This window comes from Oncorhynchus mykiss, chromosome Y (genome assembly GCF_013265735.2).
Source record: "Oncorhynchus mykiss isolate Arlee chromosome Y, USDA_OmykA_1.1, whole genome shotgun sequence".
NCBI lineage: Eukaryota > Metazoa > Chordata > Actinopteri > Salmoniformes > Salmonidae > Oncorhynchus > Oncorhynchus mykiss.
The window spans coordinates 47647462-47719550 of NC_048593.1; the positions used below are offsets into that span (position 1 = coordinate 47647462).

The following is a 72089-nucleotide window of genomic DNA, read 5'->3' on the forward strand; positions in this document are numbered from 1 at the left end:
AGATAGAGATAGTTTTCTTTTAGAATTATAGTTGTTACTCACTGTGACAACTAGACAAACACTAGTAGAGACTGGCTTTATGGTGTTATCTAAATAATTGGGTAAATACACGTGGCTATATTCATCCTAATGTCATACTGATTAAGTAAATATAACACGGCAAAAAAAAAAACTGAGTACACATGAAATGACGTCGGAGAGTTTCATCTGCAATTCAACCTGGCAACCTAGTTTAGGACGGGCGTAGGACGAGGGAAGGAGAGCCGTAAAGCGTTGTGTTGTGATGAGAGAGGTCATTGGAAAGTGAGCACAGAGCTACCTGGGCTGGTTCGGGGGACAGAAAGATACTTTATTGCTACCAGCTATTCCGGTACCGGAGTAGATCCAGCGGAATTTAAAAGGTCTTTAGCGACTAAACTAACCAAGACGAAATGCTTCGTCTCGTCCTGCGGCTGAGGAATTCTTCAGCGATTCCCCGGTGCCGTGGTGCCCTACCTGGGCCTGCCCTGAGCTCTCGCCCCTCTCCGGGACCTTGTCATCTGAGGCTTTACCACGGTTTTGTCCGGTCAAGGGCTGTTTGCAATGGAGGTAGTTTGAACACCGTGGTGTTCGCCAGCAGAACAGCCCCGCTGCCCGCCAGCGGCACCCAGCGCTTCTACAGCCTACCACCGCACCAGAAGGTAACTTTAGTGATGTAGCTTGCCAGCTAGCTAGTTAACTTTGTGCTTGTGTGGGCTATGACTAGAAGTCTTCTCGGATCCTAAAATTCAGTTCCTAACAGCATTGGATGCGTTAGATTCCTACCTGACCCCGACAGGATCCTGTAATTAAAAAAAAAAATCAATATCCGATCCGAGGTGGACCAGATCCCAAAACATGTCTGAGGTGAGAGAGAATCGCATCCAAGTTGGTTCGGGTCTGTATCCGACCCAAATAGATCCGAAAGATAAAAATGCAGCTTTATTGCCATGCAAGCCATCGACATTGTTTTGAATTGTGTATCAGTTAACGTTAACTTGGTCCTGGTTTATTAAAAGTTTTAATTGCACGAAAATTAAGTAGTGGACTGCCCAAGGAGACCCCAAATAACATGTTTTTTTGATTCAACACTCCTGGCAATATTTATGCAATGTTACATATATGTATTTCAACCAGTGACGGTCAGTGCCATTGAGGGAGGACAATTATTATTATTGTCATGAGTATGGCCTTATTTCTATTACAGCATATTGGATGACTGTCATTCATATTCCATTCACCCAGTTCAATGTAACATCGATAGGTTTAGGCAACTACATGATACTCAAATTGTCCCTATGCCCATCATGAGATTGCTACAACCTAGCCTATGAATGAAAGTTTACAACGTAGGTGCGCACAGGTCGAGATAAACATTTGAGGTGACAAACACATGACAGTGACACATTCAACACCGCCTTTCACACTCTTGCCTGCATCTAGCTGATCTAGGGTGTAATCATTAGTCCAACAGTTGCAAACAAGAATTTCTATTGGACAAATTCAGGTATGTTTATCCCCGTTTCGTTCTGTTTGCAAGCTACAGTGGCTATAAATTAGTCAAAGCATAAGGTTATTTTGCCTTGGAAGAGTTCCACTATGGTGTTGGATAGTCATAGCCAGTTAGCTAACATAGCATCCCTCTGTCATAGCCAGTTAGCTAACATAGCATCCCTCTGTCATAGCCAGTTAGCTAACATAGCATCCCTCTGTCATAGCCAGTTAGCTAACATAGCATCCCTCTGTCATAGCCAGTTAGCTAACATAGCATCCCACTGTCATAGCCAGTTAGCTAACATAGCATCCCTCTGTTTGAGTAGACTAAACTAGCTAGCTGCATTTGCTAGCTAAGAAAGTGAAACTTCACATTTTAAACTCTCTCTCTAGCTCTCTCTTGCTTCTCCTTCATTTTGGAAGAAATTAATTTGTTCAACTATTGTCTTTCTCTCTCTGAGTCAACTACTAACCAACTTTTATGCACTGCAGTGCTAGCTAGCTGTAGCTTATGCTTTCAGTACTAGGTGCATTCTCTGATCCTATGATTGGGTGGACAACATGTTAGTTCATGCTGCAAGAGCTCTGATAGGTTGGAGGATGTCCTCCAGAAGTTGTCATAATTAGTAAGTCTATGGAAGGGGGTGAGAACCATGAGCCTCCTAGGTTTTGTATGGTAGTCGATGTACCCAGAGGAGGACGGAAGCTAGCTGTCCTCCGGCTACACCATGGTGCTAACCTACATAATGCTGTTGAGGCTACTGAAGACCTTCATTGCAAAACAGCTTGTTTTAATCAATTATTTGGTGACGTGATTATATTTAGTATAGTGTTATCAAAAAATGTGCCACCCCCTTTAACCCCAGAACAGCCTAAATTTGTCGGGGCATGGACTCTACAAGTTGTCGAAAGGGTTCCACAGGGATGCTGGCCCATGTTGACTCCACAAGGTGTTGAAAGGGTTCCACAGGGATGCTGGCCCATGTTGACTCCACAAGGTGTTGAAAGGGTTCCACAGGGATGCTGGTCCCATGTTGACTCCACAAGGTGTTGAAAGGGTTCCACAGGGATGCTGGCCCATGTTGACTCCACAAGGTGTTGAAAGGGTTCCACAGGGATGCTGGCCCATGTTGACTCTACAAGGTGTTGAAAGGGTTCCACAGGGATGCTGGCCCATGTTGACTCCACAAGGTGTTGAAAGGGTTCCACATGGATGCTGGTCCCATGTTGACTCCACAAGGTGTTGAAAGGGTTCCACAGGGATGCTGGCCCATGTTGACTCCACAAGGTGTTGAAAGGGTTCCACAGGGATGCTGGCCCATGTTGACTCTACAAGGTGTTGAAAGGGTTCCACAGGGATGCTGGCCCATGTTGACTCTACAAGGTGTTGAAAGGGTTCCACAGGGATGCTGGCCCATGTTGACTCTACAAGTTGTCGAAAGGGTTCCACAGGGATGCTGGCCCATGTTGACTCTACAAGGTGTTGAAAGGGTTCCACAGGGATGCTGGCCCATGTTGACTCTACAAGGTGTTGAAAGGGTTCCACAGGGATGCTGGCCCATGTTGACTCTACAAGGTGTTGAAAGGGTTCCACAGGGATGCTGGCCCATGTTGACTCTACAAGTTGTCGAAAGGGTTCCACAGGGATGCTGGCCCATGTTGGCTCTACAAGGTGTTGAAAGGGTTCCACAGGGATGCTGGCCCATGTTGACTCTACAAGTTGTCGAAAGGGTTCCACAGGGATGCTGGCCCATGTTGACTCTACAAGTTGTCGAAAGGGTTCCACAGGGATGCTGTCCCATGTTGACTCTACAAGGTGTTGAAAGGGTTCTACAGGGATGCTGGCCCATGTTGACTCCGATGCTTCCCACATTTGTGTCAAGTTGGCTGGATGTCCTTTGGGTGGTGGACCATTCATGATACACAAAGGAAATTGTTGAGCGTGAAAAGCCCAGCAGCGTTGCACTTCTTGAGTCAAACCAATGCGCCTGGCACCTACTAACTTTATTTGTCTTGCCCATTCTCCATCTGAATGGCACACACACACACACACACACAATGCATGTCTCAAGGCTTAAAAATCATTCTTTAACCTGTCTCCTCCCCTTCATCTGCACTGATTGAAGTGGATTTAACAGGTGATATCAATAAGGCATCATAACGTTCACCTGGATTCACCAGTCAGTCTGTACTGTTCCTAATGTTTTGTACACACAGTGTATATTCAATCAATAACAAGGGAATGACAACAATGGCGGCACTGATTTTAAAGGTGCTACATGTATATTGCACAATTTGTTAATCTTCAGTGTGTCATTATTTCTGCATTGCCCAAATTCCATGCTTTCCATGTATGAAATACAGCCATGAAATATTAACACACATATAATAACAAACAAACAATACTTTGGAGAAAATGGTAATTGTTCAACCAGTCTGAAAATGCATTGCATATCATGCAAACACTAGTTGCGGTATTCAAGACTCCTGACTGTCATTGATGTTTACTAGATATATTACTGTTCAGATGGGAGGTTTACTAGATATATTACTGTACAGATGGGAGGTTTACTAGATATATTACTGTTCAGATGGGAGGTTTACTAGATATATTACTGTACAGATGGGAGGTTTACTAGATATATTACTGTACAGATGGGAGGTTTACTAGATATATTACTGTTCAGATGGGAGGTTTACTAGATATATTACTGTTCAGATGGGAGGTTTACTAGATATATTACTGTACAGATGGGAGGTTTACTAGATATATTACTGTTCAGATGGGAGGTTTACTAGATATATTACTGTTCAGATGGGAGGTTTACTAGATATATTACTGTTCAGATGGGAGGTTTACTAGATATATTACTGTACAGATGGGAGGTTTACTAGATATATTACTGTTCAGATGGGAGGTTTACTAGATATATTACTGTACAGATGGGAGGTTTACTAGATATATTACTGTACAGATGGGAGGTTTACTAGATATATTACTGTTCAGATGGGAGGTTTACTAGATATATTACTGTACAGATGGGAGGTTTACTAGATATATTACTGTTCAGATGGGAGGTTTTCTCACTTTTTTTGCACATACAAATTGCCATAGGCAGATAACAATGTATGTATTTAATAAAGAGATTCAGACTCTGAATGTACGTTTGTATTATTTGTGTGTGACTGTGTGGTAGGTGGAGCTGCCTGCTCTGTCCCCCACCATGCAGACTGGAACCATCGCTCGCTGGGAGAAGAAGGAGGGAGACAAGATCAATGAGGGAGACCTTATCGCTGAGGTGAGTACACACACACACACACACACAAGCCAGATTTTCTGTTAGGAAAATGTGGCGCCAGACAACGTGACCAGGAAGATATTAATTTACGGGCTATTTGAAATGTTTACCGGACCCATATGCATTGCGTGTGTAACCCATTAGGTGTCCACCCACGGTGGTCAGAATGACAGAAATCACGTTTAATACAGTTAGCAGGAAAACACCATTCTCAACAATCTAAAATATGTGTGAAGATAATGTGTCTTGAGTATATTTTTAATATACAGTACCAGTCAAAAGTTTGGACACCTGCTCAATTAAGGGTTTTTATTTTTACTATTTTCTACGTTGAAGAATAATAGTGAAGACATCAAAACTATGAAATAACACATATGGAATCATGTAGTAACCAACAAAGTGTTAACCTCTAGCGTCGAGCAATCCCGTATCCGGGAGCGTAATCATAGCCTCAAGCTCATTACCATAACGCAACGTTTCCTTTTCATGAAAATCGCAAATGAAATGAAATAAATGTATTGGCTCACAAGCTTAGCCTTTTGTTAACAACACTGTCATCTCAGATTTTCAAAATATGCTTTAACCAAAGCTACACAAGCATTTGTGTAAGAGTATAGATAGCCTAGCATAGCATTAAGCCTAGCATTCAGCAGGCAACATTTTCACAAAAACAAGAAAAGCATTCAAATAAAAATTATTTACCTTTGAAGAACTTTGGATGTTTTCAATGGCGAAACTCTGTTAGATAGCAAATGTTAATTTTTTCCAAAAATATTATTTGTGTAAGAGAAAAAGCTCAGTTTTGTTCATCACGTTTGGCTAAGAAAAAAATACGAAAATGCAGTCACTTACAACGCCAAACTTTTTTCCAAATTAGCTCCATAATATCGACAGAAACATGGCAAACTTTGTTTAGAATCTATCAGTGGTGGCAGCTGGCTTCTCATCAGAAGAAAACGGAAAAATACTGCAGCTGGAGATTACGCAATAATTGCGACGGAGGACACCAAGCGACCACCTGGTAAATGTAGTCTCTTATGGTCAATCTTCCAATGATATGCCTACAAATACGTCACAATGCTGCAGACACCTTGGGGAAAACGTGGAAAAGGTAAGATGACTCCTAGCTCCTCCACAGCCATATAAGGAGTCATTGCCATGAGGCGGTTTCAAAAAATGCGGCACTTCCTGATTGTATTTTTATCTGTTTTTTTTTATGTAACATCAGTTCTGTGGCACTCACAGACAATATCTTTGCAGTTTTGGAAACATCAGTGTTTTCTTTCCAAAGCTGTCAATTATATGCATAGTCGAGCATCTTTTCGTGACAAAATATCTTGTTTAAAACGGGAACGTTTTTCATCCAAAAATTAAAAGAGCGCCCCCTATATCGAAGAAGTTAAACAAATCAAAATATATTTTAGATTTTAGGTTCTTCAAAGTAGCCACCTTTTGCCTTGATAGCTTTACACACTCTTGGCATTCTCTCAACCAACTTCACCTGGAATGATTTTCCAACAGTCTTGAAGGAGTTCCCACATATGCTGAGCACTTGTTGGCTGCATTTCCTTTACTCTGTGGTTCAACTCCCAGATATCCAAGATGGCGTAGTGGTGGGATGTTTTGATGGTCTTGTCCCGTCCCTTGTATATATCGTTTCTTTCTTCGTATATATTTACTATATATTTGTATCAAATTTTTCCATCTACAGATTGGAATAATCTCCTGCCACCCGCCTCACCCAATGCGGTATGGATCTGCTATTCTTTATACTTTAGATCCGTAACCCCCTTCAAGCTAGCCAGCTACTAGCTAGTAGTCAGTTAGCCATCACCGTTAACTGGGACATCTGTCAGCTTCAGCCCGGTCAACTCCTGCGAGCCTGCACAGCACGATATAAACCCAGAGCATATCGGACTGCTTTTATCCACCATATATCTGGATTCCTACTACAAGCTCTGAACCTTTACTCCGAATCATCGCAGTTAGCTAGCTGCTATCCGAGTGGCTACTCCTGGCTAACGTCTCTGTCCCGAAGCAAGCATCAGTTAGCCTGGAGCTAGCCTCGAATCTAGGCCCATCTCCCGGCTAGCAAAATATATCTATCAAGAATCCATGGGCTTCAATTACCTCTGTTGCCAATGGGTCTGGACCCTTTGCTGCTGACAGGGAGCCCCGCCAATCCATCACGACTGGTCTGCCGACGAAACCGTCGGAGGGGGATTCAACAGGCTCTCCCATTGCGACGTCCCCCTGAGGCCCATCTGCTAACCTGCTGCTAGCCCCGGCCTGCTAGCTGTCTGAATCTCCGTGCCTCCAGCTCGCCTAGCTACTCACTGGACCCTATGATTACTCGGCTACACACGCCTCTCCCTAATGTCAATATGCCTTGTCTATTGCTGTTTTTGGTTAGTAATTGATGTCTTATTTCACTGTAGAGCCTCCAGCCCAGCTAGCCCTTGTGTTCCACCCCCCACACATGCGGTGACCGCACCTGGCTTAAATGGTGCTTCTAGAGACAAAACCTCTCTCTTGGTCACTCGATGCCTAGACTTACCTCCACTGTACTCACATCCTACCACTACCTTTGTCTGTACATTATGCCTTGAATCTATCCTTGCCGTGCCCAGAAACCTGCCTCCTTTACTCTCTGTTCCGAACGCACTAGACGGCCAGTTCTTTTAGCCTTTAGCGGTAGTCTTATCCCACTCCTCCTCGGTTCCTCTGGTGATGTAGAAGTGAATCCAGGCCCTGCAGCCCCCAGCATCACTACCATTCCCCAGGCGCTCTCATTTGTTGACTTCTGTAACCGTAAAAGCACTGGTTTTATGCATGTTAACATTAGAAGCCTCCTCCCTAAGTTTATTTTATTCACTGCTTTAGCACACTCCGCCAACCCGGATGTCCTAGCCGTGTCTGAATCATGGCTTAGGAAGGCCACCAAAAATCCTGAAATGCCCATCTCTAACTATAACAATTTAGTGGTCGCCTGATTGCTCTTCAAAAGTGCTTTCCTCTCCATCTTAAGTAAACATGCCCCATTCAAAACATGTAAAACTAAGAACATATATAGCCCTTGGTTCACCCCAGACTTGACTGCCCTTGACCAGCACAAAAACATCCTGTGGCATTCTGTATTAGCATCAAATAGTCCCCGCGATATGCAACTTTTCAGGGAGGTCAGGAACCAATATACTCAGTCATTTAGGAAAGCTAAGGCTAACTTTTTCGAACAGAAATTTGCTTTCTGTAGCACTAATTCCAAAACTTTTTGGGACACACATGGAGAATTAGAACCCCTCCTCCCAGCTGCCCACTGCACTGAGGATAGGAAACACTGTCACCACCGATAAATCTACGATAATCGATCATTTCAATAAGCATTTTTCCATGGCTGGCCATGCTTTCCACCTGGCTACCACTACCCCGGCCAACATCTCAGCACCCCCTGAAGCAACTTGCTCACCCAAATCCAGATAGCTGATGTTCTGAAAGAGCTGTAATATCTGGTTCCTTCCAAATCAGCTGGGCTAGACAATCTGGACCCTCTCTCTCTAAAATGATCTGCCGAAATTGTTGCAACCCCTATTACTAGCCTGTTCAACCTCTCTTTCGTATCGTCTGAGATCCCCAAAGATTGGAAAGCTGCCGCGGTCATCCCCCTCTTCAAAGGGGGAGACACTCCAGACCCAAACTGATAGGCAGGGCAGGATGGATATAGGTCTTTCTAAAATCTTCGAAAGCCAAGTTAATAAACAGATCACAGACCATTTCGAATTCCACCGTACCTTCTCCTCTATGCAATCTGGTTTCCGAGCTGATCATGGGTGCACCTCAGCCACGCTCAAGGTCCTATGCGATATCATAACAGCCATCGATAAAAGACAGTACTGTGCAGCCGTCTTCATCGACCTGGCCAAGGCATTCGACTCTTGTCAATCACCGCATTCTTATCGGCAGACTCAATAGCCTTGGCTTCTCAAATGACTGCCTCGCCTGGTTCACCAACTACTTCTCTGACAGAGTTCAGTGTGTCAAATCGGATAGCCTGTTTTCCGGACCTCTGGCAGTCTCTATGGGGGTGCCACAGTGTTCAATTCTCGGGCTGACTCTTTTCTTTGTATATATCAATGATGTCGCTCTTGCTGCTGATGATTCTCTGATCCACCTCTACGCTGACGATACCATGCTGTATACATAACAAACCTCCAAATGAGCTTCAATGCCATACAACATTCCTTCCGTGGCGTCCAACTGGTTTTAAATGCTAGTGAAACTGAATACATGCTCTTCAACCGATTGTTGCCGGCACCTGCCCGCCTGTCCAGCATCACTACTCTGGACAGTTCTGACATAACATGTGGACAACTACAAACACCTAGGTGTCTGGTTAGACTGTACACTCTCCTTCTAGACTCACATTAAGCATCTCCAATCCAAAATTACATCTCGATTCAGCTTCCTATTTCGCAACAAATTCTCCTTCACTCATGCCTCCAAACATACCCTCGTAAAACTGACTAGCCTGGAGGTGTGTTGGGTCATTGTCCTGTTGAAAAACAAATGATAGTCCCACTAAGCGCAAACCAGATGGGACGGCGTATTGCTGCAGAATGCTGTTGTAGCCATGCTGGTTAAGTGTGCCTTAAATTCTAAATAAATCACTGACAGTGTCACCAGGATGCACCATCACTCCTCCATGCTTCACGGTGGGAACTACACATGCAGAGATCGTCCGTTCACCTACTCTGCGTCTCACAAAGACACGGTGGTTGGAACCAAAAATCTCAAATTTGGAGTCCACTGAAGTCCACTGGATAAATTGCCACTGTTCTAATGTCCATTGCTTGTGTTTCTTGCCAGAAGCAAGTCTCTTCTTCTTATTGATGTCCTTTAGTAGTGGTTTCTTTGCAGCAATTCAATCACTCTCCACAAGCTTCATGAGGAATGCTTCCCACATATGCTGGGCACTTGTTGGCTACTTTTCCTTCACTCTGCAGTCCAACTCATCACAAACCATCTCAATTGGGTTGAGGTCGTGTGATTGTGGAGGTTAGGTCATCTGTTTCAGCACTCCATCATCAGCAATTAGACCACGAAGGCCTGATTCATGTCGTCTCCTCTGAACAGTTGATGTTGAGATGTCTGTTACTTGAACTCTGTGAATCATTTATTTGTGCTGCAATTTCTGAGGCTAGTATGCCAAGTGTCGGCTGGAGTGGTGTAAAGCTCGCAGCTATTGCACTCTGGAGCAGTTGAAACGCGTTCTCTGGAGTGATGAATCACACTTTACACCAACTAGTAATTAAACACACTCACAGGGAGGTGACAACTAGTTATTAAACACACTCACAGGGAGGTGACAACTAGTAATTAAACACACTCACAGGGAGGTGACAACTAGTAATTAAACACACTCACAGGGAGGTGACAACTAGTAATTAAACACACTCACAGGGAGGTGACAACTAGTAATTAAACACACTCACAGGGAGGTGACAACTAGTAATTAAACACACTCACAGGGAGGTGACAACTAGTAATTAAACACACTCACAGGGAGGTGACAACTAGTAATTAAACACACTCACAAGGAGGTGACAACTAATAATTAAACACACTCACAGGGAGGTGACAACTAGTAATTAAACACACTCACAAGGAGGTGACAACTAGTAATTAAACACACTCACAGGGAGGTGACAACTAGTAATTAAACACACTCACAGGGAGGTGACAACTAGTAATTAAACACACTCACAGGGAGGTGACAACTAGTAATTAAACACACTCACAGGGAGGTGACAACTAGTAATTAAACACACTCACAGGGAGGTGACAACTAGTAATTAAACACACTCACAGGGAGGTGACAACTAGTAATTAAACACACTCACAGGGAGGTGACAACTAGTAATTAAACACACTCACAGGGAGGTGACAACTAGTAATTAAACACACTCACAGGGAGGTGACAACTAGTAATTAAACACACTCACAGGGAGGTGACAACTAGTAATTAAACACACTCACAGGGAGGTGACAACTAGTAATTAAACACACTCACAGGGAGGTGACAACTAGTAATTAAACACACTCACAGGGAGGTGACAACTAGTAATTAAACACACTCACAGGGAGGTGACAACTAGTAATTAAACACATATCCACCACCACCACGGCGCATGTCCCCCCCCACCACCACGGCGCATGTCCCCCACCACCACCACCACGGCGCATGTCCCCCCCCACCACGGCGCATGTCCCCCACCACCACCACCACGGCGCATGTCCCCCCCCACCACGGCGCATGTCCCCCCCCACCACCACGGCGCATGTCCCCCCCACCACCACGGCGCATGTCCCCCCCCACCACCACCACGGCGCATGTCCCCCCCCACCCCCACCACGGCGCATGTCCCCCCCCACCACGGCGCATGTCCCCCCCCACCACGGCGCATGTCCCCCCCCACCACGGCGCATGTCCCCCCCCCCCGCATGTCCCCCCCACCACGGCGCATGTCCCCCCCCACCACGGCGCATGTCCCCCACCACCACCACGGCGCATGTCCCCCCCACCACGGCGCATGTCCCCCCCCACCACCACGGCGCATGCCCCCCCCCACCACCACGGCGCATGCCCCCCCCCACCACCACGGCGCATGTCCCCCCCACCACGGCGCATGTCCCCCCCCACCACCACCACGGCGCATGTCCCCCCCCACCACCACGGCGCATGTGTCCCCCACCACCACCGGCGCAGGTCCCCCACCACCACCACCACTGCGCATGTGTCCCCCACCACCACCACCACGGCGCATGTCCCCCCCCACCACGGCGCATGTCCCCCCCCACCACCACGGCGCATGTCCCCCCCCCACCACCACGGCGCATGTCCCCCCCCCACCACCACGGCGCATGTCCCCCCCCACCACCACGGCGCATGTCCCCCCCCACCACCACGGCGCATGTCCCCCCCCACCACCACCACGGCGCATGCCCCCCCCCCACTACGGCGCATGTGTCCCCCACCACCACCACCACGGCGCATGTCCCCCACCACCACCACCACTGCGCATGTGTCCCCCCCCACCACGGCGCATGTCCCCCCCCCCACCACGGCGCATGTCCCCCACCACCACCACGGCGCATGTCCCCCCCCCCACCACCACGGCGCATGTCCCCCCCCACCACGGCGCATGTCCCCCCCCACCACCACGGCGCATGCCCCCCACCACCACCACCACGGCGCATGTCCCCCCCACCACGGCGCATGTCCCCCCCCACCACGGCGCATGTCCCCCACCACCACCACCACGGCGCATGTCCCCCCCCACCACGGCGCATGTCCCCCCCACCACGGCGCATGTCCCCTCCCACCACCACCACGGCGCATGTCCCCCCCCACCACCACGGCGCATGTGTCCCCCACCACCACGGCGCATGTCCCCCACCACCACCACCACGGCGCATGTGTCCCCCACCACCACCACCACGGCGCATGTGTCCCCCCACCACGGCGCATGTCCCCCCCACCACGGCGCATGTCCCCCCCCACCACGGCGCATGTCCCCCACCACCACCACCACGGCGCATGTCCCCCCCCCACCACGGCGCATGTCCCCCCCCACCACCACGGCGCATGTCCCCCCCCACCACCACGGCGCATGTCCCCCCCCACCACCACCACGGCGCATGTCCCCCCCCACCCCCACCACGGCGCATGTCCCCCACCCACCACGGCGCATGTCCCCCCCACCACGGCGCATGTCCCCCCCCACCACGGCGCATGTCCCCCACCACCACCACCATGGCGCATGTCCCCCCCACCACGGCGCATGTCCCCCCCCACCACCACGGCGCATGCCCCCCCCCCCACCACCACGGCGCATGTCCCCCCCACCACCACCACGGCGCATGTCCCCCCCCACCACCACCACGGCGCATGTCCCCCCCCACCACCACGGCGCATGTGTCCCCCACCACCACCGGCGCAGGTCCCCCACCACCACCACCACTGCGCATGTGTCCCCCCCCACCACGGCGCATGTCCCCCCCACCACGGCGCATGTCCCCCCCCACCACGGCGCATGTCCCCCACCACCACCACCACCACGGCGCATGTCCCCCCCACCACGGCGCATGTCCCCCCACCACCACGGCGCATGCCCCCCCCAACCACCACGGCGCATGTCCCCCCCACCACGGCGCATGTCCCCCCCCACCACCACCACGGCGCATGTCCCCCCCCACCACCACGGCGCATGTGTCCCCCACCACCACCGGCGCAGGTCCCCCACCACCACCACCACTGCGCATGTGTCCCCCCCCACCACGGCGCATGTCCCCCCCCCCACCACGGCGCATGTCCCCCACCACCACCACGGCGCATGCCCCCCACCACCACGGCGCATGTCCCCCCCCCACCACGGCGCATGTCCCCCCCACCACCACGGCGCATGCCCCCCACCACCACCACCACGGCGCATGTCCCCCCCACCACGGCGCATGTCCCCCCCCACCACGGCGCATGTCCCCCACCACCACCACCACGGCGCATGTCCCCCCCCACCACGGCGCATGTCCCCCCCCACCACGGCGCATGTCCCCCCCCACCACGGCGCATGTCCCCCCCCACCACCACCACGGCGCATGTCCCCCCCCACCACCACGGCGCATGTGTCCCCCACCACCACCACCACGGCGCATGTCCCCCACCACCACCACCACGGCGCATGTGTCCCCCACCACCACCACCACTGCGCATGTGTCCCCCACCACCACCACCACGGCGCATGTCCCCCACCACCACCACCACTGCGCATGTGTCCCCCCCCACCACGGCGCATGTCCCCCCCCCACCACGGCGCATGTCCCCCCACCACCACCACGGCGCATGTCCCCCCCCACCACCACGGCGCATGTCCCCCCCCCATCACCACGGCGCATATCCCCCCCCCACCACCACGGCGCATGTGTCCCACCACCACCACGGCGCATTTGTGTCCCACCACCACCACTGCGCATTTGTCCCCCACCACCACCACCACGGCGCATGTCCCCCCCCCCACCACGGCGCATGTCCCCCCCCCACCACGGCGCATGTCCCCCCCCACCACCACGGCGCATGTCCCCCCCCACCACCACGGCGCATGTCCCCCCCCACCACCACGGCGCATGTCCCCCCCACCACCACGGCGCATGTCCCCCCCACCACCACGGCGCATGTCCCCCCCCACCACCACGGCGCATGTCCCCCCCCCACCACCACGGCGCATGTCACCCCCCCCCACCACGGCGCATGTCCCCCACCACCACCACGGCGCATGTCCCCCCCACCACCACGGTGCATGTCCCCCCTCACCACAGCGCATGTCATTTGTCATTTGAATGTTACTTTGTTCATGGTTTGAATGGTTCTCTTCTCTATATCTTCACCGTGTGTTCCTCTGTTTCATACGTAGTGAACACAAACCTGGCTAACTGTGTGTGTGTTAGGTGGAGACTGACAAGGCCACGGTGGGGTTTGAGCTGTTGGAGGACTGTTACCTGGCTAAGATCCTGGTAGCTGAAGGAACTGGAGTTTCCGTGGGCTCTGTCATCTGCATCACTGTCGACAGGTACGTTGTGTGTGTTGTCCACAGGGGTGTGTGTTTGAGTCTATTTTACTGTGTGTGTCTGTGTGTGTGTTCTAACCTCTCTGTGTGTGTGTTCTAACCTCTCTGTGTTTTATCAGTGCTGATCTGATCCCAGCCTTTAAGGACCTGACGTTGGACAAGCTGGCTGCTAGCTCCGCCCCTTCTGCAGCTGCCCCTCCCCCCCCCACTGCTGTCGCCCCTGGAAGCTCCCTACCACCCCACATGAAGGTGGGACACACCTTACATTTTCCTGTACTAAACACTTTCAATTAAGATTGTTTCAAGTCCCCGACCAGTCTGCGTCTCCGGTCCATTTAGTCTTATCAGGAACCCTGTGTGTTAGGTGTGTCTGCCAGCCCTGTCTCCTACTATGACCATGGGGACAGTGCAGCGCTGGGAGAAGAAGGTTGGAGAGAAACTCAGTGAAGGAGATCTACTGGCGGAGATAGAGACCGACAAGGCTACCATCGGTCAGTACACACACCCACGGGGTATACACACCACACACACACCCATGGGGTATACACACCACCCACGGGGTATACACACCACACACACCACCCACGGGGTATACACACCACACACACACCCATGGGGTATACACACCACACCATAGACACACAAGGCTACCATCGGTCAGTACACACACCCATGGGGTATACACACCACACACACCACCCATGGGGTATACACACCACACCATAGACACACAAGGCTACCATCGGTCAGTACACACACCCATGGGGTATACACACCACCCACGGGGTAATCACACCACACACACCACCCATGGGGTATACACACCACCCACGGGGTATACACACCACACACACCACCCATGGGGTATACACACCACACCATAGAAACACAAGGCTACCATCGGTCAGTACACACACCCACGGGGTATACACACCACACACACCCACAGGGTATACACACCACACCATAGACACACAAGGCTACCATCGGTCAGTACACACACCCACGGGGTATACACACCACACACACACACGGGGTATACACACCACACACACCACCCATGGGGTATACACACCACACCATAGACACACAAGGCTACCATCGGTCAGTACACACACCCACGGGGTATACACACCACACACACCCACAGGGTATACACACCGTAGACACAAGGCTACCATCGGTCAGTACACACCACAGACTGTACACACACAATGTATAAACACACAGACAGACTGTACACTCAGTGTGATTTCAATTGTGTGTGTGTGTGTGATTTAAATTGTGTGTGTGTGTGTGTGTGTGCAGGGTTTGAGGTGCAGGAGGAGGGTTACCTGGCGAAGATCATGGTGTCTGAGGGAACGCGTGACGTTCCCCTGGGCGCTCCTCTCTGCATCATCGTGGAGAAGGAGAGTGACATCGCTGCCTTCAGCGACTATGTAGAGGCAGCGGGGACTGATGTCTCCACCCCACCCCCTGCTCCTGCACCAGCACCGGTAACACACACCCTAGCCCCCTCCCCCAGCACCGGTAACACACACCCTAACCCCCTTCCCAGCACCGGTAACACACACCCTAACCCCCTCCCCCAGCACTGGTAACACACACCCTAACCCCCTTCACCGGCACCGGTAACACACACCCTAACCCCCTCCCCCAGCACCGGTAACACACACCCTAACCCCCTCCCCAGCACCGGTAACACACACCCTAACCCCCTCCCCCAGCACCGGTAACACACACCCTAACCCCCTCCCCCAGCACTGGTAACACACACCCTAACCCCCTTCACCGGCACCGGTAACACACACCCTAACCCCCTCCCCCAGCACCGGTAACACACACCCTAACCCCCTCCCCAGCACCGGTAACACACACCCTAACCCCCTTCCCAGCACCGGTAACACACACCCTAACCCCCTCCCCCAGCACCGGTAACACACACCCTAACCCCCTCCCCCAGCACCGGTAACACACACCCTAACCCCCTCCCCCAGCACCGGTAACACACACCCTAACCCCCTCCCCCAGCACCGGTAACACACACCCTAACCCCCTCCCCCAGCACCGGTAACACACACCCTAACCCCCTCCCCAGCACCGGTAAAACACACCCTAACCCCCTCCCCCAGCACCGGTAACACACACCCTAACCCCCTCCCCCAGCACTGGTAACACACACCCTAACCCCCTCCCCAGCACCGGTAACACACACCCTAACCCCCTCCCCAGCACCGGTAACACACACCCTAACCCCCTCCCCAGCACCGGTAAAACACACCCTAACCCCCTCCCCCAGCACCGGTAACACACACCCTAACCCCCTCCCCCGGCACCGGTAACACACACCCTAACCCCCTCCCCAGCACCGGTAACACACACCATATCCCCCTCCCCCAGCACCGGTAACACACACCCTAACCCCCTCCCCCAGCACCGGTAACACACACCCTAACCCCCTCCCCAGCACCGGTAACACACACCCTAACCCCCTCCCCCAGCACCGGTAACACACACCCTAGCCCCCTCCCCAGCACCGGTAACACACACCCTAACCCCCTACCCCAGCACCGGTAACACACACCCTAACCCCCTCCCCCGGCACTGGTAACACACACCCTAACCCCCTCCCCCAGCACTGGTAAAACACACAGGCGTTTTATGGGTTCCTGACCAATTCTTGTGTTGTTCTTTGTTTTTTTTTTACATTGATCTCAACTTTTTTACTACATAATGTTTCTGCCATCGTTTCCTTTGACCGAAAACAGCTTCTGGACACCAGAACAGCGCTCACTAACCTTTAATTTGGATGACAATTTCTACATCGAGTCGGTAGTGGAAGCGGCTGTGAAAGAGGCAGTCGAGGCAGCATGCTGACAAGACTATGTTGGTGAACAAATCAATCGCCTCTACACCTCTAACGTACAATCACTAGAGGACAAACTGGACAGGTTCCATTCGAGACTATCAACGGGACCTGAACAACTGGAACATTCTATGTTTCTTGGAGTCGTGGCTGAACAAGGACATGGATATACATCCCGCTCGTTTCTCCATGCATCGTCTAGACCGGACAGCGTCTTTGGGTAAGATGAAGAGAGGAGGGGTGTGTCTCTTTGCTAACATTCACCAGGATGCGTACACCGAGCAGACAACCATACATTCAGAACACCGTAGTCCCTGTGCCCAAGAACACCAAGTTAACCTGCCTAAATGACTACTTCCCCGTAGCACATGCTTTGAAAGGCTGGTCATGGTTCACATCAACACATTCATCCCAGAAACCCTAGACCCACTCCAATTCGCATACAACCCCTACAGTTCCACAGATGACTCAAACTCTATTGCACTCCACACTGCCCTTTACCACCTGGACAGAAGGAACACCTATGTGAGAATGCTGTTCATTGACTACAGCTCAGCGTTCAACACCAGAGTCCCCTCCAAGGTCATCACTAAGCTAAGGACCCTGGGACTAAACACCTCCCTCTGCAATTGGATCCTGGACTTCTTGACAGGCCGCCCCCAGGTGCTGAGGGTAGGCATCAACACAGATGTGAAGAACGCACAACAACGCCTCTTCCCCCTCAGGAGGCTGAAAAGATTTGTCATGGGCCCTCGGCACCATTGAGAGCATCTTGACTGGCTGCATCACCCCTTGGTATGGCAACTGCTTGGCATTTGACCGCAAGGAGCTACAGAGGGTAGTGTGACATTGCCCAGTACAGCACTGGTGCAGACCCAGGACCTCTATACCTGGCGGTGTCAGAGGAAGGCGGTAAAAACTGTCAGGCTCCAGCCACCCAAGTCATGGACTGTTCTTTCTGCTTCTGCAAAGCATGCGATACCGATGTACAAAGTCTAGAACCAACAGGACCCTGAACAGCTTCCACCCCCAAGCCATAAGATTGCTAAATAGCTACCCAAACCATCTGCATTGACCCCCTTTTGCACTCTTTTGAATCATCACATAAACAGCTGCTACTGCTTATTATATATCCTGTTGCCTAGTCACTTAACCCCTACCTATATGTACATATCTACCACAATTACCTCAAACACCTGCACATCAACTCGATACTGGTGCCCTGTATATATCGCCCAGCTCTACTCAATATGGATGTGTGTCCGTATCGCCCAGCTCTACTCGATATGGATGTGTAGCTAGCGTTGTTAGAGATCTTGTATTTTAACATGTTAGCTAGCGTTGTTAGAGATCTTGTATTATAACATGTTAGCTAGCGTTGTTAGAGATCTTGTATTATAACATGTTAGCTAGCGTTGTTAGATCTTGTATTATAACATGTTAGCTAGCGTTGTTAGATCTTGCATTTTAACATGTTAGCTAGCGTTGTTAGAGATCTTGTATTTTAACATGTTAGCTAGCGTTGTTAGAGATCTTGTATTATAACATGTTAGCTAGCGTTGTTAGAGATCTTGTATTATAACATGTTAGCTAGCGTTGTTAGAGATCTTGTATTATATATAACATGTTAGCTAGCGTTGTTAGATCTTGTATTATATATAACATGTTAGCTAGCGTTGTTAGATCTTGTATTTTAACATGTTAGCTAGCGTTGTTAGAGATCTTGTATTTTAACATGTTAGCTAGCGTTGTTAGAGATCTTGCTACATTTTCCAGATAGTTCTCTGACAGACTAGAGAATAACAGAACATCAAGTCATAGCGACACGTGGCAACAACACTGTGTGTCTTCTAGGTTGTTGCCCCCACTCCTGCAGCAGCTAGCCCAGCTCATGTGGCCCCGGCAACCCCAAGGAAAGGGCGTGTCTTCGCCAGTCCGCTAGCCAAGAAGCTCGCTGCAGAGAAGGGCATTGACCTGGCCCAGGTCAGCGGTGAGTGTCCACACACACACACTCACACGCGCACACCTTCCTCTCTCTGACACATGCTTTTTGTTTGTGTGTGTGTTTCAGGCTCCGGTCCTGATGGTAGAGTCACCAGGAAAGACATTGAGACTTTCGTCCCCCCCAAGGCTGCCCCTGCTGTAAGTCACCACACACTCACTTTACTGCATTTATCCTAAATGTTTTGTTTTTTATACTTACCATTGATACATATTGAGCATAAAACATTGTCTGTAGACCCATCTGATGCAATGTTCGGTCTAGACTGGATTGGTTTTCTGATGCAATGTTCGGTCTAGACTGGACTGGTTTTCTGATGCAATGTTCGATCTAGACTGGATTGGTTTTCTGATGCAATGTTCGATCTAGACTGGATTGGTTTTCTGATGCAATGTTCGATCTAGACTGGATTGGTTTTCTGATGCAATGTTCGATCTAGACTGGATTGGTTTTCTGATGCAATGTTCGATCTAGACTGGATTGGTTTTCTGATGCAATGTTCACTTTAGACTGGATTGGTTTTCTGATGGTGTGTAGGCTCCTGTTGCTGCAGCCCCTCCTTCCCCGGCTAGCCACGCCCCTACACCTGCCCCGGGTGTTGCCGTGCCAACAGGCACCTTCACTGACGTTCCTATCAGCAACATCCGCAGGGTAATGCACACACACACACACTAGTCCTGAGCGATTAACCGATGTCGGTTCAATTACTTGAATACAATTTAGTAAAAAAAAAAAAATTGTGAGCCCAATGCGCCATTTCTCTGGAGAGAAATCAAATCATTCACTAGAGAAATTAAGTCAAGAACTATGTGGGACACTGGGCTGAAGCGCTGTAGTTTTCATAAAGTAAATATTCAACCTAGTTCAGAGCAGGAACGTGATAATTAACTACAATGACCATAATCCATTGCGCCTGTTCCACCTGGACAGAGATGGATACACTTTTACACCTGCTACGTTAGGTTATATACACATCGACCGCATGACAGAGGAATTTAGCCTACACAACAATGAGAAAGAGGGATAGAGTTTGTGAAAGTATGCCTTATCTATTGTGAACTAGTCAAATGAGCTCCCGAGTGGCACTGCATCTCAGTGCAAGAAGCATCACTACAGTCCCTGGTTCGTATCCAGGCTGAATCACATCTGGCCGTGATTGGGAGTTCCGGTCAAACCCATCGTCTGGGTTTGACCGGGGCAGGCCATCATTGTTATAAATAATTTGTTCTTAAACTGACTTGCCTAGTTAAATAAAGGTTAAATAAAAATAAGGGCAGACAGCTCTGCAGCAAATTTATGCAGGCTAGCTAAATACGATGACTAAAGACTGTTCAGTCTGGTGAATAGGAGGACTAAAGACTGTCTGGTGAATAGGAGGACTAAAGACTGTCTAGTGAATAGGAGGACTAAAGACTGTCTGGTGAATAGGAGGACCAAAGACTGTACAGTCTGGTGAATAGGAGGACTAAAGACTGTACAGTCTGGTGAATAGGAGGACTAAAGACAGTCTGGTGAATAGGAGGACTAAAGACCGTCTGGTGAATAGGAGGACTAAAGACAGTCTGATGAATAGGAGGACTAAGGACAGTCTGATGAATAGGAGGATTAAAGACTGTCTGGTAAATAGAAGGATTAAAGGCTGAACAGTCTGGTGAATAGGAGGACTAAAGACTGTAGGAGGATTAAAGACTGTCTGGTGAATTGGAGGACTAAAGACTCTGGTGAATTGGAGGACTAAAGAAGTCTGGTGAATAGGAGGACTAACGAGTGTACAGTCTGTTGAATAGGAGGACTAAAGACAGTCTGTTGAATAGGAGGACTAAAGAGTGTACAGTCTGGTGAATAGGAGGACTAAAGACTGTCTGGTGAATAGGAGGACCAAAGACTGTTCAGTCTGGTGAATAGGAGGACTAAAGACTGTCTGGTGAATAGGAGGACCAAATACTGTACAGTCTGGTGAATAGGAGGACTAAAGACTGTCTGGTGAATAGAAGGACTAAAGACTGTCTGGTGAATAGGAGGACCAAAGACTGTTCAGTCTGGTGAATAGGAGGACTAAAGACTGTCTGGTGAATAGGAGGACCAAATACTGTACAGTCTGGTGAATAGGAGGACCAAAGACTGTACAGTCTGGTGAATAGGAGGACCAAAGACTGTACAGTCTGGTGAATAGGAGGACCAAAGACTGTACAGTCTGGTGAATAGAGGACCAAAGACTGTACAGTCTGGTGAATAGGAGGATTAAATACTGTACAGTCTGGTGAATAGGAGGATTAAAGACTGTACAGTCTGGTGAATAGGAGGATTAACGACTGTACAGTCTGGTGAATAGGAGGATTAAAGACTGTACAGTCTGGTGAATAGGAGGATTAAAGACTGTACAGTCTGGTGAATAGGAGGATTAAAGACTGTACAGTCTGGTGAATAGGAGGACTAAAGACAGTCTGGTGAATAGGAGGACTAAAGACAGTCTGGTGAATAGGAGGACTAAAGACAGTCTGGTGAATAGGAGGATTAAGGACAGTCTGGTAAATAGGAGGATTAAAGACTGTACAGTCTGGTGAATTGGAGGATTAAAGACTGTACAGTCTGATGAATAGGAGGATTACATACTGTCTGGTGAATAGGAGGATTAAAGGCTGTACAGTCTGGTAAATAGGAGGACTAAAGACTGTAGGAGGATTAAAGACTGTCTGGTGAATTGCAGGACTAAAGACTGTCTGGTAAATAGGAGGATTAAATGCTGTACAGTCTGGTGAATAGGAGGACTAAAGACTGTAGGAGGATTAAAGACTGTCTGGTGAATTGGAGGACTAAAGACTCTGGTGAATTGGAGGACTAAAGAAGTCTGGTGAATAGGAGGACTAACGAGTGTACAGTCTGTTGAATAGGAGGACTAAAGACAGTCTGTTGAATAGGAGGACTAAAGAGTGTACAGTCTGGTGAATAGGAGGACCAAAGACTGTTCAGTCTGGTGAATAGGAGGACTAAAGACTGTCTGGTGAATAGGAGGACCAAATACTGTACAGTCTGGTGAATAGGAGGACTAAAGACTGTCTGGTGAATAGAAGGACTAAAGACTGTCTGGTGAATAGGAGGACTAAAGAAGTCTGGTGAATAGGAGGACTAACGAGTGTACAGTCTGGTGAATAGGAGGACTAAAGACTGTCTGGTGAATAGGAGGACTAAGGGGTGTACTGTCTGATGAATAGGAGGACTAAAGAGTGTACAGTCTGGTGAATAAAAACTGTACAGTCTGAATAGGAGGACTAAAGACTGTCTGGTGAATAGAAGGACTAAAGGCTGTACAGTCTGGTGAATAGGAGGACTAAAGACTGTCTGGTGAATAGGAGGACTAAAGAAGTCTGGTGAATAGGAGGACTAACGAGTGTACAGTCTGATGAATAGGAGGATTAAATACTGTCTGGTGAATTGGAGGATTAAAGACTGTACAGTCTGATGAATAGGAGGATTAAATACTGTCTGGTGAATAGGAGGATTAAAGGCTGTACAGTCTGGTGAATAGGAGGACTAACGAGTGTACAGTCTGGTGAATAAAAACTGTACAGTCTGAATAGGAGGACTAAAGACTGTCTGGTGAATAGAAGGACTAAAGATTGTCTGGTGAATAGGAGGACTAAAGACTGTCTGGTGAATAGGAGGACTAAAGACTGTCTGGTGAATAGGAGGACTAAAGACTGTCTGGTGAATAGGAGGACTAAAGACTGTCTGGTGAATAGGAGGACTAAAGACTGTCTGGTGAATAGGAGGACTAAAGACTGTCTGGTGAATAGGAGGACTAAAGACTGTCTGGTGAATAGGAGGACTAAAGACTGTCTGGTGAATAGGAGGACTAAAGACTGTCTGGTGAATAGGAGGACTAAAGACTGTCTGGTGAATAGGAGGACTAAAGACTGTCTGGTGAATAGGAGGACTAAAGACTGTACAGTCTGGTGAATAGGATGATTAAAGACTGTACAGTCGGGTGAATAGGATGACTAAAGACTGTACAGTCGGGTGAATAGGATGACTAAAGACTGTACAGTCTTGTGAATAGGGGGACGAAAGACTGTCTGGTGAATAGGAGGACTAAAGACTGTACAGTCTGGTGAATAGGATGATTAAAGACTGTACAGTCGGGTGAATAGGATGACTAAAGACTGTACAGTCTTGTGAATAGGGGGACTAAAGACTGTCTGGTGAATAGGAGGACTGAAGACTGTACAGTATAGTGAATAGGAGGATTAAAGACTGCACATGCTGGTGAATAGGACTAAAGACTGTACAGTCTTGTGAATAGGAGGACTAAAGACTGTCTGATGAATTGGAGGATTAACGACTGTACAGTCTGGTGAATAGGAGGACTAAAGACTGTCTGGTGAGCACAGAGATGTTAGATGGTTGTCTGGCTGATACTGCCTCTGATGAGATGATGACTAAGGAATTAAATATAATAAAGTCATCAAATAAAAACAAAGTAATATACTCAACTGAAAATGTGGCTTTAATTTTCATTCAAATAGTCAAGTCTTCTTGTCATTATTTCATAATACATTTAATGTTTTAAAAATAATCGTGGTTAATCGTGGAAACTGAACCGACCTTAAAACGCACCAATCGCTCAGCACTAACACACGTACACACACCAGTTACCTACATATCTGAAAGATATCTTCACCATTATGTTAAACATTGTTCTGTGTGTCCAGGTGATATTGTTATTGTTGTTACCTAGGTGATAGCCCAGAGGTTGATGCAGTCTAAACAGACCATTCCCCACTACTACCTGTCTGTTGACGTCAACATGGACCAAGTCCTGGAACTACGCACGGAGCTCAACGCTGTGAGTCTGTCTGTCTAACCCTTACTCTGTGAATAGACAGGACTCAGCTTCCTTAGTAGAGAGGTTGCCTGGGTCCTTCTGTACCTTGTGTCAGTTTGACCCCCAGCACCTGGATGAGTTTCTAAGCATGCCTCGGAGAGATATTGTGAGATTCTGGGAAAACTCTGTCCTCTCCTGAACTACTCCATGACCCGGAAACTGGTAAATGGTGGTCTGATGTAGGAGATTGTTAATGAATTAATAATCAACAGTCGAAAGGAGGCTAAGGAGAAGGAGACTAAGGATGCTCGTGTGTGTCTGACGGGCTACAGTCGAAAGGAGGCTAAGGAGAAGGAGACTAAGGATGCTCGTGTGTGTCTGACGGGCTACAGTCGAAAGGAGGCTAAGGAGAAGGAGACTAAGGATGCTCGTGTGTGTCTGACGGGCTCCCTATCACAGAAGCGTTTTGAAATCCGCCACACCCCCTTTGAATCAGCCGTTGTTCTCTCGGAGGAGAGAAGCATGCACACATTTAAAAACAACATGCTACTTGGAGAAACATTGGTGCTTGACGCCAGTGCAGCGTCAACGCTCAGTATTGCAGGTGCTACATACACTGTCACAGAGCACAATCCCGTCAATGGAAATCTGCTTAGGTGGATACATCGATCCACAGTTCTTCATCAGGAAATATGAAAGGACTCAAGTATGCGTAAATTCAAGCACTCACAGTCATGACAAACAACCAAAGAAAAGAGCTATCGCTGACAAGGGGCCTGACAACTTCTCATTTAACTGAGTTCTTTTGAAGCCTATTTAATCAATTAAATCACAACAACTGACAAGTTCATTACAACCTCCAAAATAATCTCTATTGGCCTATTATATAATCTGATTTCATATGTTACTTTCCACTAACCTCCCAAATAATCTCTATTGGCCTATTATATAATCTGATTTCATATGTTACTTTCCACTAACCTCCCAAATAATCTCTATTGGCCTATTATATAATCTGATTTCATATGTTACTTTCCACTAACCTCCCAAATAATCTCTATTGGCCTATTATATAATCTGATTTCATATGTTACTTTCCACTAACCTCCCAAATAATCTCTATTGGTCCATTTGTATCAGCTGATTTCATGTTTCCACCAATGACCATAGGTTTCTTCCCCGCTTTCTACAGCTCTGAGCCAAGCATCGTCAGCAGACAGTAAAACCCAGTGTATTTTATTTTTTATCTTATTCTGGGGGGGAAATGCAACGGCAGAAATGTAGCTGCTTTCATTGATTACAGCGAGACCAATTTATTTCCAGTTTCAAATAAAACAATTTCCCAAATTGGGATTATTAAAGTAATACTCTACTCTCCTTCCTAGGAGGTAAAGGCCCAGAACATCAAGCTGAGTGTGAATGATTTCATCATTAAAGCCAGCTCTCTGGCCTGCCTCAAGGTCCCGGAAGCCAACTCCCAATGGCTCGACTCTGTCATCCGACAGTGAGTACATACTCTACCTCTTTCTGTCTGCCTCCCCTTGTCTGCCTGCCTCCCCTTGTCTGTCTGCCTCCCCTTGTCTGTCTGCCTCCCCTTGTCTGCCTCCCCTTGTCTGTCTGTCTGCCTCCCCTTGTCTGTCTGTCTGCCTCCCCTTGTCTGTCTGTCTGCCTCCCCTTGTCTGTCTGTCTGCCTCCCCTTGTCTGTCTGTCTGCCTCCCCTTGTCTGTCTGTCTGCCTCCCCTTGTCTGTCTGTCTCCCCCTCTCTGTCTCCCCTTGTCTGTCTCAAGGGCTTTATTGGCAATGGACACACATACTGAGCCCTAGGACCATGCCCAAGGACTACCTGACATGATGACTCCTTGCTGTCCCCAGTCCACCTGACTGTGCTGCTGCTCCAGTTTCAACTGTTCTGCCTTATTATTATTCGACCATGCTGGTCATTTATGAACATTTGAACCTCTTGGCCATGTTCTGTTATAATCTCCACCCGGCACAGCCAGAAGAGGGCTGGCCAGCCCACATAGCCTGGTTCCTCTCTAGGTTTCTTCCTAGGTTTTGGCCTTTCTAGGGAGTTTTTCCTAGCCACAGTGCTTCTACACCTGCATTGCTTGCTGTTTGGGGTTTTAGGCTGGGTTTCTGTACAGCACTTTGAGATATCAGCTGATGTACGAAGGGCTTTATAAATACATTTGATTTGACATATGTATTTACCCTGGTGTTTGTTCTTCACTGGTTGACCTTTTCTTGTGGCAACAGGTCACAAATCTTGCTGCTGTGACGGCACACTGGTATTTCACCCAGTAGATATGGGAGTTTATCATTATTGGCTTAGTTTTCAAATTCTTTGTGGATCTGTGTAATCGGAGGGAAGGTTTGGGAATCGCTTTCTTTTAGGTGGTTGTAGAATTTAACGGCTATTTTCTGGATTTTGATAATTAGTGGGTATCGGTCTAATTCTGCTCTGCATGCATTATTTGGTGTTTTACGTTGTACACAGAGGATATTTTTTGCGGATTTCTGCATGCAGAGTCTCAATTTTGTGTTTGTCCCATTTTGTGAATTCTTGGTTGGTGAGCGGACCCCAGACCTCACAACCATCTATAACTGATTCAAGTTTTTTTTAGCCAGATTCTAGTTGGTATGTCGAATTTTATGTTCATTTTGATGGCATAGAAGGCCCCTCTTGCCTTGTCTCAGCTCGTTCACAGCTTTGTGGAAGTTACCTGTGGCGCTGATGTTTAGGCCGAAGTATGTATAGTTTTTTTGTGCTCTAGAGCAGTGATTCCCAAACACTTTAACCTCCAGCTGTACCCCCTCTAGCACCAGGGTCAGCGCACTCTCAACTGTTGTTTTTTGCCATCATTGTAAGCCTGCCTGCCACACGCACACTATACTTTATTATTTTTATTTTACATGGCAGTTAAGTCAGTTAAGAACAAATTCTTATTTTCAATGACGGCCTAGGTTAACTGCCTGTTCAGGGGCAGAACAACAGATTTGTACCTTGTCAGCTTGGGGATTCGAACTCGGTCGGTTGCTAGTCCAACGCTCTAACCACGAGGCTACGCTGCCAGTCCTGCCACTATACGATACATTTATTACTCATAGGAATGAGTGTGAGTTTTTGTCACAACCCGGCTCGTGGGAAGTGACAGAGCTTTTATAGGACCAGGGCACAAATAATAATATTATAATAATCAATCATTTTGCTCTTTATTTAGCCATCTTACATGTGAAACCTTATTTGTTCATCAAAAATTGTGAATAACTCACCACAGAGTACTCAGTCTTCAATCACTTTCTAAACACAGTATGTGCCTGTATCTAGTTTTCATGCTAGTGAATCCACCCTCACATAGGTATGTGGTTGCAAAGGGCATCTCAGTGTCTTAACAGCATGATTTGCTAAGGGTAGGATACTCTGAGCGAAGCCCTATCCAAAAATCCGCTTGTTGCAATTTCGATGAGGCTCTCTTGTTCAGATATCGGTAAGTGGACTGGAGGCCGGGCATGAAAGGGATAACGAATCCAGTTGTTTGTGTCGTGCGTTTCACACCACAACCACTCACGTCACACCACCCAAAAACACATTTTTGGATAGGTCAAGTTTTTGTGTGTGTGTGTGTGTAGGAACCATGTGGTGGACGTGAGTGTGGCGGTGAGTACACCCAACGGTCTGATAACGCCCATCGTGTTCAACGCCCACACCAAGGGACTGGCTGCTATCAGTTCTGATGTCTCAGCCCTGGCTGCCAAGGCCCGCGACGGGAAACTACAGCCGCATGAGTTCCAGGTAACTACCAACTACACACTAAAAACAAATGATTACACACTAAAAACAAATGTGTTAAACACTTCTGCAACATTAGTTGGTCCCACAGGTTCCAGGAGTTGAATCCTCTAAAACTGTGCGTTTCAGGGAGGCACGTTTACCATCTCTAACCTGGGAATGTTTGGCGTCAAGAACTTCTCAGCCATCATTAACCCTCCCCAGGCCTGTATTCTGGCAGTAGGGGGCTCAGAGAAGAGACTGCTGCCCGCTGACAATGAGAAAGGGTAACTACACTACCACTATACTATACTACTACTACTATAGCTACACTATACTAGGCTAAAATACTACCCCAGGCCTGTATACTGAACGGGTAAATACACTACCAGGGGTCTTCAAACTTTTCTTCCCCAGGGACACCCATCCTAACCCACCTTTTAAGCTAAAGTCATTCCCCTACCCAAGAATAGTAAAGCTCCCTTCACTGGCTCAAATAGCCGACCAATCAGCCTGTTACCAACCCTTAGTAAACTTCTGGAAAAAATGATGTTTGACCAGGGGGGGTAAACACATATACACCCACCAGTTTTCCGCATTTTATTTAAAATATATATATATTTATTTTTTTCTCACTTTACCAATTTAGATTTTTGTGTATGTCCATGACATGATATCCAAATAAAGATACATTTAAATTACAGGATGTGATGCAACAAAATAGGAAAAACACCAAGAGGGATGCTCTGTACCACAGCGACTGAAACGACTCCAACACTTATCGAAGAGCTGCAGTTAGTTTCAATTTGTGGCAAGAAATAAGAAATAATAAGTCCTAAATATTTATAAAACTAAAAGCATTGTATTTGGGACCAATCATTCACGAAACCTCAACTACATCTCGTAATGAATAATGTGGAAATTGAGCAAATTGAGGTGACTAAAGTGCTTGGAGTCACCCTGGATTGGAAACTGTCATGGTCAAAACATTACAACAGTAGCTAAGATGGGGAGAAGTCTGTCCATAATAAAGCACTACTCTGCCTTCTTAACAACACTATCAACAAGGCAGGTCCTACAGGCCCTAGTTTCTACCTTATTAACAACACTATCAACAAGGCAGGTCCTACAGGCCCTAGTTTCTACCTTCTTAACAACACTGTCAACAAGGCAGGTCCCTACAGGCCCTAGTTTCTACCTTCTTAACAACACTATCAACAAGGCAGGTCCTACAGGCCCTAGTTTCTACCTTCTTAACAACACTATCAACAAGGCAGGTCCTACAGGCCCTAGTTTCTACCTTCTTAACAACACTATAAACAAGGCAGGTCCTACAGGCCCTAGTTTCTACCTTCTTAACAGCACTATCAACAAGGCAGGTCCCTACAGGCCCTAGTTTCTACCTTCTTAACAACACTATCAACAAGGCAGGTCCTACAGGCCCTAGTTTCTACCTTCTCAACAGCACTATCAACAAGGCAGGTCCTACAGGCCCTAGTTTCTACCTTCTTAACAGCACTATCAACAAGGCAGGTCCTACAGGCCCTAGTTTCTACCTTCTTAACAGCACTATCAACAAGGCAGGTCCGACAGGCCCTAGTTTCTACCTTCTTAACAGCATTATCAACAAGGCAGGTCCGACAGGCCCTAGTTTCTACCTTCTTAACAGCACTATCAACAATAACCCTATCTCATCCCAACCCTATCTCATCCCAACCCTATCTCATCCCAACCCTATCTCATCCCAACCCTATCCCATCCTAACCCTATCTCACCCCAACCCTTTCCCACCCTAACCCATCCTATGTTACCAAAACCTGTGATGTCTTGTCATCAGGTAAATGATAATGGCTCATCGCTAACATGATTGAATGTGATATCGGGACGTTGACATGATTGAATGTGATATCGTGACTTCATCGTTGACGTGACTGAATGTGAAATTGTGACGTCATTGTTGACATGATTGAATGTGATACTTGTGATGTCATCGTGATATTAATAGGCTGCACGTTTCGTCACAATATCGTTGGACGCCCGACTAAGCGTTCTACTCGATGCATTGTCAATTGATGCTTATGAAAATTACAATATTGCCATCCGTCTAAAGGAAATGTGACAACATGATGATGGCAAAGTTGTTCCTACAAAATATTTGCCTACTTAAGCAATGTCATCGTATTTCCAAATCACACTGGTGTAATTTGATGGAAACAGTCATTAGCCTCCATTCAGAATGACTGGGCACCACTTGACTTTCAGGCACCAATATGGCTGCCCCTGCAGCGTCTGTAGAACAGTTATAACAATGGCATGACGTGACATAGGTGCCACCCATGAATTGACTGGACAGGGCCTTTTAATCTTAAGGTTGATCATACGCTGTTCTGTTATTTACTGTGTGTGTGTAGGTTTGATGTGGCCAGCATGATGTCGGTGACGTTAAGTTGTGACCATCGCGTGGTGGACGGAGCAGTGGGAGCTCAGTGGCTCGCAGAGTTCAGGAAGTTCCTGGAGAAGCCTGTCACCATGCTGCTCTGATTGGATAACACCCTCACCAGGCCACACTGTGGTTGGCTGGAGCCGTCGCCAAGCTGATTGGTGGAAACCGTTCATCATGTTTCTGTGATTGGCTGGCCCACCACAAGGACACTCCCCCTCCCCCTTAAAGGGGTGAGGCAGGACTCACTCCCCTCAGAATATAAGACACTTTTCCCTCTTCCTCTGTCTCTCGCCCTCCATAACTGTTGACATAGTTATTGACATAGTTACAGTTTAGCCTAGTGGCTGTGATGTCACTACAACATGTTGTTTATAAAGGTAACTGTTACAGTTGGGAGAAGATTGTGTTTAAAGTTTAAAAAAAATATGAGATTGGAGCTAAGAGTACGTTAGCAAAGAGAGAGAGAGACCTGAAGAGACACACAGACAAACACACACACTAGCCCAGCCCCTCTGATCAGCCTGCTATGTAGAACCAGTATAGTCACACACTAGCCCAGCCCCTCTGATCAGCCTGCTATGTAGAACCAGTATAGTCACACACTAGCCCAGCTCCTCTGATCAGCCTGCTATGTAGAACCAGTATAGTCACACACTAGCCCAGCCCCTCTGATCAGCCTGCTATGTAGAACCAGTATAGTCACACACTAGCCCAGCCCCTCTATTCAGCCTGCTATGTAGAACCAATATAGTCACACACTAGCCCAGCCCCTCTGATCAGCCTGCTATGTAGAACCAGTATAGTCACACACTAGCCCAGCCCCTCTGATCAGCCTGCTATGTAGAACCAGTATAGTCACACACTAGCCCAGCCCCTCTATTCAGCCTGCTATGTAGAACCAATATAGTCACACACTAGCCCAGCCCCTCTGATCAGCCTGCTATGTAGAACCAGTATAGTCACACGCTAGCCCAGCCCCTCTGATCAGCCTGCTATGTAGAACCAGTGTTGTTTATGTAAATACATTGACAGGAGGTCCACATCTCTGCTGGTTGTCTTCTCTCCATGGTAGGTAATTGAGCGATTGAATGTCACTGATTGGCCAGAGTTCAATCGCCTATAGCAGGTCTGAATCAGTCCCTGATTACAGAGGAAAGATGACAACCAACCGTGCAGCTGACCTCCAGGTATGGAGCTGAGAACAGCTGATCTATCTTGTGATGCTCTATGATCAGCTGATCTAGCTTGTAATGCTCTATGATCAGCTGATCTATCTTGTGATGCTCTATGATCAGCTGATCTATCTTGTGATGCTCTATGATAGGGGTCTCCAACAGGTCCATCTACCAGTAGCTACCAGCCCACCTATGAGTAGTTCACCAAACAATTCTGAAAGTACATGCAATTGTCAGTATCAGACACAGAAAGCTCCCAACTACTATCTAAACAACACAACGTTGACATTATCCCACCCCTGGTTAGCGACTATTGGCTTCAAAAGCCAAACCTAACACAATATCTGGCAATTATTTTCCAACAATATTGCCTCTGTCTGTGTGGTGTGCATGTTTTTCTATCACTCAGTGTGTAGCCAGTTAATATGATAACCGTCTTGTGGTTTTACAAAAAGACTTTCGCCAAAACCTTCTCAATTAAACGTTAACTGCAAAGTAGGCTTTTACCTGGCAGAAGCATATCATGAGTAAGTACGTCATTTGCATCTGTTATTTGTTAACTGCCATGAACTGAGCAGCAGCAGTCCAGAACCATCACTATATCAGCACATTAGATGGGACATTCCTCACTCCCCAGATTCACAATTAAAGGGCCAGATGCACAATTAAAGGGGAATTATACCCCAAAAAGTCTAAATTTGTTTGTTTTCTTCCAGACGCCCATAAAATGGCTTTGTGTGATTTAAGTATTGACATGGACTCAGAACATCCATTATGACACCTCCACTGTGGGGCTCTATAGGTCTTCATATGTGATTTAATGACATGGACTCAGAACATCCATTATGACACCTCCACTGTGGGGCTCTATAGCTCTTCTGATGTGATGTATTGACATGGACTCAGAACATCCATTATGACACCTCCACTGTGGGGCTCTATAGGTCTTCTGATGTGATTTAATGACATGGACTCAGAACATCCATTATGACACCTCCACTGTGGGGCTCTATAGGTCTTCTGATGTGATTTAATGACATGGACTCAGAACATCCATTATGACACCTCCACTGTGGGGCTCTATAGGTCTTCTGATGTGATTTAATGACATGGACTCAGAACATCCATTATGACACCTCCACTGTGGGGCTCTATAGGTCTTCTGATGTGATGTATTGACATGGACTCAGAACATCCATTATGACACCTCCACTGTGGGGCTCTATAGGTCTTCTGATGTGATGTATTGACATGGACTCAGAACATCCATTATGACACCTCCACTGTGGGGCTCTATAGGTCTTCTGATGTGATGTATTGACATGGACTCAGAACATCCATTATGACACCTCCACTGTGGGGCTCTATAGGTCTTCTGATGTGATGTATTGACATGGACTCAGAACATCCATTATGACACCTCCACTGTGGGGCTCTATAGGTCTTCTGATGTGATGTATTGACATGGACTCAGAACATCCATTATGACACCACTGTGGGGCTCTATAGGTCTTCTGATGTGATGTATTGACATGGACTCAGAACATCCATTATGACACCTCCACTGTGGGGCTCTATAGGTCTTCTGATGTGATTTAATGACATGGACTCAACCTAATGTCGTTGTTTCTCTATGAACAATTCTAACCATCATTTAGGAGAGAAAAAACAGATTTTATAGCCCCCCTTAGAGTTGTTTATGAATGAACTGTTATTTGACCAGGTATATTGACAGAAAACACAGTTCACTACTTTCTGAGTTGCAGGAAAGAGGAGAATGTGCCTACAGTGAGGGGGAAAAGTATTTGATCCGCTGCTGATTGTGTACGTTTGCCCACTGACAAAGAAATGATCAGTCTAATTTTAATGGTAGGTTTATTTGAACAGTGAGAGACAGAATAACAACAACAAAAATCCAGAAAAAACGCATGTCAAAAATGTTATTTGCATTTTAATGAGGGGATCAAATAGTTTTTTTCCTCACTGTATTTGAAAGCTAGAAAGAAATGAGTAGCTGAAGACATCTCTAGCTCTTATGCTAGAAAAGGTTGGAGACCCCTGCTCTATGATCAGCTAATCTAGGATGGGTGGAGTCTTCATTTACAGTGGGAGGGGCTTTATTTATGACATCACCCCCTGACTAAGCACTCGGCCAATCCCCTTCTTCCCCTGGACATGTTATTATTTTCTAACCTGTTAACAAACATTCTGAACAGGAAACGTTGTGTATTTACATGACATCATCTGAAAACAAGTGAAACGCACAAAGAAGTGAAGCTGGATGTACCGTTGCCATGGGAATTATTGCTGAATAAATTGAGTCAAAATGAGCTACTATGGTGCTGTTGTGGAGAGTCCTATATTAATATATATATTAAAGCTCTGTTATATGTAATATATATATTATACACTGAACAAAAATATAAATGTGTTGATCCCATGTTTCATGAGCTGAAATAAAAGATCCCAGAGATGTTCCATATGCACAAGAAGCTTATTGCTCTAAAATGTTGTCCTCACACTTGTTTACGTCCCTGTTAGTGAGCATTTCTCCTTAGCCAAGATAATCCATCCACCTGACAGGTGTGGCATATCAAGAAGCTGATTAAACTGCATGATCATTACACAGGTGCACCTTGTGCTGGGGACAATAAAAAGGCACTCTAAAATGTGCAGTTTTGCCACACTGCCACAGATGTCTCAAGTTTTGAGGGAGCATGCAGTTGGCATGCTGACTGCAGGAATGTCCACCAGAGTTGTTGCCAGAGAATTTAATGTTAATTTCTCTACCATAAGCATTCTCCGACATAATTTTAGAATTTGGCAGTACTTCAAACCAACCTCAACCGCAGACCACGTGTATGGCGTCGTGTGTGCAAGTGGTTGTGAACAGAGTGCCCCATGGTGGGTTTATAGTATGGGCAGGCATACGCTACGGACAACGAACACAATTGCATTTTATCGATGGCAATTTGAACGCACAGAGATACCATGACGAGATCCTGAGGCCCGTTGTCGTGCCATTCATCCTCCTCCATCACCTCATGTTTCAGCATATTGCACGACCCATGTCGCAAGGATCTGTACACAATTCCTGGAAGATGAAAATGTCTCATATTGTCCATGGCCTTTATACTCACCAGGTATGTCACCCATTGAGCATGTTTGGGATGCTCTGGATTGACATGTATGACAGTGTTCCACTTCCTCCCATTATCCAGCAACTTCGCACAGCCATGGGGACAACATTCCACAGGCCACAATTAACAGCCTGATCAACTCGATGCGAAGGAGATGTGTCGGGCTGCATGAGGCAAATGGTGGTCACACCAGATAATGCTGTATTCCCAGTCATGTGAAATCAAAAATTAGGGCCTAATGAATTCATTTCAATTGACTGATTTCCTTATGTGAACTGTAACTCAGTAAAATCTTTGAAATTGTTGCATGTTAGGATTATATTTTTGTTCATATAGTGCATTCGGAAAGTATTCAGACCCCTTGGCTTTTTCCAGATTTTGTTATGTTACAGCCTTATTCTAAAACAAATGAAATAATAACTTTTTTTTAAATCTCAATCTACACACAAACCGAAAAGTTATTTTGAAAATTTTGCAAATGTATTAAAAATATATGACAGGAACATCTTATTTTCATAAGTATTCAGACCCTTTGCTATGAAACTTGAAATTGAGCTCAGGTGCATCCTGTTTCCATTGATCCTAATCTCGGGAGTTGATAGGCTTGAAGTCAAAAACAGCAGAGCTGCTGGAAAAACGCACGACAGTGCTGTTTGAATGAATGCTTACGAGCCTGCTGGTGCCTACCATTGCTCAGTCAGACTGCTCTATCAAATCATAGACTTAATTCTAACATAATAACACACAGAAATATGAGCCTTAGGTCATTAAGATGGTCGAATCTGGTCGAAAACAAAACATTTATTCTTTCAGTGAAATACGGAACCGTTCCGTATTTTATGTAACGGGTGGCATCCATAACTCTAAATATTCCTGTTACATTGCACAACCTTCAATGTTATGTCATAATTATGTAAAATTCTGGCAAATTAGCTCGCAATGAGCCAGGCAGCCCAAACAGTTGCTTATAGCCCGACTGCCTGCAATGAACGCAAGAGAAGTGACACAATTTCACCTGGTTAATATTGCCTGCTAACCTGGATTTCTTTTAGCTAAATATGCAGGTTTAAAAATATATACTTCTGTGTATTGATTTTAAGAAAGGCATTGATGTTTATGGTTCGGTACAATCGTGCAACGATTGTGCTTTTTTCGCAAATGCGCTTTTGTTAAATCATCCCGTTTGGCGAAGTTGGCTGTCTTTGTTAGGAAGAAATAGTCTTCACACAGTTCGCAACGAGCCAGGCGGCCCAAACTGCTGCATATACCCTGACTCTGTTGCAAGAGAAGTGACACAAAGAAATGTTAGCAGGCAATATTAACTAAATATGCAGGTTTAAAAATATATACTTCTGTGTATTGATTTTAAGAAAGGCATTGATGATTATGGTTAGGTACCTTTTTCGCGAATGCGCACCGCATCGATTATATGCAACGCAGGACATGCTAGATAAACTAGTAATATCATCAACCATGTGTAGTTAACTAGTGATTATGATTGATTGATTGATTGATTGTTTTTTATAAGATAAGTTTAATGCTAGCTAGCAACTTACCTTGGCTTCTTACTACATTCGCGTAACAGGCAGGCTCCTCGTGGAGTGCAATGAGAGGCAGGTGGTTAGAGCGTTGGACTAGTTAACCGTAAGGTTGCAAGATTGAATCCCCGAGCTGACAAGGTAAAAATCTGTTGTTCTGCCCCTGAACAAGGCAGTTAACCCACCGTTCCTAGGCCGTCATTGAAAATAAGAACGTGGTCTTAACTGACTTGCCTAGTTAAATAATGGTGTAAAAAAAAAAAAAAAAAATCTGACAAATTAGTGTCCTAAAATACCGATTTCCGATTGTTATAAAAACTTGAAATCGGCCCCAATTAATCGGGCCTAATTAATCGTCCATTCCGATTAATCGGTCGACCTCGAGCCTAGTGTCATGACGTTGGCCTGTTGGGGGAGGTTTATGACCCCCATAAATACCTTTCCCCTTTTTCCTGTCTCTACTCTACCAATGTGACTGTTGAAAATCCCTTTGTTAACAGAGAGTCTGGTAACATCGAAAGGTGGGAAACTGTACCATATTTTGGTAATCCAACCAGTTGAAAATATACATTGATACTTAATGAATATGATGTCAGATCAGTTGGCATCTGAGACATTATTACTGATGATAGGATGACATAAACTGTATCTTGGAAAGTCTACAAATTCTAGTTATCAGATTCACTTGGAATTGTTGTATAATTTCAATGTTTAAATATGAAACTATTTGTGAAAAGATTAAATGTAATTTCACTTCTTAAATGAGAGAACGGTTTGTCAAATTTTTGAGTTTGAGAAACTCTGCTCACTCAGAGGCCCCGCCCAAGTGAACAGACACTGGTTGTAAACTATGAAACACACCCTTCTTTCACCACTATATAAACCCGTTGACGAAAATTCAACTTCCTGTTCCAAGAACGTGAGGACATGCTGTCCCCGCGTTGAAAAGGACAAGGTCTCCTACAGAACTAAGCCAACCTCGGCGTGAGCTCTGGTTGAACGACAAGAACCTAACGAAATGAACATCGAATTTCAACGTGAAGATGACGACCCACACGCCGAAAGGCTGAATTTCGACTATACCAGCCAGAATATCGCATGAGCTTAAAGTATGGCAACTTGGTATGAACTTTGAACTCTTATTCACTAAAGAAGTGACACTTCCTAGCCGTTGCATTAGCGCAGCAACTGTAGGCGTGGGCTAGGAGAGGACGGACAGAGTATCCATTCTACCATGCTCCAGTTCACCACTAGACATTCTACCATGCTGGACCCCCCCGCCTTCTATCTACGACCAATCTACCGAAGCGCAGCTCAGAGTAAATGTTTATTGCATTTTCCTTTTCCAAATGGGTGGTTATTTAGAATGCATAAGATTCTGTATTTACGATAGACTAGCTGCCTATGGCCCGATAGAGACACAAAATCTTTTCCCGCTCTTTCATTCAAAACCCAACCCCCTTACTTTGTGTAACCAGCCGTCATATATGTTCCGTCCGCTAGGGACATTTTCCTTTATGACATAATTTGTAATCAATGTATGATCCAGTCTGTGTAGATGTAATTCTGCATGATTATTTAGGTATTTAGTAAATAAATAATTAAATCCATTTAGCGGTATCGATTTGACAACATCCAGTGAAATTGCAGAGCGCCAAATTCAAACGACAGAAATATAAATATTTAACATTCATATAAATACAAGTGTAATACATCAAAATAAAGCTTAACTTCTTGTTAATCCAGCCGCAGTGTCAGATTTCAAAAAGGCTTTACAGCAAAAGCAAACCATGAGATTATCTGAGGACAGCGCCCGCATACAAAAACATGAAACCCAGATTTCAACCAGGCCGTTTCGATACAAAAGTCAGAAATAGCGATATAATATATGCCTTACCTTTGAAGATCTTCTTCTGTTGGCACTCCAATAGGTCCCAGTTACATTACAAATGTTCCTTTTGTTCGATAAAGTCCTAATTTATATCCATAAAAAGCTGGTGCGCTTCAGTCAATAATCCACCGATTTCCCTCCAGCAAAATTCATACAAAATGAATCCCAAACGTTACTAATAAACTTGTCCAAACAAGTCAAACAACATTTATAATCAAACCTTAGGTACCCTAATACGTAACTAATCGATCAAATTTAAGACGAAGAATCGTTATTGTCTTTACCGGAGATTAACAAAAAGAACGCGCACTCTTGGCCATGCGCTTGGAAACACTACAGCCAAAATAGGAGCCACATAGAAAATCTACAACTTCGCCCTCATCTTTCAAAAAACCATTCTGAAACTCTTTGTCAAGACTGTTGACATCTAGTGGAAGCCCTAGGAACTGCAATCAGGGAGGATTTTGCCCTATAATAAAAGTGCCAGCCATTGGAATCGGTGTTATGCTGAATTGTTTTTTGGGTGGGATGGTTTGTCCTCGGGGTTTCGCCTGCCATTTCAGGTCTGTTATACTCACATACATTATTTTAACAGTTGTAGAAACTTCAGAGTGTTGTCTATCCACATCTACCAATTATATGCATATCCTCATAGGAATACATTGCCTGCACCCCTAATTTCAACCTGAGGCCTATGTGGGTTATGAATGCCGTATGAACCTGTCTTCGGTACCAGTCCATCAGGCCACTATGAGGTCTACCTGTGTCGATTCTAAGCTTCCTGGACCAACCGGAAGTGGTTAAAATGCCCCTAAAAGTGTTTACCCATACACTGCATGCAGTTTGATAGACATAGTGCATTCAACCCTGTGTAGATCAGTCAATTCTTAACGTAAGGACTTAAAACTCAGGATTCTGTAACAGCATACCCCAATGAGGATATGTGGTGACTTATAGCTTCCTGTGCCAACCGGAAGTGCCATAATTGGTGTCTCAGGGGCTGTTTCGAAGGGTTAAAAAATTCAGATCTGTCCAAAACTTCATATATGTGATTAGGCAACCCCCATGAACTGTAAATCAGTCATTTTTCCCAAAAAAAATCAAAGGAAAAAAAAATCGCACTAAAACACAACTTGGATGGAGGGACGTATTGGGGTGCGTAGAGACAGACAGTGGCTGCAATAGTTAGCTTTGTTCTAGCTAAAAAAGAACGGTCGGACCTAGAGTTCCGAAACTTTAGAAACCTGTTCTAGACCTCCGGGCCATGGTGCGTGGCGAGTTACGTGGCTCTAGACGGTTCTCGGACCGAGAAACAGCCTCGTACATTCGCAATAACTTCAATTCATTTTTGCATCACGAAAATGACGACGTTTAGAAAAGTCTCAGAGACGCAAGGCTAGGTGCGTTGAAACCGGCTCGGCCCATAGAGACGGACCCCAAAGTTTCTGTCCGATAGCTCGTTCAAGGACCCCGTAGCAAGGCATGGAAATAAGTGGATTTTCAGCACCAATTAGGGTTTTTCTCGGACACCAAATGACCTATCGAGCCGAAACTCGGGATTCGGGGTCGCCTCACATAGGACTTCACATAATGTCCGAACTGGACCCGCAGCTAGAACGTAACTATGTGTTTTACCTTTTTATTATGTTTTAAACTAGAGGCGCTGTGAATTATGGGACTGCTCTGACATATATGATAGTTGGCATCTAAATGAGTAGGAAACAGTGGGTTTGGTGTCATAATGACATCTAATTGACTGATGGACACTGACTTGCTAGTTGACTTTTGTACATTTGCAATATGTTTAAACAGAGAGGGACCATCACCAAAATGGCATTCTGAAATCAACACAAAAAATGGCATCACCATAGTCTCCAGACTGTGCTGAGTTCAACGAGCTATCCCGCTTGACCGTAGCTCGCTCGGTCTAGGCGCAGCAACCATTAGAATATTAGGCCCAAAATGAAGCCTGCCCCACAATGTCATTTGCTTTTGAGTGACAGTGAGAGAACCGTTAGGGTGAGAAGAAAAATTCCACCATAGGAATGTTCCTAAGGTCCTCCCGATCTGAACAAGCCTAACCTTGACCGTGTGGCATTAACCCTTCACAGTAAAACAGGGTTTTTTGATCTCACAGATTACAGTGTCATCTCTCCCCATAGGAATACATAGCCTGCACCACAAAATTCAACCTGAGGCCTATGTGGGTTATGAATGCCGTATGAACCTGTCTTCGGTACCAGTCCATCAGGCCACTATGAGGTCTACCTGTGTTGATTCTAAGCTTCCTGGACCAACCGGAAGTGGTTCAAATCACCCTAAAAGTGTTTACCCATACACTGCCTGCAGTTTGATAGACATGGTGCATTCAACCCTGTGTAGATCAGTCAATTCTTAACGTAAGGACTTAAAACTCAGGATTCTGTAAGTGGCCATGTCAATCAAGACATGTGGTGATTTATAGCTTCCTGTGCCATAATTGGTGTCTCAGGGGCTGTTTCGAAGGGTTAAAAAAGTCAGATCTGTCCAAAACTTCATATATGTGATTAGGCAACCCCCATGAACTGTAAATCAGTCATTTTTCCCCAAAAAAATCAAAGGAAAAAAAAATTGCACTAAAACACAACTTGGATGGAGGGACGTATTGGGGTGCGTAGAGACAGACAGTGGCCCCAATAGTTAGCTTTGTTGGAGCTAAAAAAGAACGGTCGGACCTAGAGTTCCGAAACTTTAGAAACCTGTTCTAGACCTCCGGGCCATGGTGCGTGGCGAGTTACGTGGCTCTAGACGGTTCTCGGACCGAGAAACAGCCTCGTACATTTGAAATAACTTCAATTCATTTTTGCATCACGAAAATGACGACATTTAGAAATGTCCCAGAGTCGCAAGACTAGGTGCATTGCGAACGTCTCGGCCCATATAGACAGACCCCAACGTTTCTGTCCGATAGCTCATTCAAGGACCCCGTAGCAAGTCATGGAAAATAGTGGATTTTCAGCACCAATTAGGGTTTTTCTCGGACACCAAATGACCTATCGAGCCGAAACTCGGGATTCGGGGTCGCCTCACATAGGACTTCACATAATGTCCGAACTGGACCCGCAGCTAGAACGTAACTATGTGTTTTACCTTTTTATTATGTTTTCAACTGAAGGCGCTGTGAATTATGGGACTGCTCTGACATATGTGATAGTTGGCTACTAAATGAGTAGGAAAAAGTGGGTTTGGTGTCAATTGATATCCATTTGGTGTCATAATGACATCTAATTGACTGATGGACACTGACTTGCTAGTTGACTTTTGTACATTTGCAATATGTTTAAACGGAGAGGGACCATCACCAAAATGCCATTCTGAAATCAACACAAAAAATGGCATCACCATAGTCTCCAGACTGTTCTGAGTTCAACGAGCTATCCCGCTTGACCGTAGCTCGCTCGGTCTAGGCGCAGCGACCATTACAATAGTAGGCCCAAAATGAAGCCTGCACCACAATGTCATTTGCTTTTGGGTGACAGTGAGAGAACCGTTAGAGTGAGAAGAAAAATTCCACCACATGAATGTTCCTAAGGTCCTCCCGATCTGAACAAGCCTAACCTTGACCGTGTGGCATTAACCCTTCACAGTAAAACAGTGTTTTTTGATCTCACAGATTACAGTGTCATCTCTCCCCATAGGAATACATTGCCTGCACCCCTAATTTCAACCTGAGGCCTATGTGGGTTATGAATGCCGTATGAACCTGTCTTCGGTACCAGTCCATCAGGCCACTATGAGGTCTACCTGTGTTGATTCTAAGCTTCCTGGACCAACCGGAAGTGGTTAAAATGCCCCTAAAAGTGTTTACCCATACACTGCATGCAGTTTGATAGACATAGTGCATTCAACCCTGTGTAGATCAGTCAATTCTTAACGTAAGGACTTAAAACTCAGGATTCTGTAACAGCATACCCCAATGAGGATATGTGTTGATTTATAACTTCCTGTGCCAACCGGAAGTGCCATAATTGGTGTCTCAGGGGCTGTTTCGAAGGGTTAAAAAAGTCTGATCTTTCCAAAACTTCATATGTGTGATTAGGCAACCCCCATGAACTGTAAATCAGTCATTTTTCCAAAAAAAAATCAAAGGAAAAAAAAATTGCACTAAAACACAACTTGGATGGAGGGACGTATTGGGGTGCGTAGAGACAGACAGTGGCTCCAATAGTTAGCTTTGTTGGAGCTAAAAAAGAACCGTCGGACCTAGAGTTCCGAAACTTTAGAAACCTGTTCTAGACCTCCCGTAGATGGTGCGTGGTGAGTTACGTGGCTCTAGAAGGTTCTCGGACCGAGAAACAGCCTCGTACATTTGAAATAACTTCAATTCATTTTTGCATCACGAAAATGACGACATTTAGAAATGTCCCAGAGTCGCAAGACTAGGTGCATTTCGAACGTCTCGGCCCATATAGACAGACCCCAACGTTTCTGTCCGATATCTCATTCAAGGACCCCGTAGCAAGTCATGGAAAATAGTGGATTTTCAGCACCAATTAGGGTTTTTCTCGGACACCAAATGACCTATCGAGCCGAAACTTGGGATTCGGGGTCGCCTCAGCTAGGCCATCACATAACATAAGAAATGGACCCGCAGCTAGAACGTAACTACGTGTTTTATGGTTTTTTTATGGTTTGTACCGAAGGCGTTGTGAATTTTGGGCCAGCTCTGAAGTATGTAATAGTTGGCTACTAAACGAGTTGGAAAAAGTGGGTTTGGTGTCAGTTTGTATCAGTTTGGTGGTCAGAATGATATCTAATTGACTGATGGACTCTTGTCCACTTGACTCTTGTACATTTGCAATATGATTCTATAGTGAAAAAACATCACCAAAAGCGACATTCTGAAATCAACCCAAACGAGCGATTGAGATGACCCAGAATCACTGCAAAGCCATCCTGAGTTCATCGGGCCAGTCAATTTCACATTCCTGCAGGATTTTTATAGCATGACAAATTCGTGATGGTACCTGCCCATTAAAACATATTGCAAATGCACAGTGACTTTGAAAAAGTAAGAAACAAAAAAAAATACATCTAAAATTTTTTGAGCATGACAAATTCGTGATGGTACCTGCCCATTAAAACATATTCCAAATGCACAGTGACTTTGAAAAAGTAAGAAACAAAAAAAAATACATCTAAAATTTTTTGAGCATGACAAATTCGTGATGGTACCTGCCCATTGAAACATATTGCAAATGCACAGTGACTTTGAAAAAGTAAGGAAACATAAACAAATTCGATAAACAAATTCGTGATGGTACCTGCCCATTGAAACATATTGCAAATGCACAGTGACTTTGAAAAAGTAAGGAAACATAAACAAATTCGATAAACAAATTCGTGATGGTACCTGCCCATTAAAACATATTCCAAATGCACAGTGACTTTGAAAAAGTAAGGAAACCAAAAAAAATACATCTAAAAAATTTTGAGCATGACAAATTCGTGATGGTACCTGCCCATTGAAACATATTGCAAATGCACAGTGACTTTGAAAAAGTAAGGAAACATAAACAAATTCGAAAAACAAATTCGTGATGGTACCTGCCCATTAAAACATATTCCAAATGCACAGTGACTTTGAAAAAGTAAGAAACAAAAAAAAATACATCTAAAAAATTTTGAGCATGACAAATTCGTGATGGTACCTGCCCATTGAAACATATTGCAAATGCACAGTGACTTTGAAAAAGTAAAGAAACATAAACAAATTCGATAAACAAATTCGTGATGGTACCTGCCCATTAAAACATATTCCAAATGCACAGTGACTTTGAAAAAGTAAGAAACAAAAAAAAATACATCTAAAAAATTTTGAGCATGACAAATTCGTGATGGTACCTGCCCATTGAAACATATTGCAAATGCACAGTGACTTTGAAAAAGTAAGGAAACATAAACAAATTCGATAAACAAATTCGTGATGGTACCTGCCCATTAAAACATATTCCAAATGCACAGTGACTTTGAAAAAGTAAGAAACAAAAAAAAATACATCTAAAAAATTTTGAGCATGACAAATTCGTGATGGTACCTGCCCATTGAAACATATTGCAAATGCACAGCGACTTTGAAAAAGTAAGGAAACATAAACAAATTCGATAAACAAATTCGTGATGGTACCTGCCCATTAAAACATATTCCAAATGCACAGTGACTTTGAAAAAGTAAGGAAACAAAAAAAAATACATCTAAAAAATTTTGAGCATGACAAATTCGTGATGGTACCTGCCCATTGAAACATATTGCAAATGCACAGTGACTTTGAAAAAGTAAGGAAACATAAAAAAATTCGATAAACAAATTCGTGATGGTACCTGCCCATTAAAACATATTCCAAATGCACAGTGACTTTGAAAAAGTAAGAAACAAAAAAAAATACATCTAAAAAATGTTGAGCATGACAAATTCGTGATGGTACCTGCCCATTGAAACATATTGCAAATGCACAGTGACTTTGAAAAAGTAAGGAAACATAAACAAATTCGATAAACAAATTCGTGATGGTACCTGCCCATTAAAACATATTCCAAATGCACAGTGACTTTGAAAAAGTAAGGAAACAAAAAAAAATACATCTAAAAAATTTTGAGCATGACAAATTCGTGATGGTACCTGCCCATTGAAACATATTGCAAATGCACAGTGACTTTGAAAAAGTAAGGAAACATAAACAAATTCGATAAACAAATTCGTGATGGTACCTGCCCATTAAAACATATTCCAAATGCACAGTGACTTTGAAAAAGTAAGAAACAAAAAAAAATACATCTAAAAAATTTTGAGCATGACAAATTCGTGATGGTACCTGCCCATTGAAACATATTGCAAATGCACAGTGACTTTGAAAAAGTAAGGAAACATAAACAAATTCGATAAACAAATTCGTGATGGTACCTGCCCATTAAAACATATTCCAAATGCACAGTGACTTTGAAAAAGTAAGAAACAAAAAAAAATACATCTAAAATTTTTTGAGCATGACAAATTCGTGATGGTACCTGCCCATTGAAACATATTGCAAATGCACAGTGACTTTGAAAAAGTAAGGAAACATAAACAAATTCGATAAACAAATTCGTGATGGTACCTGCCCATTAAAACATATTCCAAATGCACAGTGACTTTGAAAAAGTAAGGAAACAAAAAAAAATACATCTAAAAAATTTTGAGCATGACAAATTCGTGATGGTACCTGCCCATTGAAACATATTGCAAATGCACAGTGACTTTGAAAAAGTAAGGAAACATAAACAAATTCGATAAACAAATTTGTGATGGTACCTGCCCATTAAAACATATTCCAAATGCACAGTGACTTTGAAAAAGTAAGAAACAAAAAAAAATACATCTAAAAAATTTTGAGCATGACAAATTCGTGATGGTACCTGCCCATTGAAACATATTGCAAATGCACAGTGACTTTGAAAAAGTAAGGAAACATAAACAAATTCGATAAACAAATTTGTGATGGTACCTGCCCATTAAAACATATTCCAAATGCACAGTGACTTTGAAAAAGTAAGAAACAAAAAAAAATACATCTAAAATTTTTTGAGCATGACAAATTCGTGATGGTACCTGCCCATTGAAACATATTGCAAATGCACAGTGACTTTGAAAAAGTAAGGAAACATAAACAAATTCGATAAACAAATTCGTGATGGTACCTGCCCATTAAAACATATTCCAAATGCACAGTGACTTTGAAAAAGTAAGAAAACAAAAAAAAATACATCTAAAAAATTTTGAGCATGACAAATTCGTGATGGTACCTGCCCATTGAAACATATTGCAAATGCACAGTGACTTTGAAAAAGTAAGGAAACATAAACAAATTCGATAAACAAATTCGTGATGGTACCTGCCCATTAAAACATATTCCAAATGCACAGTGACTTTGAAAAAGTAAGAAACAAAAAAAAATACATCTAAAAAATTTTGAGCATGACAAATTCGTGATGGTACCTGCCCATTGAAACATATTGCAAATGCACAGTGACTTTGAAAAAGTAAGGAAACATAAACAAATTCGATAAACAAATTCGTGATGGTACCTGCCCATTAAAACATATTCCAAATGCACAGTGACTTTGAAAAAGTAAGGAAACCAAAAAAAATACATCTAAAAAATTTTGAGCATGACAAATTCGTGATGGTACCTGCCCATTGAAACATATTGCAAATGCACAGTGACTTTGAAAAAGTAAGGAAACATAAACAAATTCGATAAACAAATTCGTGATGGTACCTGCCCATTAAAACATATTCCAAATGCACAGTGACTTTGAAAAAGTAAGAAACAAAAAAAAATACATCTAAAATTTTTTGAGCATGACAAATTCGTGATGGTACCTGCCCATTGAAACATATTGCAAATGCACAGTGACTTTGAAAAAGTAAGGAAACATAAACAAATTCGATAAACAAATTCGTGATGGTACCTGCCCATTAAAACATATTCCAAATGCACAGTGACTTTGAAAAAGTAAGAAACAAAAAAAAATACATCTAAAATTTTTTGAGCATGACAAATTCGTGATGGTACCTGCCCATTGAAACATATTGCAAATGCACAGTGACTTTGAAAAAGTAAGGAAACATAAACAAATTCGATAAACAAATTCGTGATGGTACCTGCCCATTAAAACATATTCCAAATGCACAGTGACTTTGAAAAAGTAAGAAACAAAAAAAAATACATCTAAAAAATTTTGAGCATGACAAATTCGTGATGGTACCTGCCCATTGAAACATATTGCAAATGCACAGTGACTTTGAAAAAGTAAGGAAACATAAACAAATTCGATAAACAAATTCGTGATGGTACCTGCCCATTAAAACATATTGCAAATGCACAGAGACTTTGAAAAAGTAAGGAAACATAAACAAAAAAACATCCCAAAAAATGTTGGGTAACCAGCTGCATATTTTAGATCACAAGCTTGAATTTTGAGCATGACAAATTCGTGATGATACCTGCCCATTAAAACATATTGCAAATGCACAGTGACTTTGAAAAAGTAAGGAAACATAAACAAAAAAACATCCCAAAAAATGTTGGGTAACCAGCTGCATATTTTAGATCACAAGCTTGAATTTTGAGCATGACAAATTCGTGATGGTACCTGCCCATTAAAACATATTGCAAATGCACAGTGACTTTGAAAAAGTAAGGAAACATAAACAAAAAAACATCCCAAAATTTTTTTTTTGGGTTACCAGTTGCATATTTTAGATCACCAGGTGCACATTTCAGGTCACCAGGTGCACATTTCAGATCACCAGGTGCACGGAGGAAAATATTTACTTTTGACTTTGACTTTTGACTTCCTATGACATCATATTGCAAATGGAGAAAACATATGCCTTATGCACAAGTAAAAAAAATATGATAATAAAGCATGACTAAAGTATGTTGATAAAGTTCTTATACATGTGTTATTGACACAAAAATCGAAAGAATTTTGAAAAAAGGTCAAGAAAGCACTTTTTTAAGGATGTATGAAGTTTTTTACCAAATTTTGACATTTTTGACTTTTGACTTTTGACTTCCTATGAAATCATATTCCAAATGGAGAAAACATATGCCTTATGCACAAGTAAAAAAAAATATATATATATGATAATAAAGTATGACTAAAGTATGTTGATAAAGTTCTTATACATGTGTAATTGACACAAAAATCGAAAGAATTTTGAAAAAAGGTCCAGAAAGCACTTTTTTAAGGATGTGTGAAGTTTTTTACCAAATTTTGACATTTTTGACTTTTGACTTTTGACTTCCTATGAAATCATATTGCAAATGGACAAAACATATGCCTTATGCGCATGTACTTAAAAAAAATATATATATGATGACAAAAGTATACTCATACAGTACTTACACATGTGTAATTGACAAAAAACTCGAAAGAATTTCGAGAAAAGGTCCAGAAAGCACTTTTTTAAGGGGTTTTAAGTTTTTTTTTTTAAATTTCATTTTTCAAAATTTGGCTTTTGGATGTTGACTTGGGTGCCATTTGCAATATGAAATGCCCCGGTGGAACGCACACGCCCCCTATTGGAATTTTGAAGTGTTACAATTGGCAATTGCCATATGGCATTTGCAATATACTTTGCATGAATCAACGCCAAATTGGGTGGTATTGACCATCGTGTATATGGTTTGTCCAATGCCAATATCCCGCCATTTGTTTTTGTCCAAATCAGGGGGGTATTCCCTTACATAATACAATGGAGACAGTAGATCTAACTGGTCTGTCATAATACAGTAGAGACAGTAGATTTAGCTAGTATGTCATAATATAATAGAGACAGTAGATCTAGCTGGTGTGTCATAATATAACAGAGACAGTAGATCTAGCTAGTCTGTAATAATACAATAGAGACAGTTGATCGAGCTGGTCTGTCATAATATAATAGAGACAGTTGATCTGGCTGATCTGTCAAATTATAATAGAGACAATATATCTAGCTGGTCTGTCATAATATAATAGAGACATTTGATCTAGCTGGTCTGTCAAATTATAATAGAGACAATAGATCTAGCTGGTCTGTCATATTATAATAGAGACAGTAGATCTAGATTATATGTCATAATACAATAGAGACAATAGATCTAGCTGGTCTGTCATAATTTAATAGAGACAGTGGATCTAGCTGGTGTGTCATAATATAATAGAGACAGTTGATCTAGCTAGTATGTCATAATATAATAGAGACAGTAGATCTAGCTGGTGTGTCATAATATAACAGAGACAGTAGATCTAGCTAGTCTGTCATAATATAATAGAGACAGTAGATCTAGCTGGTCTGTAATAATACAATAGAGACAGTTGATCGAGCTGGTCTGTCATAATATAATAGAGACAGTTGATCTGGCTGGTCTGTCAAATTATAATAGAGACAATATATCTAGCTGGTCTGTCATAATATAATAGAGACATTTGATCTAGCTGGTCTGTCAAATTATAATAGAGACAATAGATCTAGCTGGTCTGTCATATTATAATAGAGACAGTATATCTAGCTGGTGTGTCATAATACAATAGAGACAGTAGATCTAGCTTGTCTGTCATAATATAATAGAGCAAGTAGATCTAGCTGGTCTGTCATAATACAATAGAGACAGTAGATCTAGCTGGTCTGTCATAATACAATAGAGACAGTAGATCTAGCTGGTCTGTCATAATACAATAGAGACAGTAGATCTAGCTGGTCTGTCATAATATAATAGAGACAGTTGATCTAGCTGGTCTGTCATAATATAATAGAGCAAGTAGATCTAGCTGGTCTGTCATAATATAATAGAGACAATAGATCTAGCTGGTCTGTCATAATATAACAGAGACAGTAGATCTAGCTGGTCTGTCATAATATAATAGAGACAATAGATCTAGCTGGTCTGTCATAATATAATAGAGACAGTAGATCTAGCTGGTCTGTCATAATACAATACAGGCATTAGATCTAGCTGGTCTGTCATAATATAATAGAGACAGTAGATCTAGCTGGTCTGTCAAATTATAATAGAGACAATAGATCTAGCTGGTCTGTCATAATATAATAGAGCCAGTAGATCTAGCTGGTCTGTCATAATATAATAGAGACAGTAAATCTAGCTGGTCTGTCATAATATAATAGAGACAGTAGATCTAGCTGTTCTGTCGTAATATAATAGAGACAGTAGATCTAGCTGGTCTGTCATAATATAATAGAGACAGCAGATCTAGCTGGTCTGTCATAATATAAAAGAGACAGTAGATCTAGCTGGTCTGTCAAATTCTAATAGAGACAATAGATCTAGCTGGTCTGTCATAATATAATAGAGCCAGTAGATTTAGCTGGTCTGTCATAATACAATATAGACAGTATGTCTAGCTGGTCTGTCACATTTTAATAGAGACAGTAGATCTAGCTGGTCTGTCATATTGTAGTAGAAAGAGTAGATCTAGCTGGTCTGTCATAATGTAATAGAGAGAGCATATCTAGCTGATCTGTCATAATATAATAGAGACATTATATCTAGCTGGTCTGTCATAATATAATAGAGACAGTAGATCTAGCTGGTCTGTCATATTATAATAGAGACTTCTGATCTAGCTGGTCTGTCATAATATAATAGAGACAGTAGATCTAGCTGGTCTGTAATAATATAATAGAGACCTAGAGACAGTAGATCTAGCTGGTCTGTAATAATATAATAGAGACCTAGAGACAGTAGATCTAGCTGGTCTGTCATAATATGATAGAGACAGTAGATCTAGCTGTCCTGTCATAATTTAATAGAGGCAGTAGATCTAGCTGGTCTATCATAATATAATAGAGACAGTATATCTAGCTGGTCAGTCATAATATACTAGAGACAGTAGATCTAGCTGTTCTGTCATAATACAATAGAGACAGCAGATCTAGCTGGTCTGTCATAATATAATAGAGACAGTAGATCTAGCTGGTCTGTCATAATATAAAAGAGACAGTAGATCTAGCTGTTCTGTCGTAATACAATAGAGACAGCAGATCTAGCTGGTCTGTCATAATATAAAAGAGACAGTAGATCTAGCTGGTCTGTCATAATGTAATAGAGACAACAGATCTAGCCGGTCTGTCATAATTCAATAGAGACAGATGATCTAGCTGGTCTGTCATAATACAATACAGGCATTAGATCTAGCTGGTCTGTCATAATATAATAGAGACAGTAGATCTAGCTGGTCTGTCAAATTATAATAGAGACAATAGATCTAGCTGGTCTGTCATAATATAATAGAGCCAGTAGATCTAGCTGGTCTGTCATAATATAATAGAGACAGTAGATCTAGCTGGTCTGTCATAATATAATAGAGACAGCAGATCTAGCTGGTCTGTCATAATATAAAAGAGACAGTAGATCTAGCTGGTCTGTCAAATTCTAATAGAGACAATAGATCTAGCTGGTCTGTCATAATATAATAGAGCCAGTAGATTTAGCTGGTCTGTCATAATACAATATAGACAGTATGTCTAGCTGGTCTGTCACATTTTAATAGAGACAGTAGATCTAGCTGGTCTGTCATATTGTAGTAGAAAGAGTAGATCTAGCTGGTCTGTCATAATGTAATAGAGAGAGCATATCTAGCTGATCTGTCATAATATAATAGAGACATTATATCTAGCTGGTCTGTCATAATATAATAGAGACAGTAGATCTAGCTGGTCTGTCATATTATAATAGAGACTTTTGATCTAGCTGGTCTGTCATAATATAATAGAGACAGTAGATCTAGCTGGTCTGTAATAATATAATAGAGACCTAGAGACAGTAGATCTAGCTGGTCTGTAATAATATAATAGAGACCTAGAGACAGTAGATCTAGCTGGTCTGTCATAATATGATAGAGACAGTAGATCTAGCTGTCCTGTCATAATTTAATAGAGGCAGTAGATCTAGCTGGTCTATCATAATATAATAGAGACAGTATATCTAGCTGGTCAGTCATAATATACTAGAGACAGTAGATCTAGCTGTTCTGTCATAATACAATAGAGACAGCAGATCTAGCTGGTCTGTCATAATATAATAGAGACAGTAGATCTAGCTGGTCTGTCATAATATAAAAGAGACAGTAGATCTAGCTGTTCTGTCGTAATACAATAGAGACAGCAGATCTAGCTGGTCTGTCATAATATAAAAGAGACAGTAGATCTAGCTGGTCTGTCATAATGTAATAGAGACAACAGATCTAGCCGGTCTGTCATAATTCAATAGAGACAGATGATCTAGCTTGTCTGTCATAATACAATAGAGACAGTAGATTTAGCTGGTATGTCATAATATTATAGAGACAGTAGATCTAGTCTGTCTGTCATAATATAATAGAGACAGTAAATCTAGCTGGTCTGTCATAATTTAATAGAGACAACAGATCTAGCTGGTCTGTCATAATATAATAGTGACAGTAGATCTAGCCGGTCTGTCATAGTATAATAGAGCCAGTAGATCTAGCTGGTCTGTCATAGTATAATAGAGACAAAGAGAAAGTAGATCTAGCTGGTCTGTCATAATATAATAGAGACAGTATATCTAGCTGGTCTGTCATATTATAATAGAGACAGTAGATCTAGCTGGTCTGTCATAATATAATAGAGACAGTATATTTAGCTGGTCTGTCATGATATAATATAATAGAGACAGTAGATCTCGCTGGTCAGTCATAATATAATAGAGACACAGAGACAGTAGATCTAGCTGGTCTGTCATAATATAATAGAGACAGTACATCAAGCTGGTCTGTCATGATATAATATAATAGAGACAGTAGATCTAGCTGGTCTGTCATCATATAATAGAGAAAGTAGATCTAGCTGGTCTGTCATAATACAATAGAGAAAGTAGATCTAGCTGGTCTGTCATAATATAATAGAGACAGTAGATCTCGCTGGTCTGTCATTATATAATAGAGACACAGAGACAGTAGATCTAGCTGGTCTGTCATAATATTATAGACAGTTGATCTAGCTGGTCTGTCATAATATTATAGAGACAGTAGATTTAGCTGGTCTGTCATAATATAATAGAGATAGCAGATCTAGCTCGTCTGTCATAATATAATAGAGAATTATCTATCTTGTCTGTCATATTATAATTGAGACAGTAGATCTAGCTGGTCTGTCATAATACAATGGAGACAGTAGATCTAACTGGTCTGTCATAATACAGTAGAGACAGTAGATTTAGCTAGTATGTCATAATATAATAGAGACAGTAGATCTAGCTGGTGTGTCATAATATAACAGAGACAGTAGATCTAGCTAGTCTGTCATAATATAATAGAGACAGTTGATCTGCCTGATCTGTCAAATTATAATAGAGACAATATATCTAGCTGGTCTGTCATAATATAATAGAGACATTTGATCTAGCTGGTCTGTCAAATTATAATAGAGACAATAGATCTAGCTGGTCTGTCATATTATAATAGAGACAGTAGATCTAGATTATATGTCATAATATAATAGAGACAATAGATCTAGCTGGTCTGTCATAATTTAATAGAGACAGTGGATCTAGCTGGTGTGTCATAATATAATAGAGACAGTAGATCTAGCTGTTCTGTCATAATACAATAGAGACAGCAGATCTAGCTGGTCTGTCATAATATAATAGAGACAGTAGATCTAGCTGGTCTGTCATAATATAAAAGAGACAGTAGATCTAGCTGTTCTGTCGTAATACAATAGAGACAGCAGATCTAGCTGGTCTGTCATAATATAAAAGAGACAGTAGATCTAGCTGGTCTGTCATAATGTAATAGAGACAACAGATCTAGCCGGTCTGTCATAATTCAATAGAGACAGATGATCTAGCTGGTCTGTCATAATACAATACAGGCATTAGATCTAGCTGGTCTGTCATAATATAATAGAGACAGTAGATCTAGCTGGTCTGTCAAATTATAATAGAGACAATAGATCTAGCTGGTCTGTCATAATATAATAGAGCCAGTAGATCTAGCTGGTCTGTCATAATATAATAGAGACAGTAAATCTAGCTGGTCTGTCATAATATAATAGAGACAGTAGATCTAGCTGTTCTGTCGTAATATAATAGAGACAGTAGATCTAGCTGGTCTGTCATAATATAATAGAGACAGCAGATCTAGCTGGTCTGTCATAATATAAAAGAGACAGTAGATCTAGCTGGTCTGTCAAATTCTAATAGAGACAATAGATCTAGCTGGTCTGTCATAATATAATAGAGCCAGTAGATTTAGCTGGTCTGTCATAATACAATATAGACAGTATGTCTAGCTGGTCTGTCACATTTTAATAGAGACAGTAGATCTAGCTGGTCTGTCATATTGTAGTAGAAAGAGTAGATCTAGCTGGTCTGTCATAATGTAATAGAGAGAGCATATCTAGCTGATCTGTCATAATATAATAGAGACATTATATCTAGCTGGTCTGTCATAATATAATAGAGACAGTAGATCTAGCTGGTCTGTCATATTATAATAGAGACTTTTGATCTAGCTGGTCTGTCATAATATAATAGAGACAGTAGATCTAGCTGGTCTGTAATAATATAATAGAGACCTAGAGACAGTAGATCTAGCTGGTCTGTAATAATATAATAGAGACCTAGAGACAGTAGATCTAGCTGGTCTGTCATAATATGATAGAGACAGTAGATCTAGCTGTCCTGTCATAATTTAATAGAGGCAGTAGATCTAGCTGGTCTATCATAATATAATAGAGACAGTATATCTAGCTGGTCAGTCATAATATACTAGAGACAGTAGATCTAGCTGTTCTGTCATAATACAATAGAGACAGCAGATCTAGCTGGTCTGTCATAATATAATAGAGACAGTAGATCTAGCTGGTCTGTCATAATATAAAAGAGACAGTAGATCTAGCTGTTCTGTCGTAATACAATAGAGACAGCAGATCTAGCTGGTCTGTCATAATATAAAAGAGACAGTAGATCTAGCTGGTCTGTCATAATGTAATAGAGACAACAGATCTAGCCGGTCTGTCATAATTCAATAGAGACAGATGATCTAGCTGGTCTGTCATAATACAATACAGGCATTAGATCTAGCTGGTCTGTCATAATATAATAGAGACAGTAGATCTAGCTGGTCTGTCAAATTATAATAGAGACAATAGATCTAGCTGGTCTGTCATAATATAATAGAGCCAGTAGATCTAGCTGGTCTGTCATAATATAATAGAGACAGTAAATCTAGCTGGTCTGTCATAATATAATAGAGACAGTAGATCTAGCTGTTCTGTCGTAATATAATAGAGACAGTAGATCTAGCTGGTCTGTCATAATATAATAGAGACAGCAGATCTAGCTGGTCTGTCATAATATAAAAGAGACAGTAGATCTAGCTGGTCTGTCAAATTCTAATAGAGACAATAGATCTAGCTGGTCTGTCATAATATAATAGAGCCAGTAGATTTAGCTGGTCTGTCATAATACAATATAGACAGTATGTCTAGCTGGTCTGTCACATTTTAATAGAGACAGTAGATCTAGCTGGTCTGTCATATTGTAGTAGAAAGAGTAGATCTAGCTGGTCTGTCATAATGTAATAGAGAGAGCATATCTAGCTGATCTGTCATAATATAATAGAGACATTATATCTAGCTGGTCTGTCATAATATAATAGAGACAGTAGATCTAGCTGGTCTGTCATATTATAATAGAGACTTTTGATCTAGCTGGTCTGTCATAATATAATAGAGACAGTAGATCTAGCTGGTCTGTAATAATATAATAGAGACCTAGAGACAGTAGATCTAGCTGGTCTGTAATAATATAATAGAGACCTAGAGACAGTAGATCTAGCTGGTCTGTCATAATATGATAGAGACAGTAGATCTAGCTGTCCTGTCATAATTTAATAGAGGCAGTAGATCTAGCTGGTCTATCATAATATAATAGAGACAGTATATCTAGCTGGTCAGTCATAATATACTAGAGACAGTAGATCTAGCTGTTCTGTCATAATACAATAGAGACAGCAGATCTAGCTGGTCTGTCATAATATAATAGAGACAGTAGATCTAGCTGGTCTGTCATAATATAAAAGAGACAGTAGATCTAGCTGTTCTGTCGTAATACAATAGAGACAGCAGATCTAGCTGGTCTGTCATAATATAAAAGAGACAGTAGATCTAGCTGGTCTGTCATAATGTAATAGAGACAACAGATCTAGCCGGTCTGTCATAATTCAATAGAGACAGATGATCTAGCTTGTCTGTCATAATACAATAGAGACAGTAGATTTAGCTGGTATGTCATAATATTATAGAGACAGTAGATCTAGTCTGTCTGTCATAATATAATAGAGACAGTAAATCTAGCTGGTCTGTCATAATTTAATAGAGACAACAGATCTAGCTGGTCTGTCATAATATAATAGTGACAGTAGATCTAGCCGGTCTGTCATAGTATAATAGAGCCAGTAGATCTAGCTGGTCTGTCATAGTATAATAGAGACAAAGAGAAAGTAGATCTAGCTGGTCTGTCATAATATAATAGAGACAGTATATCTAGCTGGTCTGTCATATTATAATAGAGACAGTAGATCTAGCTGGTCTGTCATAATATAATAGAGACAGTATATTTAGCTGGTCTGTCATGATATAATATAATAGAGACAGTAGATCTCGCTGGTCAGTCATAATATAATAGAGACACAGAGACAGTAGATCTAGCTGGTCTGTCATAATATAATAGAGACAGTACATCAAGCTGGTCTGTCATGATATAATATAATAGAGACAGTAGATCTAGCTGGTCTGTCATCATATAATAGAGAAAGTAGATCTAGCTGGTCTGTCATAATACAATAGAGAAAGTAGATCTAGCTGGTCTGTCATAATATAATAGAGACAGTAGATCTCGCTGGTCTGTCATTATATAATAGAGACACAGAGACAGTAGATCTAGCTGGTCTGTCATAATATTATAGACAGTTGATCTAGCTGGTCTGTCATAATATTATAGAGACAGTAGATTTAGCTGGTCTGTCATAATATAATAGAGATAGCAGATCTAGCTCGTCTGTCATAATATAATAGAGAATTATCTATCTTGTCTGTCATATTATAATTGAGACAGTAGATCTAGCTGGTCTGTCATAATACAATGGAGACAGTAGATCTAACTGGTCTGTCATAATACAGTAGAGACAGTAGATTTAGCTAGTATGTCATAATATAATAGAGACAGTAGATCTAGCTGGTGTGTCATAATATAACAGAGACAGTAGATCTAGCTAGTCTGTCATAATATAATAGAGACAGTTGATCTGCCTGATCTGTCAAATTATAATAGAGACAATATATCTAGCTGGTCTGTCATAATATAATAGAGACATTTGATCTAGCTGGTCTGTCAAATTATAATAGAGACAATAGATCTAGCTGGTCTGTCATATTATAATAGAGACAGTAGATCTAGATTATATGTCATAATATAATAGAGACAATAGATCTAGCTGGTCTGTCATAATTTAATAGAGACAGTGGATCTAGCTGGTGTGTCATAATATAATAGAGACAGTAGATCTAGCTGTTCTGTCATAATACAATAGAGACAGCAGATCTAGCTGGTCTGTCATAATATAATAGAGACAGTAGATCTAGCTGGTCTGTCATAATATAAAAGAGACAGTAGATCTAGCTGTTCTGTCGTAATACAATAGAGACAGCAGATCTAGCTGGTCTGTCATAATATAAAAGAGACAGTAGATCTAGCTGGTCTGTCATAATGTAATAGAGACAACAGATCTAGCCGGTCTGTCATAATTCAATAGAGACAGATGATCTAGCTGGTCTGTCATAATACAATACAGGCATTAGATCTAGCTGGTCTGTCATAATATAATAGAGACAGTAGATCTAGCTGGTCTGTCAAATTATAATAGAGACAATAGATCTAGCTGGTCTGTCATAATATAATAGAGCCAGTAGATCTAGCTGGTCTGTCATAATATAATAGATACAGTAAATCTAGCTGGTCTGTCATAATATAATAGAGACAGTAGATCTAGCTGTTCTGTCGTAATATAATAGAGACAGTAGATCTAGCTGGTCTGTCATAATATAATAGAGACAGCAGATCTAGCTGGTCTGTCATAATATAATAGAGACAGTAGATCTAGCTGGTCTGTCAAATTATAATAGAGACAATAGATCTAGCTGGTCTGTCATAATATAATAGAGCCAGTAGATCTAGCTGGTCTGTCATAATATAATAGAGACAGTAAATCTAGCTGGTCTGTCATAATATAATAGAGACAGTAGATCTAGCTGTTCTGTCGTAATATAATAGAGACAGTAGATCTAGCTGGTCTGTCATAATATAATAGAGACAGCAGATCTAGCTGGTCTGTCATAATATAAAAGAGACAGTAGATCTAGCTGGTCTGTCAAATTCTAATAGAGACAATAGATCTAGCTGGTCTGTCATAATATAATAGAGCCAGTAGATTTAGCTGGTCTGTCATAATACAATATAGACAGTATGTCTAGCTGGTCTGTCACATTTTAATAGAGACAGTAGATCTAGCTGGTCTGTCATATTGTAGTAGAAAGAGTAGATCTAGCTGGTCTGTCATAATGTAATAGAGAGAGCATATCTAGCTGATCTGTCATAATATAATAGAGACATTATATCTAGCTGGTCTGTCATAATATAATAGAGACAGTAGATCTAGCTGGTCTGTCATATTATAATAGAGACTTTTGATCTAGCTGGTCTGTCATAATATAATAGAGACAGTAGATCTAGCTGGTCTGTAATAATATAATAGAGACCTAGAGACAGTAGATCTAGCTGGTCTGTAATAATATAATAGAGACCTAGAGACAGTAGATCTAGCTGGTCTGTCATAATATGATAGAGACAGTAGATCTAGCTGTCCTGTCATAATTTAATAGAGGCAGTAGATCTAGCTGGTCTATCATAATATAATAGAGACAGTATATCTAGCTGGTCAGTCATAATATACTAGAGACAGTAGATCTAGCTGTTCTGTCATAATACAATAGAGACAGCAGATCTAGCTGGTCTGTCATAATATAATAGAGACAGTAGATCTAGCTGGTCTGTCATAATATAAAAGAGACAGTAGATCTAGCTGTTCTGTCGTAATACAATAGAGACAGCAGATCTAGCTGGTCTGTCATAATATAAAAGAGACAGTAGATCTAGCTGGTCTGTCATAATGTAATAGAGACAACAGATCTAGCCGGTCTGTCATAATTCAATAGAGACAGATGATCTAGCTTGTCTGTCATAATACAATAGAGACAGTAGATTTAGCTGGTATGTCATAATATTATAGAGACAGTAGATCTAGTCTGTCTGTCATAATATAATAGAGACAGTAAATCTAGCTGGTCTGTCATAATTTAATAGAGACAACAGATCTAGCTGGTCTGTCATAATATAATAGTGACAGTAGATCTAGCCGGTCTGTCATAGTATAATAGAGCCAGTAGATCTAGCTGGTCTGTCATAGTATAATAGAGACAAAGAGAAAGTAGATCTAGCTGGTCTGTCATAATATAATAGAGACAGTATATCTAGCTGGTCTGTCATATTATAATAGAGACAGTAGATCTAGCTGGTCTGTCATAATATAATAGAGACAGTATATTTAGCTGGTCTGTCATGATATAATATAATAGAGACAGTAGATCTCGCTGGTCAGTCATAATATAATAGAGACACAGAGACAGTAGATCTAGCTGGTCTGTCATAATATAATAGAGACAGTACATCAAGCTGGTCTGTCATGATATAATATAATAGAGACAGTAGATCTAGCTGGTCTGTCATCATATAATAGAGAAAGTAGATCTAGCTGGTCTGTCATAATACAATAGAGAAAGTAGATCTAGCTGGTCTGTCATAATATAATAGAGACAGTAGATCTCGCTGGTCTGTCATTATATAATAGAGACACAGAGACAGTAGATCTAGCTGGTCTGTCATAATATTATAGACAGTTGATCTAGCTGGTCTGTCATAATATTATAGAGACAGTAGATTTAGCTGGTCTGTCATAATATAATAGAGATAGCAGATCTAGCTCGTCTGTCATAATATAATAGAGAATTATCTATCTTGTCTGTCATATTATAATTGAGACAGTAGATCTAGCTGGTCTGTCATAATACAATGGAGACAGTAGATCTAACTGGTCTGTCATAATACAGTAGAGACAGTAGATTTAGCTAGTATGTCATAATATAATAGAGACAGTAGATCTAGCTGGTGTGTCATAATATAACAGAGACAGTAGATCTAGCTAGTCTGTCATAATATAATAGAGACAGTTGATCTGCCTGATCTGTCAAATTATAATAGAGACAATATATCTAGCTGGTCTGTCATAATATAATAGAGACATTTGATCTAGCTGGTCTGTCAAATTATAATAGAGACAATAGATCTAGCTGGTCTGTCATATTATAATAGAGACAGTAGATCTAGATTATATGTCATAATATAATAGAGACAATAGATCTAGCTGGTCTGTCATAATTTAATAGAGACAGTGGATCTAGCTGGTGTGTCATAATATAATAGAGACAGTAGATCTAGCTGTTCTGTCATAATACAATAGAGACAGCAGATCTAGCTGGTCTGTCATAATATAATAGAGACAGTAGATCTAGCTGGTCTGTCATAATATAAAAGAGACAGTAGATCTAGCTGTTCTGTCGTAATACAATAGAGACAGCAGATCTAGCTGGTCTGTCATAATATAAAAGAGACAGTAGATCTAGCTGGTCTGTCATAATGTAATAGAGACAACAGATCTAGCCGGTCTGTCATAATTCAATAGAGACAGATGATCTAGCTGGTCTGTCATAATACAATACAGGCATTAGATCTAGCTGGTCTGTCATAATATAATAGAGACAGTAGATCTAGCTGGTCTGTCAAATTATAATAGAGACAATAGATCTAGCTGGTCTGTCATAATATAATAGAGCCAGTAGATCTAGCTGGTCTGTCATAATATAATAGATACAGTAAATCTAGCTGGTCTGTCATAATATAATAGAGACAGTAGATCTAGCTGTTCTGTCGTAATATAATAGAGACAGTAGATCTAGCTGGTCTGTCATAATATAATAGAGACAGCAGATCTAGCTGGTCTGTCATAATATAAAAGAGACAGTAGATCTAGCTGGTCTGTCAAATTCTAATAGAGACAATAGATCTAGCTGGTCTGTCATAATATAATAGAGCCAGTAGATTTAGCTGGTCTGTCATAATACAATATAGACAGTATGTCTAGCTGGTCTGTCACATTTTAATAGAGACAGTAGATCTAGCTGGTCTGTCATATTGTAGTAGAAAGAGTAGATCTAGCTGGTCTGTCATAATGTAATAGAGAGAGCATATCTAGCTGATCTGTCATAATATAATAGAGACATTATATCTAGCTGGTCTGTCATAATATAATAGAGACAGTAGATCTAGCTGGTCTGTCATATTATAATAGAGACTTTTGATCTAGCTGGTCTGTCATAATATAATAGAGACAGTAGATCTAGCTGGTCTGTAATAATATAATAGAGACCTAGAGACAGTAGATCTAGCTGGTCTGTAATAATATAATAGAGACCTAGAGACAGTAGATCTAGCTGGTCTGTCATAATATGATAGAGACAGTAGATCTAGCTGTCCTGTCATAATTTAATAGAGGCAGTAGATCTAGCTGGTCTATCATAATATAATAGAGACAGTATATCTAGCTGGTCAGTCATAATATACTAGAGACAGTAGATCTAGCTGTTCTGTCATAATACAATAGAGACAGCAGATCTAGCTGGTCTGTCATAATATAATAGAGACAGTAGATCTAGCTGGTCTGTCATAATATAAAAGAGACAGTAGATCTAGCTGTTCTGTCGTAATACAATAGAGACAGCAGATCTAGCTGGTCTGTCATAATATAAAAGAGACAGTAGATCTAGCTGGTCTGTCATAATGTAATAGAGACAACAGATCTAGCCGGTCTGTCATAATTCAATAGAGACAGATGATCTAGCTTGTCTGTCATAATACAATAGAGACAGTAGATTTAGCTGGTATGTCATAATATTATAGAGACAGTAGATCTAGTCTGTCTGTCATAATATAATAGAGACAGTAAATCTAGCTGGTCTGTCATAATTTAATAGAGACAACAGATCTAGCTGGTCTGTCATAATATAATAGTGACAGTAGATCTAGCCGGTCTGTCATAGTATAATAGAGCCAGTAGATCTAGCTGGTCTGTCATAGTATAATAGAGACAAAGAGAAAGTAGATCTAGCTGGTCTGTCATAATATAATAGAGACAGTATATCTAGCTGGTCTGTCATATTATAATAGAGACAGTAGATCTAGCTGGTCTGTCATAATATAATAGAGACAGTATATTTAGCTGGTCTGTCATGATATAATATAATAGAGACAGTAGATCTCGCTGGTCAGTCATAATATAATAGAGACACAGAGACAGTAGATCTAGCTGGTCTGTCATAATATAATAGAGACAGTACATCAAGCTGGTCTGTCATGATATAATATAAAAGAGACAGTAGATCTAGCTGGTCTGTCATCATATAATAGAGAAAGTAGATCTAGCTGGTCTGTCATAATACAATAGAGAAAGTAGATCTAGCTGGTCTGTCATAATATAATAGAGACAGTAGATCTCGCTGGTCTGTCATTATATAATAGAGACACAGAGACAGTAGATCTAGCTGGTCTGTCATAATATTATAGACAGTTGATCTAGCTGGTCTGTCATAATATTATAGAGACAGTAGATTTAGCTGGTCTGTCATAATATAATAGAGATAGCAGATCTAGCTCGTCTGTCATAATATAATAGAGAATTATCTATCTTGTCTGTCATATTATAATTGAGACAGTAGATCTAGCTGGTCTGTCATAATACAATGGAGACAGTAGATCTAACTGGTCTGTCATAATACAGTAGAGACAGTAGATTTAGCTAGTATGTCATAATATAATAGAGACAGTAGATCTAGCTGGTGTGTCATAATATAACAGAGACAGTAGATCTAGCTAGTCTGTCATAATATAATAGAGACAGTTGATCTGCCTGATCTGTCAAATTATAATAGAGACAATATATCTAGCTGGTCTGTCATAATATAATAGAGACATTTGATCTAGCTGGTCTGTCAAATTATAATAGAGACAATAGATCTAGCTGGTCTGTCATATTATAATAGAGACAGTAGATCTAGATTATATGTCATAATATAATAGAGACAATAGATCTAGCTGGTCTGTCATAATTTAATAGAGACAGTGGATCTAGCTGGTGTGTCATAATATAATAGAGACAGTTGATCTAGCTAGTATGTCATAATATAATAGAGACAGTAGATCTAGCTGGTGTGTCATAATATAACAGAGACAGTAGATCTAGCTAGTCTGTCATAATATAATAGAGACAGTAGATCTAGCTGGTCTGTAATAATACAATAGAGACAGTTGATCGAGCTGGTCTGTCATAATATAATAGAGACAGTTGATCTGGCTGGTCTGTCAAATTATAATAGAGACAATATATCTAGCTGGTCTGTCATAATATAATAGAGACATTTGATCTAGCTGGTCTGTCAAATTATAATAGAGACAATAGATCTAGCTGGTCTGTCATATTATAATAGAGACAGTATATCTAGCTGGTGTGTCATAATACAATAGAGACAGTAGATCTAGCTTGTCTGTCATAATATAATCGAGCAAGTAGATCTAGCTGGTCTGTCATAATACAATAGAGACAGTAGATCTAGCTGGTCTGTCATAATACAATAGAGACAGTAGATCAAGCTGGTCTGTCATAATACAATAGAGACAGTAGATCTAGCTGGTCTGTCATAATATAATAGAGACAGTTGATCTAGCTGGTCTGTCATAATATAATAGAGCAAGTAGATCTAGCTGGTCTGTCATAATATAATAGAGACAATAGATCTAGCTGGTCTGTCATAATATAACAGAGACAGTAGATCTAGCTGGTCTGTCATAATATAATAGAGACAATAGATCTAGCTGGTCTGTCATAATATAATAGAGACAGTAGATCTAGCTGGTCTGTCATAATACAATACAGGCATTAGATCTAGCTGGTCTGTCATAATATAATCGAGACAGTAGATCTAGCTGGTCTGTCAAATTATAATAGAGACAATAGATCTAGCTGGTCTGTCATAATATAATAGAGCCAGTAGATCTAGCTGGTCTGTCATAGTATAATAGAGACAGTAAATCTAGCTGGTCTGTCATAATATAATAGAGACAGTAGATCTAGCTGTTCTGTCGTAATATAATAGAGACAGTAGATCTAGCTGGTCTGTCATAATATAATAGAGACAGCAGATCTAGCTGGTCTGTCATAATATTAAAGAGACAGTAGATCTAGCTGGTCTGTCAAATTATAATAGAGACAATAGATCTAGCTGGTCTGTCATAATATAATAGATCCAGTAGATTTAGCTGGTCTGTCATAATACAATATAGACAGTATGTCTAGCTGGTCTGTCACATTTTAATAGAGACAGTAGATCTAGCTGGTCTGTCATATTGTAGTAGAAAGAGTAGATCTAGCTGGTCTGTCATAATGTAATAGAGAGAGCATATCTAGCTGATCTGTCATAATATAATAGAGACATTATATCTAGCTGGTCTGTCATAATATAATAGAGACAATATATCTAGCTGGTCTGTCATAATATAATAGAGACAGTAGATCTAGCTGGTCTGTCATATTATAATAGAGACTTTTGATCTAGCCGGTCTGTCATAGTATAATAGAGCCAGTAGATCTAGCTGGTCTGTCATAGTATAATAGAGACAAAGAGAAAGTAGATCTAGCTGGTCTGTCATAATATAATAGAGACAGTATATCTAGCTGGTCTGTCATATTATAATAGAGACAGTAGATCTAGCTGGTCTGTCATATTATGATAGAGACAGTAGATCTAGAAGGTTGTCATAATATAATAGAGACACAGAGACAGTAGATCTAGCTGGTCTGTCATAATATAATAGAGACAGTATATTTAGCTGGTCTGTCATGATATAATATAATAGAGACATTTGATCTCGCTGGTCAGTCATAATATAATAGAGACACAGAGACAGTAGATCTAGCTGGTCTGTCATAATATAATAGAGACAGTACATCAAGCTATTCTGTCATGATATAATATAATAGAGACAGTAGATCTAGCTGGTCTGTCATCATATAATAGAGAAAGTAGATCTAGCTGGTCTGTCATAATACAATAGAGAAAGTAGATCTAGCTGGTCTGTCATAATATAATAGAGACAGTAGATCTCGCTGGTCTGTCATTATATAATAGAGACACAGAGACAGTAGATCTAGCTGGTCTGTCATAATATTATAGACAGTAGATCTAGCTGGTCTGTCATAATATTATAGAGACAGTAGATTTAGCTGGTCTGTCATAATATAATAGAGATAGCAGATCTAGCTCGTCTGTCATAATATAATAGAGAATTATCTATCTTGTCTGTCATATTATAATTGAGACAGTAGATCTAGCTGGTCTGTCATAATACAATGGAGACAGTAGATCTAACTGGTCTGTCATAATACAGTAGAGACAGTAGATTTAGCTAGTATGTCATAATATAATAGAGACAGTTGATCTAGCTGGTGTGTCATAATATAACAGAGACAGTAGATCTAGCTAGTCTGTAATAATACAATAGAGACAGTTGATCGAGCTGGTCTGTCATAATATAATAGAGACAGTTGATCTGCCTGATCTGTCAAATTATAATAGAGACAATATATCTAGCTGGTCTGTCATAATATAATAGAGACATTTGATCTAGCTGGTCTGTCAAATTATAATAGAGACAATAGATCTAGCTGGTCTGTCATATTATAATAGAGACAGTAGATCTAGATTATATGTCATAATACAATAGAGAAAATAGATCTAGCTGGTCTGTCATAATTTAATAGAGACAGTGGATCTAGCTGGTGTGTCATAATATAATAGAGACAGTTGATCTAGCTAGTATGTCATAATATAATAGAGACAGTAGATCTAGCTGGTGTGTCATAATATAACAGAGACAGTAGATCTAGCTAGTCTGTCATAATATAATAGAGACAGTAGATCTAGCTGGTCTGTAATAATACAATAGAGACAGTTGATCGAGCTGGTCTGTCATAATACAATAGAGACAGTAGATCTAGCTGGTCTGTCATAATACAATAGAGACAGTAGATCTAGCTGGTCTGTCATAATATAATAGAGACAGTTGATCTAGCTGGTCTGTCATAATATAATAGAGCAAGTAGATCTAGCTGGTCTGTCATAATATAATAGAGACAATAGATCTAGCTGGTCTGTCATAATATAACAGAGACAGTAGATCTAGCTGGTCTGTCATAATATAATAGAGACAATAGATCTAGCTGGTCTGTCATAATATAATAGAGACAGTAGATCGAGCTGGTCTGTCATAATATAATAGAGACAGTTGATCTGGCTGGTCTGTCAAATTATAATAGAGACAATATATCTAGCTGGTCTGTCATAATATAATAGAGACATTTGATCTAGCTGGTCTGTCAAATTATAATAGAGACAATAGATCTAGCTGGTCTGTCATATTATAATAGAGACAGTATATCTAGCTGGTGTGTCATAATACAATAGAGACAGTAGATCTAGCTTGTCTGTCATAATATAATAGAGCAAGTAGATCTAGCTGGTCTGTCATAATACAATAGAGACAGTAGATCTAGCTGGTCTGTCATAATACAATAGAGACAGTAGATCTAGCTGGTCTGTCATAATACAATAGAGACAGTAGATCTAGCTGGTCTGTCATAATATAATAGAGACAGTTGATCTAGCTGGTCTGTCATAATATAATAGAGCAAGTAGATCTAGCTGGTCTGTCATAATATAATAGAGACAATAGATCTAGCTGGTCTGTCATAATATAACAGAGACAGTAGATCTAGCTGGTCTGTCATAATATAATAGAGACAATAGATCTAGCTGGTCTGTCATAATATAATAGAGACAGTAGATCTAGCTGGTCTGTCATAATACAATACAGGCATTAGATCTAGCTGGTCTGTCATAATATAATAGAGACAGTAGATCTAGCTGGTCTGTCAAATTATAATAGAGACAATAGATCTAGCTGGTCTGTCATAATACAATAGAGACAGTAGATCTAGCTGGTCTGTCATAATACAATAGAGACAGTAGATCTAGCTGGTCTGTCATAATATAATAGAGACAGTTGATCTAGCTGGTCTGTCATAATATAATAGAGCAAGTAGATCTAGCTGGTCTGTCATAATATAATAGAGACAATAGATCTAGCTGGTCTGTCATAATATAACAGAGACAGTAGATCTAGCTGGTCTGTCATAATATAATAGAGACAATAGATCTAGCTGGTCTGTCATAATATAATAGAGACAGTAGATCGAGCTGGTCTGTCATAATATAATAGAGACAGTTGATCTGGCTGGTCTGTCAAATTATAATAGAGACAATATATCTAGCTGGTCTGTCATAATATAATAGAGACATTTGATCTAGCTGGTCTGTCAAATTATAATAGAGACAATAGATCTAGCTGGTCTGTCATATTATAATAGAGACAGTATATCTAGCTGGTGTGTCATAATACAATAGAGACAGTAGATCTAGCTTGTCTGTCATAATATAATAGAGCAAGTAGATCTAGCTGGTCTGTCATAATACAATAGAGACAGTAGATCTAGCTGGTCTGTCATAATACAATAGAGACAGTAGATCTAGCTGGTCTGTCATAATACAATAGAGACAGTAGATCTAGCTGGTCTGTCATAATATAATAGAGACAGTTGATCTAGCTGGTCTGTCATAATATAATAGAGCAAGTAGATCTAGCTGGTCTGTCATAATATAATAGAGACAATAGATCTAGCTGGTCTGTCATAATATAACAGAGACAGTAGATCTAGCTGGTCTGTCATAATATAATAGAGACAATAGATCTAGCTGGTCTGTCATAATATAATAGAGACAGTAGATCTAGCTGGTCTGTCATAATACAATACAGGCATTAGATCTAGCTGGTCTGTCATAATATAATAGAGACAGTAGATCTAGCTGGTCTGTCAAATTATAATAGAGACAATAGATCTAGCTGGTCTGTCATAATATAATAGAGCCAGTAGATCTAGCTGGTCTGTCATAATATAATAGAGACAGTAAATCTAGCTGGTCTGTCATAATATAATAGAGACAGTAGATCTAGCTGTTCTGTCGTAATATAATAGAGACAGTAGATCTAGCTGGTCTGTCATAATATAATAGAGACAGCAGATCTAGCTGGTCTGTCATAATATAAAAGAGACAGTAGATCTAGCTGGTCTGTCAAATTATAATAGAGACAATAGATCTAGCTGGTCTGTCATAATATAATAGAGCCAGTAGATTTAGCTGGTCTGTCATAATACAATATAGACAGTATGTCTAGCTGGTCTGTCACATTTTAATAGAGACAGTAGATCTAGCTGGTCTGTCATATTGTAGTAGAAAGAGTAGATCTAGCTGGTCTGTCATAATGTAATAGAGAGAGCATATCTAGCTGATCTGTCATAATATAATAGAGACATTATATCTAGCTGGTCTGTCATAATATAATAGAGACAGTATATCTAGCTGGTCTGTCATAATATAATAGAGACAGTAGATCTAGCTGGTCTGTCATATTATAATAGAGACTTTTGATCTAGCTGGTCTGTCATAATATAATAGAGACAGTAGATCTAGCTGGTCTGTAATAATATAATAGAGACCTAGAGACAGTAGATCTAGCTGGTCTGTCATAATATGATAGAGACAGTAGATCTAGCTGTCCTGTCATAATTTAATAGAGGCAGTAGCTCTAGCTGGTCTATCATAATATAATAGAGACAGTAGATCTAGCTGGTCAGTCATAATATACTAGAGACAGTAGATCTAGCTGTTCTGTCATAATACAATAGAGACAGTAGATCTAGCTGGTCTGTCATAATATAAAAGAGACAGTAGATCTAGCTGTTCTGTCATAATACAATAGAGACAGCAGATCTAGCTGGTCTGTCATAATATAAAAGAGACAGTAGATCTAGCTGGTCTGTCATAATGTAATAGAGACAACAGATCTAGCCGGTCTGTCATAATTCAATAGAGACAGATGATCTAGCTTGTCTGTCATAATACAATAGAGACAGTCGATTTAGCTGGTATGTCATAATATTATAGAGACAGTAGATCTAGTCTGTCTGTCATAATATAATAGAGACAGTAAATCTAGCTGGTCTGTCATAATTTAATAGAGACAACAGATCTAGCTGGTCTGTCATAATATAATAGTGACAGTAGATCTAGCCGGTCTGTCATAGTATAATCGAGCCAGTAGATCTAGCTGGTCTGTCATAGTATAATAGAGCCAGTAGATCTAGCTGGTCTGTCAAAATATACGAGAGACAGTAGATCTAGCTGGTCTGTGATAATGTAATAGAGACAGTAGACCTAGCTGGTCTGTCATAATATAATAGAGACAGTATATATACCTGGTCTGTCATAATATACTAGAGACAGTAGATCTAGCTGGCCTGTCATAATGTAAGAGAGACACAGCGACAGTTGATCTAGCTAGTCTGTCATGATCTAATAGAGACAGTACATCTAGCTGGTCTGTCAAAATATACTAGAGACAGTAGATCTAGCTGGTCTGTCATAATGTAATAGAGACAGTAGATCTAGCTGGTCTGTCATAATATAATAGAGACAGTTGATCTAGCTGGTCTGTCATAATATAATAGAGCCAGTAGATCTAGCTGGTCTGTCATAATATAATAGAGACAATAGATCTAGCTGGTCTGTCAAAATATAATAGAGCCAGTACATCTAGCTGGTCTGTCATAATATAATAGAGAGAGTAGATCTAGCTGATCTTTCATCATATAATAGAGACATTATATCTAGCTGGTCTGTCATAATATAATAGAGACAGTAGATCTAGCTGGTCTGTCGTAATATAATAGAGACAGTAGATCTAGCTGGTCTGTCATAATATAATAGAGACAGCAGATCTAGCTGGTCTGTCATAATATAAAAGAGACAGTAGATCTAGCTGGTCTGTCGTAATATAATAGAGACAGTAGATCTAGCTGGTCTGTCATATTATAATAGAGACAGTAGATCTAGATTATATGTCATAATACAATAGAGAAAATAGATCTAGCTGGTCTGTCATAATTTAATAGAGACAGTGGATCTAGCTGGTGTGTCATAATATAATAGAGACAGTTGATCTAGCTAGTATGTCATAATATAATAGAGACAGTAGATCTAGCTGGTGTGTCATAATATAACAGAGACAGTAGATCTAGCTAGTCTGTCATAATATAATAGAGACAGTAGATCTAGCTGGTCTGTAATAATACAATAGAGACAGTTGATCGAGCTGGTCTGTCATAATATAATAGAGACAGTTGATCTGGCTGGTCTGTCAAATTATAATAGAGACAATATATCTAGCTGGTCTGTCATATTATAATAGAGACAGTATATCTAGCTGGTGTGTCATAATACAATAGAGACAGTAGATCTAGCTTGTCTGTCATAATATAATAGAGCAAGTAGATCTAGCTGGTCTGTCATAATACAATAGAGACAGTAGATCTAGCTGGTCTGTCATAATACAATAGAGACAGTAGATCTAGCTGGTCTGTCATAATACAATAGAGACAGTAGATCTAGCTGGTCTGTCATAATATAATAGAGACAGTTGATCTAGCTGGTCTGTCATAATATAATAGAGCAAGTAGATCTAGCTGGTCTGTCATAATATAATAGAGACAATAGATCTAGCTGGTCTGTCATAATATAACAGAGACAGTAGATCTAGCTGGTCTGTCATAATATAATAGAGACAATAGATCTAGCTGGTCTGTCATAATATAATAGAGACAGTAGATCGAGCTGGTCTGTCATAATATAATAGAGACAGTTGATCTGGCTGGTCTGTCAAATTATAATAGAGACAATATATCTAGCTGGTCTGTCATAATATAATAGAGCCATTTGATCTAGCTGGTCTGTCAAATTATAATAGAGACAATAGATCTAGCTGGTCTGTCATATTATAATAGAGACAGTATATCTAGCTGGTGTGTCATAATACAATAGAGACAGTAGATCTAGCTTGTCTGTCATAATATAATAGAGCAAGTAGATCTAGCTGGTCTGTCATAATACAATAGAGACAGTAGATCTAGCTGGTCTGTCATAATACAATAGAGACAGTAGATCTAGCTGGTCTGTCATAATACAATAGAGACAGTAGATCTAGCTGGTCTGTCATAATATAATAGAGACAGTTGATCTAGCTGGTCTGTCATAATATAATAGAGCAAGTAGATCTAGCTGGTCTGTCATAATATAATAGAGACAATAGATCTAGCTGGTCTGTCATAATATAACAGAGACAGTAGATCTAGCTGGTCTGTCATAATATAATAGAGACAATAGATCTAGCTGGTCTGTCATAATATAATAGAGACAGTAGATCTAGCTGGTCTGTCATAATACAATACAGGCATTAGATCTAGCTGGTCTGTCATAATATAATAGAGACAGTAGATCTAGCTGGTCTGTCAAATTATAATAGAGACAATAGATCTAGCTGGTCTGTCATAATACAATAGAGACAGTAGATCTAGCTGGTCTGTCATAATACAATAGAGACAGTAGATCTAGCTGGTCTGTCATAATATAATAGAGACAGTTGATCTAGCTGGTCTGTCATAATATAATAGAGCAAGTAGATCTAGCTGGTCTGTCATAATATAATAGAGACAATAGATCTAGCTGGTCTGTCATAATATAACAGAGACAGTAGATCTAGCTGGTCTGTCATAATATAATAGAGACAATAGATCTAGCTGGTCTGTCATAATATAATAGAGACAGTAGATCGAGCTGGTCTGTCATAATATAATAGAGACAGTTGATCTGGCTGGTCTGTCAAATTATAATAGAGACAATATATCTAGCTGGTCTGTCATAATATAATAGAGACATTTGATCTAGCTGGTCTGTCAAATTATAATAGAGACAATAGATCTAGCTGGTCTGTCATATTATAATAGAGACAGTATATCTAGCTGGTGTGTCATAATACAATAGAGACAGTAGATCTAGCTTGTCTGTCATAATATAATAGAGCAAGTAGATCTAGCTGGTCTGTCATAATACAATAGAGACAGTAGATCTAGCTGGTCTGTCATAATACAATAGAGACAGTAGATCTAGCTGGTCTGTCATAATACAATAGAGACAGTAGATCTAGCTGGTCTGTCATAATATAATAGAGACAGTTGAT

At 41.6% G+C, this 72089-nt stretch overlaps 1 protein-coding gene and 1 long non-coding RNA gene across 2 annotated transcripts; both read left to right on the forward strand.

Moving 5' to 3' along the window:
- The first annotated feature begins 239 nt into the window (after positions 1-239).
- On the forward strand, positions 240-32198 carry LOC110509478 (dihydrolipoyllysine-residue acetyltransferase component of pyruvate dehydrogenase complex, mitochondrial). The gene is made up of 14 exons (XM_036968234.1): positions 240-680; positions 4710-4811; positions 14310-14431; positions 14548-14677; positions 14793-14919; positions 15737-15924; positions 19149-19284; positions 19366-19436; positions 19834-19947; positions 24032-24139; positions 25504-25622; positions 27749-27911; positions 28038-28174; positions 30299-32198. The coding sequence occupies exons 1-14, from the start codon at positions 432-434 to the stop codon at positions 30426-30428; spliced, it is 1896 nt and encodes a 631-aa protein (XP_036824129.1). The 5' UTR covers positions 240-431; the 3' UTR covers positions 30429-32198.
- A 392-nt stretch (positions 32199-32590) lies between these two features.
- Positions 32591-33842, forward strand: LOC118945357. The gene is made up of 2 exons (XR_005040519.1): positions 32591-32662; positions 33015-33842. It is a non-coding gene; the product is annotated as an uncharacterized LOC118945357 (long non-coding RNA).
- The last annotated feature ends 38247 nt before the right edge of the window (positions 33843-72089 follow it).

Coding starts and splice junctions, on each gene's coding strand:
- LOC110509478 (XM_036968234.1), top strand. CDS start 432: ATGCTTCGTCTCGTCCTGCGGCTGAGGAATTCTTCAGCGATTCCCCGG. Junction 14,432..14,547: donor ATCTGCATCACTGTCGACAG/GTACGTTGTGTG, acceptor GTGTTTTATCAG/TGCTGATCTGATCCCAGCCT. Junction 24,140..25,503: donor TACGCACGGAGCTCAACGCT/GTGAGTCTGTCT, acceptor TCTCCTTCCTAG/GAGGTAAAGGCCCAGAACAT.